This window comes from Dipodomys spectabilis, unplaced genomic scaffold (genome assembly GCF_019054845.1).
Source record: "Dipodomys spectabilis isolate Male_0828 unplaced genomic scaffold, ASM1905484v1 ptg000002l, whole genome shotgun sequence".
NCBI lineage: Eukaryota > Metazoa > Chordata > Mammalia > Rodentia > Heteromyidae > Dipodomys > Dipodomys spectabilis.
Window position 1 is genome coordinate 1,135,182 of NW_024870679.1, and position 72,089 is coordinate 1,207,270.

Genomic DNA, 72,089 nt, shown 5'->3' on the forward strand with positions numbered 1-72,089 from the left:
AACCTATTTGGTTTATGAGACCACTGTTGCTTAGGGAACAACTGTCTGGAATGCTGGTGACCCCAGAATTCCCAGTCAGTTGTTTAGTTTCATTTATTATAGGTCATTGTTGAAAACAAATTTGAGTGAGTTGAGGAAATGATTACAGCCATTCCTAACATGTAGTAAAGCTAATGTATTAAATACAGAATCTTAGGTGAGAATATTGATATTAAGATCTCTTTAAAACCTACTTCTACACACATTTCCCAGGTTTCTAATAATACAGTCAAAAGTATACCATTTTTTTCTGGTGTGTATGGCCAATGTCCTCTTACATGAGACTAATCTGCTACAATCATGACCTGGAAACAACAGGTATAAGCTGAGTCTTGGGGAACACCTTACCTTTCAAGGTAAGGTAAGCAAGAAGAGGCCAGTCTTCTTGGACAGGGAAGAAATAATCATTAGCAAGGAAAGCTCATGGGACTTGCAGGAATTCATGTCTTAGATTCTTTCAAGAGAACTAACATGTCTTTGGTCTCAGGTTCCTATTCTTTTCTACTCAAGGTCTACTTTTCATAAAGGAGGATTGATGAAACAAACTTGTACTATTCTGGCACATGCACCATAATGTTTGGAGACATTTTTTTTTATTGTGAAAATACTGTACAGAGGAGTTACAATTACATGGGCAATATAATGAGTTTCTTATCAAGCATTGTAGCCTCCTCCTTTGTTTCCCCTTCCCATCCTCCTCCCCTACCCTCCCACCTAATCCTCCCTGCCCCCCCCCAAAAGTTGTAAAGTTCATTTTTGACATAACGACTTGTACATCTCATTGTTGCAATGGGTCCACCTGTATCCCTATTTAAACGATTTGTTTTTCCCTTTCCCCTCCACAAATTATACCGACATCAAATACAGTGAAAGTAGGGGTTATACTGTGGGGGAGGGTATACAAAGCAACAAAGAAATAATCTTATAAATGTGTTAGAAACAATCACATGAAAGAAAGTAAAACATTTGAATACATATCTTAGGGTTAATTTCCCTAACATCACGTTATCTGACCTTTTCTGCTTGACTCAGACATATACTAGATATTGCAAATAAGGGAAATCATGGACCTCTGTTTCTTTGGGCCTGGCTTACTTCACTTAATATAATTTTTTTCCAAGTCTTTCCAATGTCATTCTTTCTGATTGAGGCATAGAATTCCATTGTGTATATATAACACATTTTCTTGATGTTTGGAGACTTATTGTCAGCTTAATCTGCAGTGTGCACAAGAAGGGGTCATTTTAATGCTTCCACAGATACCCCCTGATTCTCTGATCATGCCTGGCCCTGGAAGTTGAAGTCTTTGAACTTGTCACCTCTCTGTGACCGCCTCAGTCTTTATAGTTGCCATTACTATCAAGAGTCAAGTGAAACAGCCATTTGGCCTTCTAGAGTTGAGGCTTTAAAATAGGCTCTCAGTCAAACACAGGTGGTAATTAGGGAAATCACACTGGCATGATACTACTAATGATAGATGTACTCATATGTAAATAGGTCAGTAACCCAATCTCAGAATCCCATTTTCAATTGCTCTTTTTGCTAGCTCCAAATACTAAGTCTGTACCAGTCAATGTCTAGCTGGGGATATGGAATAGGTGTCTTGAAAAGAGGGAATAAAAGAAATGAGGTATATTTTGGAAAGGCCTATGAAGCAAAATGAAGGGAAAGAACTGGAGGAATAGAAAGGGAGGAGGAAGATAATCCCTAAAAGTTAGCATCCTTTATTGGAAACCATTAGCAATACCTACTTCTGCACTATCATAGAAATCTGTCAGTTCTGGACCTGTCAAAGAAGTGCCATCCTAGTTGTGTTAGAATCACTAAACAGATGATGTCTTAGGCTGGGCTTCATGAATCTGGAATCCCCCTATGTTTGATGTTGCTATAGAAATCTGCCACTTCCCTACTATTGGAGACAAATTCAAGAATTTATTGTTTACTGCACTTTCAATAGTAATTTTTCTTTTTTCTTTTTTGAGTTAATATTTCTGTGATAAGTAATTTGGGGCATTTTCTTTTTCCTTTTTTAAAATTTTTCTCTTTTTTGGGGGGGGGGGGGAGGTCGGTCGTGGGGCCTGAACTCTGGGCCTGGGTGCTGTCCCTCAGCTCTTCAGCTCAAGGCTAGCGCTCTACCACTTGAGCCACAGCGCCACTTCTGGCTTTTTTGTTGTTGTTGTTGTTATGTGGTGCTGAGGAATCAAACCTAGTGCCTCATGCATGTATGGCAAGCGCTCTACCACTGAGCCAGCCCATTTTTCTTTTTTCTGTTTCATTTGTTTGCTTGTTTGTTTGGTTCAGGTCTGGCCCTGGGGCTTGAACTCAAGGCCTGGGCACTGTCCTTGATATTTTTTGCTTCAGGCTAGCACTCTACTATTTGAGCCACAGTTCCACTTCTGGCCTTTTGTTTGTTTGTTTTCTTTTTGATATTGTTGCTCTGGGCAGAAGAGTAAATCTAATCCCTGTTACTCTCTTGGCTAAGAAAGGAAATCTATCAGCTTTATTATGGTTAGCATTTGAAAGGTATAACTATTTTTTTTTTTTTTTGGTCGGTTGTAGGGCTTGAACTCTACGCCTGAGCCTGAGCTTTGTCTGTGAGCTCTTCAGGCACTCTACCACTTGAGCCACAGTGCCACTTCCGGTTTTCTGGTGGTTAGTTGGAGATAAGAATCCCATGGACTTTGCTGCCCAGGCTGGCTTTGAATGCAATCCTCAGATCTCAGCCTCTTGAGTAGCTAGGACTACAGGCATGAGATACCAGCGTCTGGCTGAAAGAAATATCTTTTTAATTTCTTTTACAACTTTACTTTCAATCTTTAAGTATTGTTAGATTCAGTTTTTTCATCTAGTCTAATTGTCTTTCTAAACTATAAAATATGATTTCTTTACAATTAGTGATTTTACTGATATTTTTAGTTTAAATTTATCATTAGGTTCATGCTTCCTGTTTTACCTTTTAGTTTTTTGTCTTACCTGGGATTTTTTTTGTTACTTTCTTTTGTATTGGGTTTAAAAATCTTGCAGTTTTATTCCCATTGATTAAGAAGTTGTATGTTTTATTCTTATTATTGTGCATTTTCCTATTATGTTAATCCTATAACTGCATGTTTTATTCATTTTTAATGATTATGCTTAAAATTATGCTATGTAACCTTAATTTATCAAACGCTAATATTAATGTTTTACATTTCTGAAAAATATATTCTTAAATTGTGAGATCATACTTATTGAAGCTTAATTGTGAAAATTCTTCAAGACTAGTATATTAAGATGTATTACTATAAAGAGGATTTACATCTCTCTATTCAGTCTGAAATTATGATCATCTTAAAATCTTTTAAATTTATTCATGAGTGGAAAAGGCATTTCTGATTTATGAATTTAAGACATGAGTTGGTATGTCTCCTTTTCTTCAGTTTTTTTGGGGGAGGTAGTATTGCAACTTGAACTCAGGGCCTTATCATTTTGCTCAAAGCTGGAGCCACAGCTCCACTTCTGGCTTAATCAGAGATAAGTCTCTGATTTTTCTTCCCAAGGTGGCTTCAATTCAGGATCCTCAGATCTCAGCCTCTTGAATAGCTAGGCATGAGCCACTGGCACTTAGATCCTTTCTTCAATTCTAAGGGTAAGACAGGGAAGTTTCATTGTTAGACTTTTTGTGGTTCTTTTCCCTGGTCAACCCTTTTACTTAGCTTTTTAGGGTCTAAGAACATACTGGTCTCAAAATTTCTTTCTTCCCATATAACAGCACCAGGCCTGTCTTCCTTTCCTGCAGGCAAGCCACTTGAGGGATAAACCCCAAGTTGGCAGTGAGGAGCAGGTGTCCCTAGGGAAGCTGGCTTTTTAACACTGGCTCTCCAGGTTGGTGCTTTGTGTTATTTTTGATTTATGAGGGATTTCTTTTTTTTTTTTAATTTTATTTTATTTGAGAACATACTGTACAGAGGGGTTACAATTACATGGGCAGGATAATGCATACATTTCTTACCAAGCATTGCAGCCTCCTCCTTTGTTTACCCTTCACCTCCCTTCCCAGCCTCCCCCCTCCCCCCCCCCCCCCATCGACATTGTAAAGCTGGTTTTGACATGACATTTTGTACTTCTCATTGTTGCAACAGGTCCACCTGAATCCTTAAACGACTTGTTTGTCCCCATCTCCTCCACATGTTATACTGACATCAAATATAGTGAAAGCGGGGGTTACACTGTGGGGGAGGGACATACAAAGCAACAAAGAAATAATCTTATAAATGCGTTAGAAACACATGCATGAAAGAAACAAAAACATTAAAATACATATTTGAGGTTTCGTTTTCCTAACATCACATTATCTGACTTTTTCCGCTTGACTCATACCTATACTAGATATTGCAAATAAGGGAAACCATGGGACCTATGTTTCTTTGGGCCTGGCTTACTTCACTTAATATAATTTTTTCCAAGCCTTTCCATTTCCTAACAAATGGGGAAATGTCATTCTTTCTGATGGAGGCATAGAATTCCATTGTGTATATATACCACATCTTCTTGATCCATTCATCTACAGAGGGGCATCTGGGTTGGTTCCATGTCTTAGCTATGGTAAATAATGCTGCAATAAACATAGTTGTGCTGGTAGCTTTAGTGTGGCCTTGTTTGTGATCATTTGGGTAAATGCCCAAAAGTGGGATTGCTGGGTCATTGGGGAGCTCTATGTGGAGTCTTTTGAGGAACCTCCATACTGCTTTCCAAAGTGGTTGAACAAGTTTACATTCCCACCAACAATGAAGTAAGGTTCCTTTCTGTCCACATCCCCTCCAGCATCTGTTGTTGTTAGAGTTCTTGATTTTTGCTGTTCTAACTGGAGTGAGGTGATATCTCAATGTTGTTTTGATTTGCATTTCTTTTATGGCTAGGGATGTTGAACATTTCTTCATGTGTCTATTGGCCATCCTTCTTTCTTCTTCAGAGAAGCTTCTCTTTAAGTCTTTCGCCCACTTACTTATTGGGTAGTTGTTTCTTTGAGGATTTGTTGTTGGGTGGTTTAATTTTTTGAGTTCCAAGTATATTTTAGATATGAGACCCTTGTCCGTTGTATGGCTAGTAAAGATCTTCTCCCAGTCCGTGGGCTTTCTATTGATCTTGCTAGCTATGTCATTTGCCCTGCAGAAGCTCTGCAACCTTATACAATCCCATTTGTCCAGCCTTTCTTTGATTTGTTGTGTTTCCGGGTCTCTATTCAGAAAATTTCGGCCTGAGCCAAGGAGACCCAGGGTTTCTCCTATTCCATCCTGTAATGTTTTCAGAGTGTCTGCTTTGAGTTCAAGGTCTTTGATCCATTTGGAGTTGATTCTGGTGCAGGGTGATATATAAGGATCTAGCTTTAGTTTTCTACATGTAGTTAACCAGTTTTGCCAGCACCATTTACTGAAGAGGCTGTCTGTCTTCCATTCTATTGTTTTAGCTCCCTTATCGAAGATTAGATGGCTATAGGTCTGTAGGTTCATTTCTGGGTTTTCAATTCTATTCCATTGGTCCTGAGGTCTGTTCTTATGCCAATACCAAGCTGTTTTGATTACTATGGCTTTATAGTAGAGTTTGAAATTTGGTATTGATATTCCTCCAGCAGTGTTCTTTCTGTTGAGGAGCGTTTTTGCTATTCGGGGTCTTTTATTGTTCCATATGAATTTTTGGATTGCCTCTTCTATTTCCTTGAAGAATGAGGGTGGAATTTTGATAGGTATTGCGTTGAATTTGTAGATAGCCTTGGGAAGTATTGCCATTTTCACGATGTTAATCTTTCCAATCCAGGAGCATGGGAGGTTTTGCCATTTTTTAAGTTCTGTGTTGATTTCCTTTTTCAAGATTTTAAAGTTTTCCTCATAGAGGTCCTTCACTTCTTTAGTTAAGTTAATTCCTAGGTATTTTATTTTTTGTGGGGCTATTACAAATGGAGTTGCTTTCCTAATTTCAGCCACACTTTTCTCATTGTTGGCATACAGAAAAGCCATTGATTTTTGGGGGTTAATTTTATAACCTGCTACTTTGCCAAAGTTTTGAATCAGCTTGAGTAATTTGGGAGTGGAGTCTATGGGATTCTTTAAATACAAGATCATGTCATCTGCAAAGAGGGAGAGTTTTATTTCTTCTTTCCCTATTTGGATCCCCTTTATGGTTGCATCTTGTCTTATTGCTGTAGCTAGGCATTCTAATACTAGATTGAAGAGAAGTGGAGAGAGTGGGCATCCTTGTCTTGTTCCTGAGTTAAGAGGAAATGGCTTTAGTTTTTCACCGTTAAGTATAATGCTGGCTGTAGGTTTGTCATATACAGCCTTTATTGTATTGAGGAATGTTCCATGGATTCCTAATTTTTTGAAAACCTTCATCATAAAGGGGTGTTGGATCTTGTCGAATGCTTTTTCTGCGTCTATTGAGATAACCATGTGGTTCTTATTCTTGCTCTTGTTGATGTGATGAATAATATTAATGGATTTGCGTATATTGAACCAGCTTTGCATCCCTGAAATGAATCCTGTTTGATCGTGGTGTATGATTTTTTGGATGAATTGTTGAAGTCGGTTGGCCAAAATTTTGTTGAGAAGTTTTGCATCAATGTTCATCAAAGAAATGGGTCTATAGTTCTCTTTCTTTGATTAGTCCCTGCCTGGTTTTGGGATGAGGGTTATGATGGCTTCATAGAATGTGTTTGGTAGTGAGCTTTCTCTTTCAATTTCATTGAAGAGTTGGAGGAGAATTGGTGTGAGCTCTGCTTTGAAGGCCTTGTAAAATTCCGCTGTAAAACCATCCGGTCCTGGACTTTTCTTAGCTGGGAGGTCTCTTATTGCTGTTTCTATTTCAATGCTTGATATGGGCCTGTTAAGATAGTTTACCTCATCTTGGTTTAGTTTTGGCATGTCAATATTTGCTAGGAAGAGGTCCATTTCTGTCAAGTTCTCAAACTTATTAGCATAAAGTTCTGAATCTTGCTTGTTTCCGTGGTGATGTTTCCATTCTCATCTCTGAGTTTATTAATTTGGGTGTGTTCTCTTCTTTTTCTGATAAGATTTGCTAAGGGTCTGTCAATTTTGTTAAGTTTTTCGAAGAACCAACTCTTTGTTTTGTTGATTCTTTCTATAGTTTTATTGGATTCTAATTCATTTAATTCTGATTTAATTTTGATTATTTCTTTCCGTCTACTGGATTGGGGTTTATCTTGCTGCTCTTTTTCAAGGAGGTTTAGATGTGTCATTAAATTGTTAGTTTCAGATCTCTCCAATTTGTTGATGTAGGAGCTCAGAGCTATAAACTTGCCTCTGAGTACTGCCTTTGCTGTGTCCCAGAGGAGCTGGTATTTTGTGTGTTCATTTTTGTTGAATAGCATGAACATTTGAATTTCTTTTCTCATCTCTTCCATGACCCACTCATGATTCAGCAGTGTGTTGTTCAACTTCCATGTGATACCGGACTTTCTTTGGTGGCTTTTGGTGTTGAGTTCTAACTTTATTCCCTTGTGGTCAGAGAGAATGCAAGGTATAACTTCAATGTTTCTGAATTTAGACAAGTTTGCTTTGTGGCCTAAAATGTGGTCTATTTTAGAAAACGTTCCATGTGCTGCTGAGAAAAACGTGTATTCTGATGCTGCTGGGTGAAATGTTCGGTAGATGTCTGTAAAATCTAGTTGATCTATGCAGCTGTTTAGATCTGCGGTTTCTCTGTTGAGTTTTTGCCGAGTTGATCTATCTAGTGGGGAGAGTGGTGTGTTAAAATCCCCAACGATTAATGTCTTTGGATCTATATGGGATTTGAGGGAAAGTAGTGTTTCTTTGACAAATTTGGGTGCTCCATTGTTTGGCGAATAGATATTTAGAATTGTAATATCCTCCTGAAGGAGAGATCCTTTAATTAGTATGTAGCGACCTTCTTTATCTCTTTTCACGAATTTTAATTTGAAGTCTATTTTATCTGATATTAGGATTGCAACTCCCGCCTGTTTATGCGGTCCGTTTGCTTGGTAGATTTTGTTCCAGCCTTTAACATTGAAAATGTGTTTGTTTTTACGGGCAAGATGTGATTCCTGCAGGCAGCAGATAGAAGGGTCTTGTTTTTTAATCCAACTAGACAGTCTATGTCGCTTAATTGGAGAGTTCAGTCCGTTAACATTAAGAGATAGGACTGAGAGGTATTTGGGAGTTCCTGCCATGTTATCTACCTTCTTGGGGGCTGCGAAAACTGGGTTCTTCCTATGGGTCTTGGATTCTCAGTTTGGGTGCAGTTTCTTGGCCTTTATTGCGGTCTTGTTGGTTTTCTATGTGTAGGACATCTTTAAGAATCTTTTGTAGGGCTGGTTTGGTGGAGATGTATTGTTTCAATTTTTCTTTGCTATGGAAGGTTTTTATTTGGCCTTCAGTTATGAAGGAGAGTTTAGCTGGGTACAGTATTCTTGGTTGATAGTTGTTTGTTTTTAGGGCATGGCATACATCATTCCAGGCTCTTCTTGCTTTGATTGTCTCTGCTGAGAAATCTGAGGTGATTCTAATTGGTTTCCCTTTATAAGTGATTACCCTTTTCTCTCTGACAGCTTTAAGGATCTTTTCCTTGTTCTGAGTTGATCCTGTGTGGATTATAATGTGACGGTGGGATGTCCTATTCTGGTCTGGTCTATTTGGGGTTCTAAAGGCTTCTTGTATCTGGACAGGCCTATTTTTTTGCATGTTTGGGAAGTTCTCTGCTAGGATCCTGTTAAACAGATTTCCTAGACCATTAACTTCTGTTTCTAGGTGCTCCTCTACACCCATTATCCTTAGATTAGGCCTTCTGATGGTGTCTTCCAGGTGTTGGATAGATCTATCATATTTCTTGGACTTGTCTTGGATGGTTGTATGTTCTTTCTCTATAATATCTAGGCTGTCTTCAATCCCTGAGATTCGATCTTCTGCATGGTCTAACCTTCTGTCAAGACTCTCTATTTTGTTTTTTATCTCTTTTCCTTCTAGTTGGTCAGCTTTGATGGCTTCAAGTTCTTTGTTGAAGCTCTGTTTTAGGTCTTGTATGAATTTCTTTACTTCCTTAATTTGGTGTTCAGTGTTTGTCCTCAAATCGCTCAGTTGATTGGTTATGGTTTCTTTGGGCTCCCATTCCTTCTGTTGGGTTCCATTCAGCATTCCCTTTGTGGTCTCCCTGACTTCCTTCAGCTCTTTGTTAATGGATTCCATGAATGCCTTTAGTGATCTTTGTGTGTTCTCTACCTGGTCTCTCAATTCCTGTATTACTCTTTGATTAGCTTCCTCCCGTTCATGGGATTCCTGCAGATCTCTTTGAGTGTTCTCAGCCTGCTCACGCCATTCCTCCCTTTCTCTTTGAGTATTCTCAAGTTGTTCACGCAAATCCTGTATCAGTTTTTGAGTAGCTTCCTCACGCTTATGATATTCCTGTATAAACTTCTGGGATGCCTCCTCTCTCTCCCTATCACGCTCATACAGAGTCCTTTGTACGTTGTCAAACTTTTCATTTATCATGTTTGCCAGCAGTGTTTGTAGAGCTGTTTGGGAACTCTCCTCTGGATTATTCATTATCTGTTCTAACCCCTGATTGTCAGGATTGGGAATTGAGATACCCGAATTTGCCATTTTTCTTGTGTTTTTCCGGCTTACTCTGCCCATTTGAGATGAAGATAGCACCAGTTTTGTGCTAGAGCACTATCTTAAGGCAACCATCAACCAAAGTTTGCATTTGTACAGTCAATAGTCTACAGATACAATCTAGTTCAACAGATACATCTATTCGACATCAAACAATTATATGTTAAAGGACTTCGAACCGCAGAGAAGAATTTGGAAAACCAGAAATTATTAGGGTTAGGGAGAGATGTGGGTAAAAAATAGGAATAGATTGGTGTGGGGAGGCATAGGGAGAGTTAACTATGTCCTAATCACAATGCAGGAAATAGGTTGGGTAGGATGTAAGTAGAGAGAGAGAGAAAAAGAAGAAAGGGAAAGGGGAATGAAAAGAGACCAGAAAAAAAAAATAGAAACGTAAAAATTAATGTTATTTTAGAGATTAAAAGACCATCTATTTATAGAGGAATATGAATATGTTGAGAGAAAGGGAGGGACATAGAGGAGATGAGAAAAACTTTAAAAAAATGCTTAAAATATTATATAGGTATAAAGAGGTAGTACTGCTATTAATGAATTTAAGTCTCAGAGGTTTTGAATTGAGTAATAAGTTTGTGGATTAAGTGTGTACACAATGGGGGATAGGGTCTACTGGTTAACTACGGGTTTATCTGAGGATGTGCAGGACAAGAGTTAAGTCACATAAAGATGCACAAAGAGGAAAAGATGGAAAGGATAGGAAAGTGAGAAGAAAAGATCAGAAGTTCAGTAGAGCTAGAAAAAAAAACAAAAAGATAATTAAGAATGAAAGAAAAAGAGAAAGAAGACAAGAAAAGAAAAGAAAACACACATTCACGTATTCCTAAAATAAAAATTATAAGAGGAGAAAAAAAAAAGTTAATGGAAAACAATTATTTTTTCAGAAGAGGCAAAAATTAAAGATTCATAAAAGTTTTAGAAAAGCAAAAAAATTTTTTATATATATATAAGGTAACAAAAAATAAAAAAAAAAACAAGAAAAAGAAAAAAAGAAAAGAAGAAGAAAAAAAAGTTCTTTGATTTTTTTTTTTTTTTTTGGGAGGGGTGGGAAGAGTCCTGTATCTCCCTTTTGTCTGTAACCAGAGTCTGGTTGGAGTCTCTGGTCAGCTGGAGGTCCTGTGGCTTGATTGGTTTCTTAAGTCAGTTTGTTGGAACAGGCAGAAAAATGCTCTGCTTTACCCAAGATTTTGAGATCCCCCTCCCAGGTTAGTTTACTGGGAGGGTGATCTGCTTTGAGAATCACAAAAGAGGGGGATGCAGTGATGAGGCTAGGTTCTGGGTAGAGTTGAGGCCTTTCAACGAACAGTAGCTTTTCCCTGGGTTTATTTTGTGAAAAAAAAAAACACAGCACCCAGCCTGGAGCCATTCTCAGGGTTTCTGTTTTTCAATTGATTGTGGTGGCTGCTAGAGGGAGGGGCAGCCTCTGGCTCTGGTTACCCAGTGAGGAGAGCCACTCCAATGGCTGGCGCCTGAGCTGGGTGACTTTTCCCTGGATGGAACTGAGTCTGTGAGGTCACTTCGCCGTTAAGTTCTTGTGACCTGCTAAATGACTAGTTTTATTCCAAGGCCTGAGCTGGAGCTAGCCGCTCCTCCGAGCTTTGTCGGTATCCAAGATGGAGATCACCAGTGCTGGGGGGGGAGGGGTGGCCTTCCCTCCTCTGCTCCCAGAGAAGGAGTGAGGAAGTGGGGCTTCTACTCACGCCGAGTCTTGGATCCCGGGTCGTCTCTGGTCTGCAAAGTGCAGGATGAAGTTGTCCGCTCCTTGTCGGTTCTTGCTGGTGTTGAGTAGAATCCGCTCGTCCGCTGCGTCTGGCTCCTTCGTCCTGGACTGCGTCTCAGGTATGCCTCCGCGGCGGTGGTCGCCGCTGTGACCCTGCCGCCGCAGCGGCAGCTGCTCAGATGTGTCTGCTTGGCTTCCCTCTCTTGACTAACTCTCTGTCCTGTGATGGCACACTTGGTGTGATTCTCTGGCTTGGGACTGTTCACTGGAACTCTGAAACTGTTTTCTATGCAAGAGCTTGTTCAGATTCCAGCTTCTCCTCCGCCATCTTCCCGGAACTCCTATGAGGGATTTCTTTACTGTCATGTCACCTCCAAAACATATTATGTACTCCAAAACATATTTAAATATATGCTATTATCTTTTGGAAAGTTCTTTGCAGCTGCATAATTTAAAAAATCTTGTCTCACATATTGTTAGAAATGGAAATCAAAGGTTTCATTTTGTCTACTTAGCAGTTAACATCTTCCGAAGTACTTTTCTATTAACATCAGTTTGAGAGACACTGTGCATCACAAGGAAGGTTATAGTTTAGCATATGGGGAGCTATTAGGGTCTCGAAGACAGTGTGTGCTGAGAATGTGGTGATTTCTCTGGAGGTTTTAAGGGCAGACACGATGACTTTTGGAACACAAATGATGAAAAATGGACAGAAGAATGGAGAGATCTGATGCCCTGACATCTGTTAACATGCATGATTCTTTGTTACTTGTGGTTATCCTACTAATAACAACAGCGGCAGTAGAAGTATACTAAAATATGTGCTTCTATATACATGGAAACATACATGACCTCTAATCTATTCCTGCTAATAATCTTATTGAGGTAGGTATTGATATGCCTAATTTATAGATGGTAAAAGGGAAGTTACAAAGCAATTAATTTCCTCAGGTCACAAATTTTGAGTGCCTGCATTAGATTTTAAATCAGAATCAGTTGGCTTCATAGCCAGGCCACTTTACTCTGTTTTATGCTGCCAATGGCTCTTCAGAAGAACAGCAGAGAGGCTGGCTGTAATCGCCATCTCCCAGGGGGCAGTGCATCGAGTCCTTCCTACCCTTGCTGAAACACCTCCCCATTTTTCTTCTTAATCCCCACCATTCAGATTTCCAATTGCTATTTGAAAGGAAGAATTATATACAACCCCAGATCAATTTGGACTGAAAAAGAAGGAGCCCTTCCAAGTACATGCCACTGGGGGAATCCTATAATGGCATCACTTTGATTTTTATGGTGAATGCTTAGGGATAAACGTGGTAGTAAATATGCTATCTTGTTTAGCAATTTAAATATTCTCTGCAAGCCCATTAGGTCTTGTCACTTTTGCACACACTATTCCTGTGTGGGAATGATACGTCTGCACCACCCTCCTCAAAGCCCACTCTTCCAAAAACAGATGTTGCTCAAGTGGGCACTTCAGGAGCTGCTCCTCATTTTGAGGGTGAAAAGTGGGAGGAAGCTCGTTGAAGGACTTACTGACTTCAAAGGACTATTTTTGAAGTTTGACTATTGAAAGCTGTCTAGTCTCATCATTCCTTTTTCTCCTCTTGCTCCATAGCTGGAAAACATCCTTTAAGAAAGCTAGATGTCTCCTGCTTTAGGACCAATGGAAGTGCAAATCATGCCATATTCCAGCCTACTCCATGGTCACTATTACAACTCCAATCCCATTGTCTCTTGCTATTCTCAATGATTTGTAGCCCAACTTGGAAGCCCATCCTGCCGTTTTCCAGAAAGCCTCCTATATGAGCAATAAGTCTCTGAATACATATACAGTGTAAATCTTGACATCTGGAACCGAATTCTTTTAAGGAGGGGCAATCCATTCTGCCTGTGTGGATAAGGGGAAGACCAAGGAGTCTTTGGCTTTTTCTCTCAACCACTGATAGCTCTCCAGAGTTCCTGGAAGCAGTGTGTGCTGAGGGCAAGTTTGTCAAATGCTTAGTTTTATCATTATAAGGCTGTGAGTCCACACCCTATGTACTCTTCTGACACGTCACATGGGCAACTTTTTCTGCTTAGATTTGGAGGCAACTTTGTGTTAAAGAATGGAGGAAAGTTGAGTCCCTGAGCCTCTTCTTCCTTAAGTTCAAATACAATCTGTTCCCAGCCAAAAGAGGGAATTTACCTAGCAAGGATAGCTTAGTAAGATACATACTTGATTTCCGTAACTTCTCTTCAGTATTTTCAGTGTTTCTTTGAACATTCAGGCATAGCAACTTCTGAGACTGTTTTATGCATCTGTAATCTTGGCAATGAGGGGATCAGAAGAGGAGAGAAATGGGTAAACATCTTCAAGCAGAAGCTCAGCAGCAACCTTATTAACACTCTAGTCTCTGGAGAAGAGAGATTCTTGGAGAGGAGGGGAGAGAGAGAGAGAGCAAGAGAGAGAGGAAGAGGGAGAGAAGGAAGAGGGAGAGGAAGAGGGAAAGAGACACTATGACATCATAATAGATATTTCTATCTGTCCAATCCTAGGCAGTCTTCCTGTTACAGATAGGAAGATGGAAAAAGGGGCAGGATATGCTACCCAGTAAGCATAGGACTGCAACTATTTAATATTCTTCCATATCAGGGCAATTAGCTTATTAAGTTTTACTTATTTGTTTACTTACTTCACCTGATGGTATCTGGCTAGTACCTCTAGTTCAGTGTGACTTGAAGTGGAAAGTACAAACATTTTTGCCTTGTTCCTGATCTTAGAAGAAAAAGATCCAGTTTGTCACCTCTTATTATTATGTTGGGTGTAGATTTCCAAGAGATATCCTCTGCTAGGCTGAAAAAGTTTTATGGTTGCTAGGAAATGTTATTCCGGATGGATGTTTTGAGTTTTGGAAAATGGCTTTTCTTGGTCTCTTGAGATTATATGATTTTTATATTTTTAAGATTATTATTATCGTGGTGAATTCACTGATTTTTGAATGCCAACTGATCTTGTATTCTGGCAATAAACTCCACTTGGTCATGTTATATTAGCTTTTTGTATTTGAGGTATTTAATTTGCTTAAAAATTTCAGGATTTTTGGTCTATATTCATGAAGGAAATTGTAGCTTAATGTTTATAAGATAGCCATCTGGTTTAAAGATCAGGGCAATGCTGGAACAATAGAATGAATTTTTTGTTTTATTTTGTGGTAAGAGTTTATGTAGACTAAGCATTATGCATTTCTTAATTTTGATAAATTTCTCCAGAATTCTATTTACACTAGAATTTTCTTTATGGAAAAGGACAAATTCAAATTTCTTTCATAGATACAGGGCTACTTGCTATTTCTTCATGTTTTGGTTTTGTGTCTCTAGAGAAAAATTTTCTATTTTATCAAAGTTGTATGTATTGGTATAAAGTTTTGGTGATAGTCACTTGCTCTCCTTTTAACGTTGACAAGGTTTATAATTTGCTTCTCTCATTTCGTGACGACAGTGAAAATTTGCTTTTTCCTCTTTCACAATTTCTTTCTTCTTCACCCTACCCCATTTTCCCCTGTTCAATCTGAATAGGAAGTTACACTTCTATTGATGTTTTCAAAGAAACAAGTTTGGTTTTTATTCATTCTTTTTCTATTTCAATTTCCTATTCTTTCACTTAAAATTTACTTCCTTTGGCTTTTGGATTTGCGTTTATTTTTCTAATTTCTTAAGGGAATGCCTAAATAATTGGTTTTACACCTTTCTATTTTTTTTTGATAGTATCCTTTGAATACTACAAATTATCCTGCATGTCCTGACTTAGCGTTAAAAATGAATTTGTGTGTGTCTGTGTGTGTGTGTGTGTGTGTGTGTGTGTGTGTGTGTGTGTATGTACTTGATCTCAGAGCCTGGGCACTGTCCCTGAACTTTTTTGCTCAATGCTAGCATTCTACCACTTGAGCCACAGCTTCACTTCCAGTTTTTGGTGGTTAATTGAAGATAAAATTGTCATAGGCTTTTCTGCCGGGTGTGGCTCTGAATCATGGTCCTCAGATTTCAGCTGACTAAGTAATAAGGATTAGCTGGCAAAAGTAAATTTTGATATGTTTTTCAGTCAAAACATCTTCTGATTTCTCTTGTGATTTTTTTGACTCATAGGTTATTTGAAAGAGACCCAGATTCCAAATATTTTGTTTTTCTTTTTTTCTATTATCGATGCCTATTTAAATTCCATTGTGTCCAGAGAAAATTCCCTAAATGATGTTTACACTGTTAAACTGAGACTTGTTTTATGGTCTACAATACAATCTCCTTTGGTAAATATTTAGTGCAATCTCTTGAAAAGAATGTTTTCTATTGTTTGATAGAATATTCTATAAATGTTTATTCAGGTTAGTTAATAGTATTGGTCATGCCTTCAAATGCCTTTATTTTCTTATTATTGGTTTTTATCAATTATTAGAGAATAATTGAAATTTCTGACCAGAATTGTAATTTTATCAATTTCTTTCTAGCATTTTGTTTCATATATTTCAAAGTCCATTATTAGATATATAAATATTTATTATTATGGTATTTGATATTGATATTGGTGAATTGGTTTCTTTATTCCCGATGATTTTCCTATTTCCGATTTTCCTACTTCATCTTTTAATATTAAAATGTAGATCTCTCTCTCTCTCTCTCTCTCTCTCTGTGTCTCTCCATGCCCCCCTACCCCTTCTCTCCTTTCATTCCTATCTTGGCCCTTCCTCCTTTCCTGTTTTTGAGACAATGCCTCACTATTTAGTCTAGGGTATCTCCAAACTCAGCATAGCCTGGGCTGGTCTTGAGTTTGCCTCAGACTCAAGAGTGTTATGATTACAGGTACGTGACACCATGCCATGTTTCTTGGCTTTTTTTAATGGTGAAGCATATATAATATGCCTGAGCTCAAAACCCCACTGATATATATGTGTATATATATATATATATATATATAAACTATGTAATTATATATTTATGTGTATAATTATATAAAACATGCAATATATTACAATTATATAATAAGGATATATTCTATAATATATTACATAATATAATTTATTATATTATTGTGTAATATATAATGTATAATATAATTTTAATATAATAATATGTACTAGAAATATATTATTATATGATATATCATATAATTATAATTAATATATAAAATATATAATAAATATAATATATTTATTTTTATTTTGACTTATCTATTTATTTTATTTCATCTTTATAGTGGTTACTACAGAAATTATACCTTTTTAAACATATTTTTTTAAAAAGGTATTATTAAGGAATTCATTGGAAATCTTTCAAACTTTAAGAGAAGAATGGAGAAATGGTAGATATAGATGATTATTTAAGAATTGTCTTCAAAATTCCTAGCCTCTCAGTAGTTCTTTTCTTCTCAGAAAAGAAAATAGAGTATAGAAAATGTCATAAGCATAGAAAAATGTCATAAACACCTTGTTATTTTTTATGCTGTTTCAGGGACCTCTTAAATACAGGCCACTCATTTATTATCCATGAATTATTTCCTTTTTAAATGGTCTTTAAGTAGTTGTACAAAAGGGTTTCAATTCAACATGTCAGCTTATGAGTGCAATTCATCTTTATAATGTCTTCCCTTTCATGTGTGTGTATGCATATATATGCATATATATGCATTTTTTTCTTTACTTGTCTGTCATGAGGCTTGAACTCAGGGTCTGGGCACTATCTCTGAGCTTTTATGCTCTAGGCTAGTGCTCTAGCCACAGTGCCACTTCTAGTTTTCTGATGGTTAATTGGAGATAAGAGTGTCACAGACTTTCCTGCCAGGGATGGCTTTGAACTGCTATCATCAGATTTCAGCCTCCTGAGTGGCTAAGATTATAGGTGTGAGCCACTGGCACCCAGCTTATATATATGTATCTATGGTACTGGGGCCTGAACTCTGGGCCTGGGCACTGTCCCTCAGCTCGTCAGCTCAAGGTTAGCGCTCTACCACTTGAGCCACAGCGTCACTTCTGGCTTTTTTCTTTTTGCTTATGTGGTGCTGAGGAATTGAACCCAGGGCCTCAGACATGCAAGGCAAGTGCTCTACCACTGAGCCACCTTCCCAGCCCCATCCAGCTTATATTTTTTAACTTAACACGTCCTACCTACAGATGATATTAAACTTTGAACATATTTTTTTCTACTGAACATATTGTATATAATAGTATCTGGTTCCATTGCTATTTTGTCCTCCCAACCTTTGTGCTTTTGTTGTTACACATTTGAGTTTGATATATATTGCAATCTCCTAAAATGGGTTGTTATTATTATTTTTACTTTAAACAATCAATTATCCTTTAAATAGATTTAAAAACAAGAAAAATATCTTTTGTATCCACTCTCATATTTACCATTTTGGGTTTCTCCGGGGCATTGTGCAGATCCTAATTTGCATTTGCATTGTTTTCTTCCATCTGAAGGTTTTAAACACAGGTTTCAACAGTGTTGCTTTCTTGGTAATGAATTATCTCAATTTTTTTATACCAGAAAAAGCCTTTTTTGTTAGAATGATTTTAACTCTATAGAATTCTAGGGTGACAGGTTTTTTCTTTCAGATCTTTAAAAGATATGACTGCTGTCTTCTGAGTTGATTTATTTCTTTGGGATATCTGTGGTAATTCTTGTTTCTTTTGTTTCTTTGGATGTAATATTCTTGGACTTACTTTTTAAGATTTTTATCTCCACTAGGAGTTCAACAACTTCCTGATTATAAGATTCTTCAGGGTGGTTTTCCTCATATTTTTTCTGTTTTAGGACTTACTGAGCTTCTTGGATCTGTGGGTTTCTAGGTTTTATTTCCTTTAACTTTTAGGATAACTTAAAGGACATTTCACAGGTCAGGAAATATATCTTTTGATGGATTTTTTTTTTTTTTTGCCGGTTGTGGGGCCTGAACTCTGGGCCTGGGTGCTGTCCCTCAGCTCTTCAGCTCAAGGCTAGCACTCTACCACTTGAGCCACAGTGCCACTTCCAGCTTTTTCTGCTTATGTGGTGCTGAGGAATTGAACCCAGGGCCTCATGAATGCTAGGCAAGCACTCTACCGCTGAGCCACCTTCCCAGCCATAGATGGAAATTTTTATATGTACTCACATGAGCAATGCCTAAGAGAAGCAGGATTGCTGGGGAAGACTACTTGACCAGGGAGAAGAGAAGATAATAGCTAGTCTGATGGAGTGTTGTCGAGCCTACATGGTCCTTCAGATTTATTTCACATACAGACAAGGGAGACATGCCCCTAGTTGGCTAATCAAGGGTAATCAGCTCTCAGAAAGATAGCATGGTACAGGCAAGGAAGCTCTCTTTGGCCAAGAGCTTATACAGTTAACACGCTTAGTACAAGGAGTCCATGAGTATATCACTTCATAAATGCCTCTTTTTAAAGTGTGGTGAACTTCAATCCAATACTAGTGCAAGTGGGATGTACCTCATTACCACAGCAGACATGGCTTCCATTACTATTTTTTGGCACATCCATCACTGATGGTCTTGTTACTCACTTTGTTGTGTGTATGAGTCCTCAAACTTCTAGAAGGCAGGTTCTATTTTTACTAGTCTTATCTCTCCTAGAGGTAATATATAGTATTGTGTTCACTTATTCATACAGTAATAATTCACCAAAGAATCTTTTGGATCATCTCATCTGATTGTTTCATTTCATGGATGGATAAACTAAGATTCAGAGAGATTGTATAGTCAGTCCATGAGCATCTTACCTGAGACTAGAACCCAGGTCTCTCAATCTGTAATTCACTGCTTCTTTTTACTGTGTCTGGGTATATAACTGTGAGTTATCAGTAAATGAATACATAGATATAACTGAGTATTTATTACTATGACTCTAAAGAGTAAATAACTCTAACAAGGCTTAAATGCAAACATGAATGGTATGTTTAGTAGATGTTTTAGGGGAACGTTGAATTTTAAGAAGATGCATTTACATAAATTTACATGAAAATTATGAATAGTGAATTTTATATTTGTAAACAAATATAGATTTTTAAGTGCTTAAATATCTAAAATAGGACTATAAAGATATATTCCATGTCTGCCTGTTAACATTGATTAACTCTGGGTGGTGGAATTGAGAACATTTTTCTTTTATTTACAGTTAAAAGGTTTTCAACAATAAACATAGATTAATTGTGTAATTGAAATGAAGTTAAATCAAGTAGCTAGTTCAATAAGCCATCTCAAAATTGTATTTATTTCTTGAGTATTCCTGTGGCACGTTGCTCACTACCTCTGTAGTATGCTTATCCATTTTTAGAGATGATTGCGTCTTTAATATCTTATGGGTGATTAGGAGTCTATTTTTAAGTTGCTTTTAAATATTTTTTTCTGGTGTGTCCATTCTATATAAAAAGCCATGAGACAAGTGAAGACAGCCAGTCTACTTTTTTTAGCCATATATCTGCCATCATTCTTTTCCCTTTCCCAATCTTAAGATATCTGGGGATGTCCTTAGTCACTAAGAACCATCCTAAATCATATCTGCACACATTCTTGCAAGCATCAGTCAGACAAAAACTGTTAGGACTCAATACAATAAAAGCTATATATGACAAACCTACAGCCAGCATTATACTTAATGGTGTAAAACGAAAGCAATTTCCTCTTAACTCAGGATGTCCACTCTCGCCACTGCTCTTCAATTTAGTATTATAATGCCTAGCTACAGCAATAAGAAATGATCCAAACATAAAAAGGATCCAAATATGGAAAGCTGAAGTAAAACTCTCCCACTTTGCAGATAACCTGATCTTGTATTTAAAGAATCCCACAGACTCCACTCCCAAATTACTCAAGCTGATTCAAAACTTTGTCAAAATAGCAGGGTATAAAATTAACCTTCAAAAATCAACGGCTTTTCTGTATGCCAACAATGAGAAAAGTGTGGCTAAAATCAGGAAAGAAGCTCCATTTGTAATAGCCCCACAAAAAATAAAATACCTAGGAATTAACCAAAGAAGTGAAGGACCTCTATGATGAAAACTTTAAAAACCTGAAAAAGGAAATCAAAACAGAACTTGGAAAGTGGAAAAACCACCCATACTTCTGGATCGGAAGGATAAGAAGGATCAACATGGTGAAAATGATAATAATTCCCAAGGCTATCTACAAATTCAATGCCATACCTATCAATATTCCAACCTCATTATTCAAAGAAATAGAAGAGGCAATCCAAAAATTCATATGGAACAATAAAAGATCCCGAATAGCAAAAATGATCCTTAACAGAAAGAATGGTGCTGGAGGAATATCAATACCAAAATTTAAAATCTACTACAAAGCCATAGTAACCAAAAGAACTTGGTACTGGCACAAGAACAGACCTGAGGACCAATGGAATAGAATTGAAAACCCAGAAATGAACCTACAGACCTATAGCCATCTAATCTTCGCTAAGGGAGCTAAAAAAATAGAATGGAAGAAAGACAGTCTCATCAGTAAATGGTCCTGGCAAAATTGGTTAATCACTTGTAGAAAACTAAAGCTAGGTCCTTATATATCACCCTGCACCAGAATCAACTCCAAATGGATCAAAGACCTCAGAGTCAAAGCAGACACATTTGAAAACATTACAGGATGGAATAGGAGAAACCCTAGGTCTCCTTGGCACAGGCCAAAATTTTCTTAATAGAGACCCAGAAACAGAACAAATCAAAGAAAGGTTGGACAAATGGGATTGCATGAAATTGCAGAGCTTCTGTATGGCAAATGATATAGCTAGCAAGATCAATAGAAAGCCCACTGATTGGGAGAAGATCTTCACTAGCCCTACAATGGACAAGGGTCTCCTATCTAAAATATACCTGGAACTCTAAAAATTAAATCCCCCAACATCAAATCTTCAAAGAAGCAACTGCCCAATAAGTGGGCTAAAGACTTAAAGAGAAACTTCTCTGAAGAGGAAAGAAGGATGGCCAATAGACACATGAAGAAATGTTCAACCTCCCTAGCCATAAAAGAAATGCAAATCAAAACAACATTCAGATACCACCTCACCCCAGTTAAAATGGCTATAATCAAGAACTCTAATAGCAACAGATGCTGGAGGGGATGTGGCCAGAAAGGAACCTTACTGCATGGTTGGTGGAAGTGTAAACTTGTTCAACCACTTTGGAAAGTAGTATGGAGGTTCCTCAAAAGACTCCACATAGAGCTCCCCTCTGACCCAGCAATCCCACTTTTGGGCATTTACCCAAATGATCACAAACAAGACCATACTAAAGCTACCACCACAACTATGTTTATCAAAGCATTATTTACCATAGCTAAGATATGGAACCAACCCAGATGCCCCTCAGTAGATGACTGGATCAAGAAAATGTGGTATATATACACAATGGAATTCGCTGCCTCCATCAGAAAGAATGACATTGCACCATTTGTTAGGAAATAGAAAGACTTGGAAAAATTATATGAAGTGAAATAAGCCAGGTCCAAAGAAACATAGGTCCCATGGTTTCCCTTATTTGCAATATCTAGTATATGTCTGAGACAACAGAAATGGTCAGATAAGTTGATGTTAGGTGAAATGAGTCCCAAGATAAGGGTTCAAATGTTTTTGCTGTCATGGAGTTGTTTCTAACATATGTATAAGATGATTTTTTTGTTGCTTTGTATGTCCCTCCCCCACGGTATAACCCCTGCTTTCACTGTATTTGATGTTGGTGTACTTTGTGAAGGAGAAGGGAAAAAACAAATCATTTAAATAGGAATACAGGTGGACCCATTGTAACAATGAGATGTACAAAAAAGGAACTTTATAACTTTGTGGGGGAGGTGCTGGGGGGGCAGGGAGATGGGAAGAGATAGGAAGGGGAAACAAAGGAGGAGGCAAAATTCTTGATAAAAAAATGTACTCATTACCTTGCCCATGTAATTGTAACCTGTCTGAATGGTATTTTCACAATAAACAAACCAAAAAACTGTTAGGTGGACTTATACTGGTAATTACTGGAATGTTTACCAATGAAACTTTAGTCAAATCCTCAACATGTGCCATGCGGTGAGCTGAGGATACAAAATGAGTGTTCAGATGCTTCCCCTCGAACTCAGTCTGGAAAAGACAGATTCATGATGGATGATGATCATGGAGTACAATGAAGACATGAGAAGCACAGAGCTGTGACTAATTCTCCCTGAGGGGGCACAGAAAGGGTTACCTAGGAAGTGGCGTTAGACCTGTATCTTGAAAGGAGAGAACAAGTTTGCCTTGGTCCAAAAGTCATGCTGAGGCCACAAACATTTCCCAAGGGAGTTCTGCTTCTCCCAATACAATGATAAGTTCCTCAGCAGCTCCTTTCTAGACAGTGTATTGGCTTCTCGGGTAGGTGAGATATGGAAAGGGAATATAGCATAGACATGAGGCAACAGAGAGATGCTGTAAGCAAACAGGCGAATCTTTAGATATATCTCTCCCTTTGTTAGCAATTTGAGCAAAGAGCTTTCTCAAAAGAAGTTGAAAGATTAGAATCAACTTTTCCCATAGCACCAGGTGTCACTGATCCAGACTCTCTGAGTTAAATGTGTCAATCATCATCTCCCCATGCCACCTCCTTCTTAGCCTGGAAAAAATGTCTAACTATGTGTTTCTGTATCTATACTATCTAATTATACTAACACAGACATGTCACTTAACCTGAGCCAGTAAATAGTTGTTATTGTTATTTTCAGAGAATAAAGAATGGGAATACAGAGGCTTTGATCTAGAAGAACAAGATTTGCTGCAAAATTATCAACTCCATGGTGAGGGCTGTCACTCATTCCGGGGCATTCACAGTGGGCAATTAAAAGTGGGATTATGAGCACAGACATCAGTTTGGGCAGAGAGAAACATGAGGCAGATATGTAGACGTGAAACACATTCAGAATGCAGCAGAACACAGAGGGAGAAAGACAGAAAGGGGAATGTAAGAAACTTCCCATTTCCTATAAGGCTCGCTGTAATTTTTAAATGATTTTGTTCTATGAGGTTCCTCTGGGTCCTTGAAATCAATTCCATTTCATTCAAGCCAGCATAAGTGAACATCAGTTCCTCTAAGGCATCCCATTTACTCAGTTTACTTCTGTAATTTCTTTGTGATGTCTCATATAATTAGGCCTCTAGCTTTTCTAGAGCTTTGTCTTGATATGGAAGCAAGAATCCACTTTAAGCAAAAACAAAACAAAACCCCAGTTTCTGTTAGCATTGTATTTGACTAATAATGATTCATGGTGTCAATTTGGAAACATGATCTTGGCCATTCCTGTCTACTTTCTGCTTTCTCCAAATCTGTTTTGGTATAATATACAGAAAACCATGGGCAGCTGGTACCAGGAACTCACCAAGCTTTGAGAATGCAGCACTATTTCTGTGTTTCCATGGGTGTAGCCTGAGGGAACTGTTGCATCCTGAGATGTGAATTCTGAGAGAGGACTTATTCCGCAAGTCACCTACCACGTAGGACAGAGGCAAAAAAAAACATTCTCAGTGTCCCTTGAGCTGTATTTAACTTTATTCCCCTCATACCAGGTGGTTTTAATTAACTTGCGCATATTTATTGAGCATCTACTGTGCATCAATCATCCCACTTTTCTTTTCCTTCTTTGTCCTCCTTTGACTCTGATCTCTCAATTTATATCCCAAGAACCTTTTCTTCTCCAATACTCCCTTGGGTTACTGACTCATATCTCTATTTCATTGCTGAACTTTCTCAACGAGCCATCCACAGTTTCTGTTTCTACTTCCTTAATCTTTCGTAACTCCTTATCTCCATGCCATCTATCTTTTACTTTCCCCAACATATAATTTTTTTCTCTCTGAATTTCCCTACATCTTTCAAATAAACAGCTCCTTTTCTGTTCCTTATAATTAAGCACTTCCTAAGAAATTCTCATTTCTCCAGTTTACCTATCTGACCCCTATGTGAGACCAGTATACTGTGACTTAGTGATTTTCTTTCTTTCCTTTTTTCTTTCTTTCTTTCTTTCTTCTGTCTTTCTTTCTGTCCTCCTTCTTCCTTCCTTCCTTCCTTCCTTCCTTCCTTCCTTCCTTCCTTCCTTCCTTCCTTCCTTTCTTTCTTTCTTTCTTTCTTTCTTTCTTTCTTTCTTTCTTTCTTTCTTTCTTTCTTTCTTTCTTTCTTTTCTTTCTTTCTTTCTTCTCTCCCTCCCTTCTTTTTTTTTTTGTCAGTCATGAGGCTTGAATTCTGGGCCTGAGCACTATCCCTCAGCTTTTCAGCTCAAAGCTAGCACTCTACCGCTTCAGCCACAGAGCCACTTCTGGTTTTCTAGTGGTTTATTAGAGATAAGAGTCTCATTGGACTTTCCTGCCCAGGCTGGCTTTGAACCACTCAGCCTCCTGAGTAGCTAGAATTATAGGCATGAGCCATTGGTGCTGAGCCTAGGGATTTCTTTCCTAAAGCAGCCAAAGGTATTGTGGGATTCTCAAAAGCTAATTGATCCTGAAAGACTCAGATTTAACCTTGACATCATCCTACAGGAGTTGTTGCTAAAGTGTATTGGAGCATCCATTTCAGGCTCTAAGTCTAAGGAGGATTTCTTTGAAGATAGTCTTCAAGTTTAAGTAAACAATAGCATAATTACTTCTTCTGAGATAGAAAGCAGCCAAGGACAATCAATGACTTAACTTGAAATCTTGCCAGTGAAGTCAGCATGGGGTCATTATCCCCTGGGATTTTTTTTTTTTGTTGTAGTCCTAAGGTTTGAACTCAAGGCCCCATTTTTGCTAAGCAAACATTCTATCATTTGAGCCCTCCCCTGGGATCTTGCAGAAGAGGTGAAGGTGATGATACAGAACTTAATCTCCATTGTGGAGCTGGGCTGAGGAGCTCAGGGATAGCGCCCAAGCCCAGAGTTCAATCCCACTACCGAAAAAAGAATCTCCATTGTGGGATCAGAGTGAATTCATCCTGAATATTACTTTCTTCTAGAGTGTAGAAATGAACAGGTAGGTAATGAATGAACAAGTAGGTAATGGCCATAGTCTAGTTTTAGTATAGACACTAATATAGTAAATCCTATATTTGTGTTTTAATTACACTTGCCCAATCAAATAATTGTCCTCAAGGCAATTTGATATACAATTATTGTATCATTAGTTCATTCATAAAACTTCATTCTTGCTGAGTGCTGGTGGCTCACGTTTATAATCCTAGCTACTTAAGAAGCTGAGATCTGAGGATTCCAGTTTGAAGCTATCACAGGCAGGAAAGTCTTTGAGACTCTTGTCACCAATTAACCACCCCCACCAAAGATATCCAGAAGTGGAGCTATGGCTCAAATGGTAGAGTGCTAGCCTTGAGAACTGAGTTCAAGCATCAGACCATCACATACACAAAACCCTAAACAACAACACAAAAACCCTGTTCATTCTTTCAGCAAATAGTTACTGATCCAAGCAGTGAAGTTAAAGAATGAGGCATTGATCAAGATGCACTGTACTCCTTAACTGACATACTAAATGGAAACTCCTTCGGATAACTCTGGAAGAAGGAGGAGAAGGAAGAGGAAGGAGAAAGAGAAGGATGGTAGGAGGAGAAGGAGAAGGAGAAGAAGAAGAAAAGGAGGGGGAGGAGGAGGTGGTAAAAAGTGCATCTGAAGACAATGTCTGTTGGAGCAAATCTTGTGAACTTATAGAAGATGAGAGTGAAATGGAAATGACAGAGTTAGAAATGGTTAAGTACCACAAGGGTCAGAATAGTGTACAAGGAGAAAGCAAAAGAGAGCAGCTATGAGCTGATAGATAAATAAAGGGACTCCCCAGTCCATCCAGCTGGCATCATTGCAGGCCCAGATAAGAGGAGTTTGTCTTGGAAAGACCCTTAGAAACCTTCTAGTTCTACCCCATCAGTCAAAAGACAAGGAAGCAGACTCACGAAGGGAAGGAAGTAGAAATCTCTTTGTTGATATTTCTCCCATCTGCATACTCATCCCTGGAAGACTTGGCACAGACTCTGGAGCCCAAGCTAGGCTAGCCATGACCCATGTTGTGCTTTCTGGCTTCCATTTCCCATGTCTCTCCCTAGCCTTCCTGAGGGATGAAGGCCCACTATCACTGCTTGGAGCTGGTTGCTACTTTCCTCTGTTGTCTAATTTGTCATCTTTTTTTAACATTGCTTCTTTTGGTCTAGACAGTTCATCATTGGCCTGATTTAGTTTCTCCAGTCAGCCTCCCTCACCCTGCAGCTGTTTCTCCTCTGCCTTCTGTCCCCCATTCTTCTGACAGGTCCTCTTCCCCAGATGTAGTCCTCAGCTAGTCACAGGGGCTCTTAACCTGTCCTAAGATACAGGCTTTCTGGCTGTCTGGTGATGCCTGGTTACCACTTCTCACAACAATGCACTAAGTAAAACATAGAAAACAACAAAGGGAAGAATTCTGAAAAATAAGCACATAAAAAGCTAAATTTGTGCTACAGTAATATATGCTTTTTGTAATGTGTATTAAATAGCAAGATCTATTGGTAAGTCTAATGACCTCTATAATAATGTCAAAGCACAAATTATTTTGTGAGACAGTTATAATGTGAAATAAAATATATGTAATTTCTATTACTGACAAAAGCCACAGGTAGTAAATATACTGCTATAGTTTATAGCTCACATTCAAAGAAATGCCACACTTCAGTTAGAAGTTAATAAAAGTGAGCATATAGCCAGGCATGTGCGATTCATACCTGTAATCCTGGCTACTCAGGAAGTTGAAGTCTGAAGTATTGTAGTTGGAAGCCAGAAAATTTTGTGAGATTCCATCTCAAAAATAATCAGCAGAATGTTGGGCTGGAGGTGTAGCTCAAGTAAAACAGCAGCCAAGCAGAGCAAATGAGAGACCCTATGTTTTAATCGCAGTACTGCTAGGAAAAATGTGAAGATACAACATTTTTCCCATTCAAGTTTATGGATCCTCTTATTATGTGCAGGTCCTTGGTCATTGTAGTGTCTTGATCAAGGAATCCTGTGCTAGATGGTCCTATGATGTATCTATGTACTTAGCACTTAAATTAATAGATTCAAATAAGATTATCCATTTGGATACCTACCAGGCATCTATACAATATGCCCAATGATGATTTTCTTATTGTCTAAAAATCTCATTTTTCTTGCCTCCAACTTTCTTGTTGCTGAAGCACCAAGATGGAATTCATTCTCTCTCTATATTGTTCTTTCATATTCACCTCCTTTTTACAAGTTGCAATATAATAATTTTAGTCAACAAGTATTTACTCAGCACCTGTTACATGCCAAGAATTTCTGTGGGCACTGGGGACTCAAAAACACATGACCAGACCTTGACCTCGTGGAACTCATGTTCCAGTTGAGGAACATTGACGATAGTAAGAGAACACATGGGACAAATTGAGGTAGCAACATAATTACTACTCTCCTCATTCACTACTGATCTTTAAGCCACTTCAGACTCCTGACTGCAGGTGATAGTCTTATAATTAAAATATCTACAGCCAGTTCTAGTCCAGACTTTCATCCACCAAACAGCCATACAAAGGAGGGAAAATGCCCCTTCACCACTCAGATCTTCAGTGCTGCCCAATGATCAGATAAACCCAAGCTCTCTTACCTAAGGGAACTGCTACTAGCATGTCCCTGTGTATCCTCCATCTTCCCCCAACCCCCATTAATCCCTCTGCAAGGCACTTGGGTCCTCCTGGTCCTGCTGTTTCTTGAGGCATCCGTCTTGAGATTTTTTTTTTTTTAGTCTTGAAATTTTGTCTTTCCCTAGCCTATTTGACTGCCACTCACCCTGTGGGTCTTAGCCTAGCTAACTGTCACCAGAAATGTGATCTCCTTAGAGAGCTCTTAAAAAGAAAACACTAGTTCTGGGGCTTGAACTCAGGGCCTGCATGATATCTCTCTGAGCATTTGTGCTCAAGGCTAGTGCTCCACTACTTGAGCTACAACACCACTGAAGACTTTTTGGTAGTTGACTAGTGATAAAAGTCTCATGGACTTTTCTGCTTAGGCTGGCTTCAAACTGTGATCCTTATATCTCAGTCTCCAGAATAGCTAGGTTACAGGCGTGAGCCATTGGCATTTGGCAAAGAGAGCTCTTTTACTGATCCTTCCATCTAAATAATTTCTTTCCTACTCTTCCCCTAGAGCAACTTGTTCAATTCTTTATTTAATAAGCTACTTGTGACCATTGTTACTTAATAGAAGCATCAGTATCTACTTAATATCTGTTTTTCCCACTTCATTGCGATTTTCAAGAAAGTAAGAACTTTTTCTGTTGCATACCATCAGCCAACAGTCCCCAGCATGGCATATCATTAGTGAAAACCAATGTGTAGCTGTTGAATGAGTTATGAGTTGCTGCATCTTTTGTCTCTGACCCTTGCCCCCAGGTTCATCATATATTCCAGTCTCACACTTCCTACTTTATGCACAGGCATATTAAAAGCTCCATCTATACTTAAGTTGTTCCCAACCTAATCAGATACAATTATTCTCAAATTCATTTATCTATCCTTCCATTCTTTCTTTTAACCATTATTTATTGTATACCTTCAAATTACAAGGCACCATGCCAAACACTATGCAAAATTAAAAATGAATTTAAGACATGGTTCTTGTCCTTAAGATATTTATAATGGAGAGGGAGATTTAAGAAGTTTTAGCTATAGCAAGAAAATATGTGCAATGTGTTACATTCAGCATTGTCATTGGTGACAGAAGTGCAGGAGAGGTATGAATAATATTTCCAACTAGAGATTTCGGGGAAGGTTTTATAGAGAGATGGCATCTGAGGTGGGCAAGATTTAAATAGTAGTGGTACAAGAGGCAGTTTAGATGAAGAAATAATGTTTAGAAGCAGAAACATACAGTTAGAGAGTGTAGAGGGCCTATGAGTGGCCGATAGCCTAGAGAAAATAGGCAAAAATGGAAGCCAGGGATGGGGTGTGTGACATTTTTATGTTGATTTGGTACTTACCAGGAAGACAGCAGAGTTTGTTTGAAAGGGGACTAAAACAAGAGTTTGGAGGGAGCACTGGAAATATCTGGCTACTTATATAGTTTTAAGCTAGGTAGATTTTTCTTATTCGATCAAAATATACTAAAACAAAATATGGGAGAGGTAGAGAGGTAGAAGTCTATGTGATCTGGAGCAGATGGAGAAGGCTTTTGTTAGAAGTTGATCTCCCTTTGTCTTTAAACTGGAACCCTGAATCGGGCACATGAAAGGAATTGATTCAGAGTGATGATAGATATTCTCATTCTTACACTGAGAAGTTACTGATTCTATAGCTGGAATGTATTAGTTCAGCATGATACAACCAAAATACCACAGAGTTGGTGGCTTAGACAACAGATATGTATTTCTCATAGTCTAGAATCTGAAAGTCCATGTTCAAAGTGTGCCATCTGACTTTGTCCCTTGTGGAGGTTTCCTTCCTGGTTTTCAGACAGCTGCCTTCTCAGGATGCCTTCTGAGTAGCACCTTCTGGAAACTCCCACTCCACAGCAAAATATAGGTAGACTCTTCTTTATCTGTTTGGGCCTCCACATAAATTACTTCTGAAGAAAAGGTTATATGATTAGAAATATATGTTTGTAAATCCAGGATATAGTTTGCAAGCCTCATTATATGAGAAAAAGAAGACTTTAAGATATAGAAAAGTAAAGTCACACAGCAACACAGAGACAATTCTTAGTAGGCACTGATCAGAATATAACCCTGCCTACAGATAGATAGTGTTTTGTCCATCCTTTCTCTGATTTTTCTGGGTTCAAGAAGAGGAAACCCTACATGTCCCTACTATGGGAATGAGTAATGAGGAACTTTTCTGCACAGCATGGTCACTTGAAGGTCTGGTCCAGGGGCAGAAATAATGCCCTGGGCTTCAATCAGGATGTTGATCTGTTATCTGTTTTCCTTTTCCACCTGGTTTGCAGATCCAGACTTATATAATGAGTTGGCAGACGTTATGGACTATTAAATAATTTAGGGATTTTTCTAAATAAATGTGCTTAGAAAATTATGCCATAAATGCCTAAGTGTTGTTCTAATGTGTTGTCTGTCAGCCACCCAGAGGAATCAGAGGTAAATGGTTTCTTTTCTAAGGAGGGAGAGAGAGATCTATGCCACCTAGAGAGAGATTGATGTGCTAAGGGTTTTTAGATCAGTGTTAGTCCTTTAAGAAACCAAAGACTCATAATGAAGACATGAAACAAACAAGTTTGGCCAAAAGAAAAATCTGCCTGGTCTTCCAAGTTTAGAATAACCAGATTTGGAATTATTTATATTTATAATAAATGTAACTTATAGTTTTAGAAAAGTTACTTTTCAGAAAAATTCAATTTCCTTTGTAATTGAAAGGGGTCCCTGGTTTCTGGAATAAGGGCTCCATCACTGTATCCTATCCAGCAGAAATAAATTTTCATCACTGCTTTAAGATGCAGGCCATGCAGATGCCAAGCTTTTTCCTTTGGACCATTTCCCTTCTACTCATCACTCATTAGCCTTCCAGTTGTAGCCTAAATGTTTTGTTTTTTCTTCAGAGAAGCATTTCTCAACTATCGTCTTCCCTGGTGTTATTCTCAACAGGACACTTTTTCTCTCCTTCACAGCTCTTAACCCAGGCATAATTATATATTTATATGTTGAATACTTGTTTCTTCCCAACTTGAAGCTCTACTCAGAGTGTTCTGAGTGCCTGAGCATGTCTGGCATATCATAGGTACCCAGTGAATATTTACTAAATGAATAAGAATAGTTTATTTCCATGAATATGGAAGTTTTGTTGCTCTGTTTTGATCAACCATCTGTGCCTTCACATTACAGTCAATAGTCTTGGTAGCTATGGATTTGCAATCTAGCCTGTGATAAAATGAAAAATCAAATCCTGGCAGCAAATCCTGTGGTGAATTAATTCATTTAGTCTTTTGATAAATGTTTATTTATAAATGCTATATTACCTGCACTGTAAAACTACAAAGACACTCCATGAATAAAAATGAAACATCTCATGGGAGCATATAGAAAAGATAAGTAAAGGGAATGTTTGAGAGAATAAACAGGAAGATCAGCTGAGTGCAATTGGGAATGGGGACGCTGTGCTGAGAAGAGGCAAAGAAGACCTGGATGAGAAACATTGTCCATAAAACAGGCATAGAGTAAGAGCTTTAAGATGAGAATGAACTTATCAATGTTGGAGCAACAGAAAGGAACAGCCAGGGAGTGAGCAAGAGGGAGTGTGGCTTCAGTTGACTATAATTATGAAGAGCTCCAAACCATGATAAGTTTGGAATCTGTAACAAGATCAATGAGATGCCAATGCAAAAATAATAAATGGAAAAGTAACATACCATGGTTAGTATTTTGGGAAGATTTCTGAGTGAGGATTGGATTGGAAAGAGCCACTATGACAAAATAATCCACTGTAATAGTCAGAGAGAGGAATCAGGGGCTTGACCTTGTGTGAGGCAGTGGGAACAAAGAGAAATGGATACTTGAGATTTACTTGACGGTGGAAATGACAGGTCTCAGTGATAGATTGAATGTAGAGGGCGAAGGAGAGGGAGGAATTGAGGATGACTTTAATGTGATAAATGGCTTTTTCCTTGAAGTCATGCATCTTTTCAATTTGCTACTGACTTGACCCATCACGCTTTCCATCATTATGAGCTACCAATGCTTTCACTATTCCTTCCTTGGCATCATTTAGGCTTCATATTTAGCATCTTAATTCAATAATGTACAACCTGTGTGGCTCATATTTTGATCTTCACAGCTCATTGAGCCTCTTTAAATGGTCTGCAACACACATGAATTAAACATGGTGGGCAAAGTGAGAGAGATTCTAAGTGGCAGATACCCTGGCTCTTTTAGCCAAAAGTTCTGAATAGAATCCAGCTAGAGCTTATGATGGCAACACACTGCTGAGGGCGACTGTCAATACTGAAAATAGTATTTTTCAGGAAAGATGGAGAAAAGAAAATGTCTTAAGGATAAAAGATGTGGGGAACTGAAGAGAGAGATAAAATTTTGCAGTACCAGTGACTACCCAGTCAAGCACACTGGCTAACTTGAGATACTGGAATAGATTATGTTTAGTGTTTATTAAGCCACACTCTGTGTGTGTGTGTGTGGGGTTGGTGGAAGTGGGTGTGGGTGTGTGGTTATGTACCTAGAGAGAAAGGTAAACATTAAGGGAGGAATTTTGGAGGGGAGAAATGAGATGAGTAATGAGACTAATGTAACTATCATTTATTGAAATCTTACTATTTGTCATACCTTATGCTAAACCTTTCATGAAATATGTACTATTTAATCCTCACAACTACCCTGTAAGGATTATCTCCATTTTGCTGAAATTAAAATGGAGACTCAAATTGCAACAATGAGATTAAACATGGTGGGCAAAGTGATTGTAAAGTGGGGGGGGGGGGGTGGAGTGTAGTTGTGGAGATGGGAGGGAAGGGATGTTAGGGGAAAAACAAAAGAGGAGGCAACAATGCTTGATAGGAAATGTACTCATGTCTATTGTCCATCCTTCTGTCCTCTTCAGAGAAGTTTCTCTGTAAGTCTATAGCCCACTTATTTATTGGGCAGTTGTTTCTTTGAGGATTTGTTGTTGGGGGATTTAATTTTTTGAGTTCTAGGTATATTTCAGATATGAGACCCTTGTCCGTTGTATGGCTAGTAAAGATCTTCTCCCAGTCTGTTGGCTTTCTATTGATCTTGCTAGCTATGTCATTTGCCATGCAGAAGCTCTGCAATTTCACGCAATCCCATTTGTCCAACTTTTCATTGATTTGTTGTGTTTCTGGGTCTCTATTAAAAAATTTTGGCCTGTGCCAAGGAGACCTAGGGTTTCTCCTATTCTGTCTTGTAATGTTTTCAGGGTGTCTGCTTTGACTCTGAGGTCTTTGATCCATTTGGAGTTGATTCTGGTTCAGGGTGATATATAAGGATCTAGCTTTAGTTTTTTACAAGTGATTAACCAATTTTGCCAGCACCATTTACTGAAGAGACTGTCTCTCTTCCATTCTATTTTTTTAGCTCCCTTACCAAAGATTAGATGGCTCTAGGTCTGTAGGTTCATTTCTGGGTTTTCAATTCTATTCCATTGGTCCTGAGGTCTGTTCTTGTGCCAGTACCAAGCTGTTTTGATTACTATGGCTTTGTAGTAGAATTTGAAATTTGGTATTGATATTCTTCCAGCACTATTCTTTCTGTTAAGGATCATTTTTGCTATTCAGGGTCTTTTATTGTTCCATATATAAGGTGATTTATTTGTTGCTTTGTTTGTCCCTCCCCCATGGTATAACCCCTCTTTTCACTGTATTTGATATTGGCATAATTTGGGGAGGGGAAAGGAAAAAAACAAATTGTTTAAATAGGGATACAGGTGGACCCATTGCAACAATGAGATATACAAGATGCTATGTTGAAAAACGAACTTTACAACTTTGGCAGGGGTGGGGGGTGGAGTGAAGGGGTGGGGTGGGTGGGAGATGGGGGGAGGGGAGTGTAGTCATGGAGATGGGAGGGCAGGGATAGTAGGGGAAAAACAAAGGAGGAGGCAACAATGCTTGATAAGAAATGTACTCATTACCTTGCTCATGTAATTATAACCCCTCTGTACGGTATTTTCATTACCTTGCCTGTGTAATTGTAACCCTTCTGTATGGTATTTTCACAATAAAAAGATAAAAAATAAAAATAAAATTGAGACTCAAGCAGTTTTAGATAACTTGTTTATAGACAAATAACTAGTATCTGGCAGAGCAAGGGTTTAAACCCTCAGTGTGATTGCAGAAACTTTATTACACTGCCTTCTTAAGGCTGGGAAGGTCTAGATGGGAGGAAGAAGAAGCAGATAGAAAGAGAGAGAGCTTAAGAGGACAAGTAGACTTAATATTGCAAAAAGTAGTTGACTAAAATGAAGGGGAATCTAACCTGAAGGAAAAAGAAGTATATTAGTACATGACATGAGAGTGGATCAGGTCTTATGAAATTTCGAGATATGAATATGGTGCGTTAGCAGCCTCCCACATGATTTCCCTGCTGGCTGTAGACTCATAACTTCCGTCTTTATTGCTGTTTCTGCTCTAAGCCATGAAACTCTCTAACTTGAGATCAGCCAACACCCTTTCTCTGACTTGAACTGGTCTACCCTTGGACTGGAGGAAAGCAGCATTCCTGAGTGAAGAGAATTCATCTACTCCTGAGTAGATAATTCATGCCTGGTGAGGACCCCAAAGGACATGTATTACAGTACAATTAGCTGAGATTTAGAACTTGGCATAAAACCCACTCATGTTAGATATTCAATTTCCCTATTCTTGCTACAGATGTTCAAGGAGATTTCTTTAGTATCTTTGTCACTTGGCATCCCAGGGGACACTCCAGGAAAAGACTATTTTACTACTCAAAGGAAAAGGACTAGAATAAGGGAGAGCTTGTGTCTTCTGTGTGTATGCCTTGAGTTCTCAGCCAGTCTATGGATAAGTAGGCACTGGAAGCCAACTACATGGCAGTTTACTGACTAGCATATCTATCTATCTATCTATCCCATATATATGTATATGGGATACATATGGTTGATGTACTACATCCTGTACTAGATAGCTGAGTTACACAGGATGTACCTGGAAGATACAGACCCTATTCTCATAAAGATTTCAAAATACTGAGGTAAATAGGCATTGAATAATAACAATGCCTAGGTGTACTCACAGCAGAGGAGTAATATGAATATTACAGTATTCTGATGATAGATGAGCTCCATTTATGACTTTGTGTTCATTTCTGGCCATAGACAAGTAACTTATAGCCAAAGTGGGCCTTGGAGTTCCTCATCTACATAAAGGAGGTCACTGAATAATAAATATTGGTCAATAAATATTTGTTGAACCCGTCTGGGATTGTTTTTTACCTTGAGTGATAAGGGAATGCCTCTCTGAAGATAGTATTTATATTGAGATCAGATGGGTGTGAAGGCATCAGTCATGTGGAGGCTGAGATGAAGAGAGGTGCTACAGCCAGAAAGGGTGCTTGCAAAGGCCACGAGAGATGAATATGTGCTTCGTGTTTTGCAGGCAAATTATTATAAGCCACTGATAATTGTTTATTCCAGTAAACACATTAAAGCTTGGTTATCATTCAATATTCATAAATACAGTATTACTCTGGTACAATAATTTCTGCTTCAAAGAAGCTTTCTTTATAGTTGGAGGAGAATATAAAACAATGGATAGAAAAGTTTCAAGCAATGTAACTTACAGAGACTATACCATGGGAGGCCTGAGTGGGGGGGAAGATTAGTGCAAGAAGGGACAGGTGTGTCTTCTTTGGTGTGGAGGGTACACCAAAGATTGACAGCAGACTGGGAAATAGACATGTCCAGAGAATGCCACAGCATTATGCTGTTGCGGACAGTATCACTTTTCTCAGTTGCTACACTTGCCCTCAGAGTGGAAAAATCACATTATACAGGACATTTTAGCTCCCTGTAGAGCCATTGGCTTTTGGAAGAATCCTTCTATGGGGTGAGAGGCGATGAATCCAAAAAGAGCAAGGAAGAAGAATGAGAACTGGAGGGGGGGGACCAAAGAAATAGCCCCAAGTAATGAATGAGTTGACTCAGATGAGTAGATCTTTGGTGGTGTTCAGAGCTCAGATTCATGCTGCCGTTTCTGGAGCATTTGGCATGGTTCATAGACTTCATTCTGCCTTCATTTCAATTCCAAGATTGTTTTTTTAAACTGTAACTTGTGTTGGAGCTCATAGAAGCATTGTAGACGTCCCATGACTATAAACCAATAAATGTAAATGAAAACAAATCAGTTCAAAATATGTTTTCTCTGTTGTAGGCCGAGCCCCAGTGGTGACAGCTACAGAGGAGGTGAAGATCCCCCATACTGTTGCCAGATGGGCTGTCCCTGGGCTCCTCCTGCAGTGGCAACCTTTTAATTGCACTGAAATACTCACCCAAGGTGAAATACTCACCCAAGGTAGCTTTTGCACCACTGGTGGGAGACCAGACAAGCTGCAGCCTTGGCTTCAGTACCAGGGCTTCTTGATTTCTCTCCAGTGGGTGGAGATTTCTCTCCACCAATGGGTGGCCCACTCACCCAGCAGGTAGCAACAGACCTTTCCAATCTCCACAGCCCTCCCCACAGATGCAACAGTTTCCAAAGGTGAGTGGCCTTGTCTCTTGGTGAGTGTACTTGTCCAGGCCAGGGGAGGGGCCAGAGCAGACCCCAGCTCATAGAAGAGCCAAGCTTGGAATGAACCATCTTGACATAAATTCAAGGAAAAAATGGACCAGCTTTCCCATGAAACTATATTCACAGGACTATTTATTGGTGCTGTCTCATGAATTTAAGTGACTTCAAAAGCAATTCACAAGTACTGAGTACCTACTGTTTGTCAAGGTCTTCCCATCCCAATTCTCTTCTTTAGAGCTATGTTGCTGCTGTAGATGGGGGCCAGTAAACTATGGCCTTCGGGTAAATCTAGCCTCCAGATTTTGTCAGTAAACTTTGCTTGTTACACAGTCATGCCCACTCATGTACATACCGTCTGTGCCTGATTTCATATGACACAGAAAGAGGTAAATAGTTGTGACAGAAATGGCTTGGCTCAGAAAGCTGGAAAACACTATTTTTGCTTTATACAGGCAAAGTTTATTAGCCTCTGCTGTCAAGCCTTGTGTCTTGACAGAGACATTTACAGTGAGGCAGCAGCTGAATAGAAAGTGGGTGGAAAGAAAGAAATAAGAGCCAGGCGCTGGTGGCTCATGCCTGTAATCCTAGCTCCTCAGGAGGCTGAGATCTGAGGATTGAGGTTCAAAGCCAGCCCGGGCAGAAAAGTCCGTGAGACTCTTATCTCCAAAAACCACTAGAAAACCGGAAGTGGCACTGTGACTCAAGTGGTAGAGCGCTCGCCTTGAGCTGAAGAGCGCAGGAACAGCACCTAAACCCAGAATTCAAGCCCCATGACTGGAAGAAAAGAGAAAGAAGTAAGATGCATCTACTAAAACATGGAGGGGCATTCATTAAGAACACAAGCCTGAGGCAGACACCAGTGGTTTGTGCCTGTGATCCTGGATACTCAGGAGGCTGAGATCTGAGAATCATAATTTGAAGCCAGCCTGGGTAGAAAAATCCAAGAGGCTCTTATTGTCAATTAACTAACAAAATGCTGAAAGTGCAGGTGAGGCTTAAGTGGCAGAGTATCAGCCTGGAGTGAAGTGAGAGTTCAGAGTGTAAGGTCAACAACCAACCAACCAACCAACCAACCAACCAAACACATGTTGTTTCCATGTCTTGGAGTTCATTTCAATTAGCATCAATTTGTATGGTCATATGTACATTGCTATTGAGCTATTATGATTCTCTGCCAGGACTATCCTAGGCATATACTAATTATTACAGATGTGGGAAACCATAGAGCCTATGTTTCTTTGGGTGTGGCTTACGTCACTTCATATGATTTCTTTTGGTTGCTGACCTTGTTGTCACCAATGTGCTGTATCTAGTTCTTTCTTCTTATTTTATTTCATTTTTTCTTTTCCATTGGTTTATCCCTGGCCTTTGTTTCCAGTATCCTGTATCTTGTATATACACTTATCTGATTTAGGGAAGGGAAGGGAATAACAAATGCTGAAACGAGGACACAGGATGACCCATTGCAACAATGATACTCACAAGACACTAGGTCAGAAGTGAACATTTCAACTTCAGGGGAGGGGGGAAGTGGGGAAGGGAAGGGTTAGTGGAAGAAAAACAAAGGAGTGGGTAACAATGTTCAACAAGAAATGTACTCATTACCTTACTCATGTAACTCTAACCCCTCTGTTCAGCAATAAAATTTAAAAAAGAGTGGGAGGCCCTGAATTAATGCCCTGGTATCAGCCCAAACAAACCAAAAGCCTGGAATCAAATGGTGTGGGTTCAATTCCTAGCTCTGTCACTTGTCTTAGTTGTGGATTTGGGCCAGTTGTTTCATTTCATTTTTCTGTATCCTAGCTTTCACATTTGTGGATGGCTCAGACAATGGAATTTAGGATGGTCATAAGGATTAGGGTGATTAACATAAGTACTGTCTAATGCATTATAAGTGTTCAGGAGGGAGTACCTGTTAATTTTACTACTAATGCTGTGTACCAGGAGAAAGCTAAACATTTTTAGCTGTTAATCCGTACACTGTTCCTGTGAGTTAAATGCTTCTTATAATCTTTCTTACAGAGAGACATCTGTGGCCCAGAACACCATTCAGATCACAGGGCTGTAGATCCATAAAGTGGTCTGTGCTGCCTCTCTTCTGGGCTGGGTGGGTTCACAGAGCCTGTGTCAGCACCCAGCTCAGGAATCTGTAAAGGTCTTTTCTGGGTGGGCACAGAGCAGAGGGGTTTCTGGGGAGGAAGAAGCAGAATGTCCCCCTCCAGCCTGTAGGGAGGATAGTAGCTCTCAGATGACCTCATCGTGTGAGAAAGGACAGCCTGAGGAACTTTGCCTCAGGGAGTAGATAGTGTCTGATCTGGAACAGGGGATGGAATCACATGGTTTTGTTTTTTTTTCTATTTCCTGTCACCTTCACCTTTTATTTTTATACACAGCCTCTTCAAGTCATCCACAGACTGGATAGGAAGCATCTAGACTGGGGAAGGAGGGCAGAGTTAAGATGCAGATGCCATTTAGTAGTCAGGATGGATGGAAAGTGAGGCCAGGCAGGGTGTGGAAGCTTCCAGGTGGTATCTTGAGACTACATCATACATCTTTTAAGGCTAACTCCAGAAGCTTTATTCACTTACCTGGGTCTATTGATGTCACTTGGACTGGATCAATATATCTGCCTGGAGAATTCAAAGGAGAAAAATCTATGTGGGGCCCGCTCAGTAAAGAGAGCACGTTGGTGCCAGAGTGACAGCTCTGTGAGGGGACTGTTAAGATGAGCTTTTGTATCTGCTGTCTCTCCACCCTCACAATGGGACAGATGATGTGAGAGGAGAGGGAACAAGCGGGAAGTTGTCATACATTCACACACCTAAGAATCTAGTCTCTGTTGAACTCCTAGGATATGTTAGGCTGCATGTTGGACACCAGAATTATCAGACTAGTGGGCAGTCCATAGAACAAGCTCCAAGCTCCTGTGTGTATGTGTGTGTGTGTGTGTGTGTGTGTGTGTGTGTGTGTGTGTGTGAGAGAGAGAGAGAGAGAGAGAGAGAGAGAGAGGTTGAGTGGGAAAATTTTGCATGTACCTTAAAACACACATGGGTACTGAATACTACACTGGACTATTTTCAGCATTTTATTTGGGAAATTGAGAGATATATAGAGAGGCTTAAATAATTTTACAGTTAATACCATATACCTAGCAATCAGGTTCTAGTCTTGGCACTTATTCATCCTATTATATAACCATGGTTTTTCCTATCATGATAGTTACCCACTAAACCATCTCAGTTCCCATCCCAGATCATGAGCCAACTAAACCAGAAACTCTGGAGATGTACCCAAAAATCTGTATTTTAACCTACTTATTTTGTCACTTGTTCAAATTTAAGGACCACCAAACTTTTTGGAGCATTTCAATAAAAGCTGAACATATTGGTATATTTTACCCATTTATTCAATAAATGCTTATTGAGTACTTACCAAGTGCAAGGCATTTTTCTTGATGACAGGGACACAAAATACCTGTCACTAAAGGGAATGAGAAAAAGAGGAGGGGAGGGAACATTGAAGGAAGGGAGAAGAAGGAAGAAACAGAAAGAAGAGGAGAAAGAAAAAAAGGAAGGGGAGGAGAAAGATAAGGGCAATGGACATGAAAGCAGAACTGGAAAGTTTTCATGTAGTTATTGGCGCATACCACTGAGTAGAGGCATACGGATTAGAAGCCTACTAAATATTTGAAAGCCTTGTACTATTATCAAGGGATTTCACAATATCTGACACAGTGGGATTCATGAATTTGTCACAGATCAGGGTCTGCTGTGTGCTTCTCATTCTTCCTCTTCATAGGGAATAATTACTGTAGTGCCTTTGTCCTTGTTGAATTATGGTGCAGAGCACGGAGGCTGCTCTCCAAGGTGCTGAAACTGGCTCTCACCAAATTTCTGCTGAGGCCTAACCCAGCACGGAGCAACCCTAACTATGGGGTACATATTCAGGCTCCATAGGAAATTTTGGAATTTACCTCTAGACTCATGATTACACACACACACACACACACACACACACACACAACCTCCCCAGATCCTATCAATAGAGAAAGGCAAAAGAAATGTGTGTGTGTGTGTGTGTGTGTGTGTGTGTGTGTGTGTGTGTGTGTATGTAGAGAGAGAGGGGGGAGAGGGGAGAAAGAGGGGGGAGGGAGAGAGAGAGAGGGAGGAGAGAGAGAGCAAGCACCTAGATGAAGTTTTATTTTTTGTTGCTTCACATTGCATCAGGTAAGTAAATATTTCTAAATAAGTGGAACCATCTGATAATCATTGAGTGCCATTTCCTATAAATTGACAGAGTTTGGCTGAACTGGTTTTGACCTGTAAATATTTTGTAGACAGGTAAAGTGCCTTATGACACTTCAGTGATTTTTAAAGGGTAGTCCTTTGATCAACAACGTTAGCTTATAATGCTCATAAGCTTCCTTATTATAGCAGGAAGCATTTATAAATGTAGACTCTTATCTCCCACACCATACCAGCTGAAGGGGGTTCCAGAATCTGTGATTTTGAATAAAGAGTCCAGGTGATTTAGGTACTTACAGAAGTGTGAGAACTTCTGCATCTAGAACAATGGGCCTCAATGTTGGATGCACATTAAAGTCACCTGAAGTTTAATACAATTTTGAGGACAGGTGACTGCCCCACCCCAAATTAGATTAGATGTCCAGGCTTTGGTGTGTTTTGAAAGTTTCATTTGTGATTCTAGTGTGCAACCAGAGCTGAATAACTTGCCTTTACATTTCATTTGTTACATATAGTAATATTCATAGAATCAGGAAAGGGGGATACTATTTGCAACACCTTAGCATCTAGCTATCAGACTAAGACTTCTGGGGTCAGATGCCTTCCTGGAATTTATTCAAAACTGATTATAAAGCTAGGTGCCAGTGGCTCATGCCACTGTCCTAGTTACTCACCAGGAGGCTGAGATCTGAGGATTGTGGTTTGAAGCAAGCCTGAAAAGGGAAGTCTGTGCGATTCTTATCTCCAATTAACCACTAAAAAGCTTGCAAATGAAGACTTGGTTCAAGTAATAGAGCACCAGCTTTAAGCAAAAAAGCTGAAGGATAGTGCCTAGGCCCTGAGTTCAAGCCCTACTTTTGGCACAAATAAACAACAAACTAATCAGAGCTTTTATAACTGCATAAATTCATCACATAGATAGGAAGTAAGAGACTCCTGAGGATGTTGTATAGTGGCATGAATCAGTAGAGTTTTTCTGTGAGAGTTTATATTGACCTTGTTGCATTTGCCTTATGATGACTTCACCAAATTTCTATTCACCTCTGATCTTCCCCCAAATATCCCTTTTGATTCTGAACGGACAGTGAGATGCAGCCATGTGGAGCCACAATTATGAAAGATGTAGACTTTCTAAGACATTTTGTAAAGTGAGGATGGAAAGCTCTCAAAAAGCACTTCTCATTTCTGTAGGTTAAGATATACAAATCCACATTTCTTTAAGGTGTTTTATAATTACTAGTAATTATAATTATTACTAATGATGCAGGTTGATATAATCTAGCAGTCTTGTTTGATTCTAGAAGAATCTGAATGCTGTATGTCAAGTGAAGCATATTAGCATTTTCAACAAGTAAAACTTTCTGGGAGCTATTGAAACTTCACTATTTAACACCAGCCCATAGCTTCACCTCCCATCCCATCTCTAGGTTTCAAAAGATGACCTAGATCAGAGATCCTCTAAGATCCTATCATATTATGTCTGTTTTAAAGGCACTACAAAATGATATTTTAGAAGGAATTGAACATTAGGGGCCATTTAGGGGCAGGGGTAGCAACACAGCCAGAATGCCTTTCATTCATCTCATTTGTTTTTCCCTTAAATCTCAGAGACATATTTAATAAGTGGTTGGAAATTGGATATATTTTTAAGAAGCTGAGGTTTCAGGCATAGCTGGGATAGTGTTAGAAAAAAGTCAAAAATAAACTTGTTTCCTTTTACTTTGATCAGATGTGAAAAGATATCTCTTCATCCCAGAACAAAGTGAGTTGAGAGACATTGAAAACTGTTCCTTTCCAAACTTGCTTTTGGAGCCTTCATGCTATTCCCTTGCATTATTTACCATGATGAGTACCCAGAATAGCATTAGCCTGGCAAATATAGGGCATGAAACAGGAGTTGGGTGTGGGAAGGTAATTACTAGTCCATCATGGAAGCCAGGCCTGAGTTAAATAAAGAGAATTGTGCTACTTGTTTGGGCACCATTAAAACTGGAAGTGTTTTCAGATTTAATCTTGTAAGCTTTAGATCACAATAGGGGAGGTTGTAGCAAAATAAACATTTTTCTGCAGTCTTGGATAAACAAAATGCAATGGATGGAGAAGGTATAGCTTATATCTAAAGCTAGACTTGCACATCATTTTGCTGCTATGAAGCATTTTGTCCTTATGATTGTTTCCTCTACTCTTTGCTTTGTGATCTTGTTCTGAATCTTCTGTTCAAGGGTCAGGATTAGGGTGAGGCAAGAAAGGTTCTAAGGATGAAGAAAAGAAAGTAAGGAGACACTTTCAGGGTTGTGTAAGTGTTGACTGTATACTTGCATGGTCCTGAGAGTGAGTGCCTCCTTAATTTTAAAACTTTAGTCCTAGCCCTGCTCCAACCACTCCAAACACCCAGTATTTACACGCTGGTGTAAACTTGCTTCTCTTATCTTTCTTCCCTATGTTATCACCAGGAAAGCCATCTAATAGTTTATTCACTGGCACTAATTCCTGCTAGTATGTTACAGCCCACTCACTTACTTTCTGCAATGCATGTTGTTCAAAGATTAGAGGGAATATTGGAAGATTAGAAGGTAATATTTATTTCCCAAGAAAGGTCCATTTCAACCTTGTTGGTCTCTCCTTTCTCTTCACTACCAGACCGTGCCTTGTTGGTATCATCTGATACAAAATTTGGAAGATCCACAGCAGCACTGTAGGCTGCAATGGGGGGCATTTCCAAATTTCCCTCACAGTCCCAGCTTACAAAAACAAATGGGAAGTCATTATGCTGATGAAATGAGAGCCAAAAGGTGAAATTTCCGGGGTCAATGGAGAATGTATTTTGGGAATGGGCTCCTTCTTGAGTGAAGATGTACTCAGGATTAACAATTGCACAGAATGGCTGTGGAGAAGCGTCGGGGAAGCATTGTGGAAGAGGAGGGGAGTGTGCCTGTGCTGGGGGAGTCATGGGATGTTTTGTGCAGATAATGGGTTTTGAGTTGCAGACAGGAAGACATGGACATTCTAAGCAGTTGGAAGAGCATAGACACATATAGAGACTAGAAAGTATGGAATATGCAGTGTGAAATAACAAAAGGTATTATTTGGCTACAAGGAAAACTTCAGAGAGGTAATACAACATATAGGAGGGAAGTAATGTTGGAGTAAAACTGCAAAGAGCAGTTTTTTTTTGCACAGTATTTTAAGAACTAAGAACTTTAATGGTAACCCCTCTCTGTACATCAGCTTTATAATAACAATCACAACACCAAGATTAAATCCCAACTGTTGTCAACTTTAAAAGAATAGCCCAATCTTGCATATGCAAACAAACATAAACCATGCTGCGGATGGACAAAAAGGGAGATTGGTTTTTTATGAAATCCATACTACATTGAATAAATGGATGCATTGCCAAAAAAAGCCCCGACATAACAAAGAACCAAGGACTTTGTGGAACAGACAGAAATATGAGTGGGTTGAGAGTATGCTTAATTTGAGGAACGTGGGAAGGTTCCTTTTATGTGTAATATGTCTTCTCTGGCCAATTGAAATTGAATTTGAGATTCCATTAGAGAGTCACATAATTTGGAGTGATGGGTCCACAGTGGGGAGCAGATGACCAGTCCTGTCTATGAAAACATTTATTCACACTTTTAGACATGCTATTTTCCTTCTAATAACTCATGAAAATTAGGCAATTGGGCTATATGTATAAAACATCCTGAGACCTTGAGAGGATTCTCCAGAATGGTACTCAGGGAATGGACAAGAACCAAAACATGATTATAACCCAGTAGCAGCCATGGGATAATGATGTTAACTACTTGTGAAATCATTGTGATAAAGTTAACTAGTAGAGAAATTGTGAATAGGACTCACCTTTGTTATTTCAGTTTGTCATCACAACAGATGCAAGAGAGAGATGCATCAGAGATGGATTTATGAATAAGGAGCCTGAGCACCACGGGCTTCCTACCAAAGGTCAGACAGTGGTCTTTAGATTTGAACTCAGGTCTCTAGAATCTAATTGATCTTTTCACCACTCTGTAAAGCTCATCTATTTCACATTTTTTACTGAAGGAAGGTCAGCCCCTGGGAAGTTAAACTTTTGGTTCTTTCATTAAATACTATCTCGTATCTGAGATTGTCACCTCCAATGCCATAAACACAATTTTGTGAGTGACAAAATCAAGGAGTCCAGACAGTTCTCAATCTTGAACCTGCATATCTGAACTTCTGTTTGTTTTCTACCAGAGGGTGGATTTTCAGAACAGATAAAATAGAAAGAAGGGGTACAGGGAATTATAGAAGATGAACAAATAGTATTACTTTTATGAAAGCATTGACCATTTAATATTACAAGTATTGTTTAGACATGTTGCTGGCACAGTACAGAGAGGACCATTCCTAGAGTCCTGTTTATATGGTTATTAATACTGCATGCATGCTATGCTTATTGCCTCAAAGCCCTAAGCAACTTGTTTCCTATCGAGTCTTGGCTTTGCTCTACTCCCCACGGAGACTCCTGTTTTGTGAGATTGGAGTCTGCAGCTGGGAACAGATGCTTGGGGCCTTCATAGCAGCCCCAAGGGATCTGTCTAGAAGCTTGGAGTTTTTGTGTCAGGGAAGGAAGTCCTTTGTCAAGCTCGGGAGGCAGAGAGGAAGGGATCTGCCAAAACAGAGAAAAACAATGACTCACTTCTACAGTAACACAGCTGACAGTGTGTACCAGTTTATATTCTGGGTTCTCTACAACTACCTGAGGAGGCAGACAGGGCAGATAGCACCTTGAGAAAAACACTGGACAAAGTAAAATGCCTCTCCAAGGCCATTTGGTTGGAGAGCATCAAGGCTGGTACTCAAATGCAGAGCATCTGATGCACCACTCTGCATCTCAAAAGGAGCCACTAGTATTGACCGTCTATGTATCTCCAGAGAACAGAAATGGTCCACACTTTGAGAGCATTTCTGTCCAGTTTCAACCACATATGACCATTTCATTTTCAAACATTGGTACAGTGGACCCTTAGTTCTATGCTGCCACCATAACCAAGCAGCTCTCCTTCTTGACCTCTATCTCTTAGCTAGATCTAATGACCCCTCTTTCACATAGTCACCATAACTGTACCATAACCATAAATCATCACACTTGCAATGCATTTCTTTACTTACTACTTGCTTATTAGGTAACAGTTACTAAGCTATTAGCTGCTCTGGATGGAAGTCATACTCACTATTTGTCCTTGCACTCAAAACAATGTCTAGGACGTGGTTGGTGGGCAATAAAATTACAGCAGAATAAAATTATAGTTGAATGATTGAGGGTATTGCAACTGTCCTTGCCTGAGTCCTTTGTCCCTGCTTAGAGTTAGTTGCCCTCTCTTCCGCTTGACATTTTTTTATTCTCACTACTCTCCACTCAGAAAGGATCTGTGGTTCCCCCTCACCCAGAGAAGACTGAATACAAGATTCTTCCCGGAGGTATTCTCATTTTAATGAATGGATGCTGCCAATATAGAATTCCGAGCCCTTAGAACCCTGGGTTTTGATGGGGGTGGAGGTTGTAGGGATGTGCTTTTTTGCTGTAGCTACTTTTCTCCTTGTTGTACAATTGCAAAACAGAATGGTGAGGTGAAGGAGGGAATCTCGGAGGTTGTGAGTCTTTTACTTAGAGTATTGTTGATGTGCATCTGTCAGAACATGAGTGTGCACGAGTGTGTGTGTGTGCTTGTGCTGATACTTCTGCATCCTGGAGCTCCTAGAATGAGAAGAGAGAAAAGGTAGATCATACATGTTTTGTTTCTTCTCCATAGTCAAGGCCATCAGAGGAAGGGCCTCAAAAGGAAGAAATACCTCCTAATATACTATAGTTGGAGGCAATTGCTTTCTTTTCACCACCCTTTTCCCTTCCATTACAACTGGGAAAATCCTAGGCAGGGCTGTAATATAATTTGGGAAATGGCCACACAAAATCACCATCAGACCCACCATGAGTCCAGTAAACTTCTCCAGTGTATCAGGAAACACAGGCTAGGGTAGAGAAAAGGGACTTGACAAACAACCAAGAACAAAGAGTTCCACATGTCATTTACACTCTACATAACAATCCTAGTTCAAACCCTGGCGTCTCTGCTCCTGACATTGCCCTCAGCTTTGCTTAGGCTTTAAATTCTTAAGGGTAGGATCTTACTTCTAATCACATCTTTATTCCTCTATGTACTCCTCTGGCCTTCAGACACAATTCTCCCTTTTCTTCCTCTTCCTCTCCTTTCCTTCTCTCTCCTTTCCCCACCTCATTTCTGTCCCTTCCTCCCTCCCTCCCTCCCTCCCTCCCTCCCTCCCTCCCTCCCTTCCTTCCTTCCTTCCTTCCTTCCTTCCTTCCTTCCTTCCTTCCTTCCTTCCTTCCTTCCTTCCTTCCTTCCTTCCTTCCTTCCTTCCTTCTTATCTTCCTTCCTTCCTTTTTTCCCTCCCTCCCCTTTCTTTCTTTTCTTTGTCGGTCATGGGGCTTGAACTCAGGGCCTGGGCACTGTCCCTGAGCTTTTGTGCTCAAGGCTAGAGCTCTACTACTTTGAGACACAGCTCCATTTCCAGTTTTCTGGTGGTTAATTGGAGATAAGAGTCTCACAGACTTTCCTTCCCTGGCTGGCTTTGAACCATGATCCTAGGATCTCAGAGTAGCTAGGGTTACAGGCATGAGCCACCAGCACCTGGATTCTTTCTTTCTCTTTAAACATAGGGATACACATATTGGCAAGTGCTTTGCCACTGATCTATAGTCCCACATTGCTTAAATGAAATTTAAAAAAAGAAATTAATGAAGTACAGGAAATCACCCTTACATCCAAGGAGTTTCCAGTTTATTAAGATTGAAAATACTTACACTACTTCCATTTTATGATTCTGTTTTCATGAAATATCTACAATAATGCAATACAGAATATAACAAGTTCCACTTATGCATATATTATCTCAGAAGAGAAGCCCAGGTGAAGATCCCAGCAATTATTGAATGTATATAGCATTTCCTGCATGTTTGAATTATTGCCTGATACCATCATTTCACATTTGTAGTGCAGTAGTTTAGTAGATACTTCTATTCTGAGCTGGCTCAGAGGCTGCATCCATTTTTTGTATGAAACCATTTAATCCTCCAACAAACCTGTCACCATATTTTCCTACATTAGAAATGAGGAAATAGGCTGAGGAAAGTAAACAAATTGTGCACAACAAAGGGAAGACAGTTACTGGTCATGATGCAGCTTGGTTCTCATTTGTTTAACATCAACAGCTGGGTTCTTCATTGCTTTGTCTGGGATGGGTGGGCTCTCTAGGGTGCATCCCACATTTGACAAGTCCTGGACCAGAACTTGATAGCTATGTGGTTTGAGAACTCCATCCTCTCTACAGATCCTTGATTTACACAACAGAAATGGTAACCCTACCTTGAAAGATTGCCCTATAGTAGATGTCAATGTGCACTAGTTCCTTCCTTAAAAAGTAATATAACTTTAAAAAAAATGGAGCAGCAAATAACACCTGCCCTATTGTGTCACCATTCCCTGCCCCTGGCTAGATTCTACAGATTTTCCAGTCACTTTCAAATATTAGAAGTTTTACTTACAGGTATTAAAAAGGCCAGGTGGATCTAAATCAATACTTTCATTTCACATCCAATTTAACTTTTTCTCTTTCTTCTCAACTCAGGGCCCTATGTGTGCTCAGTAACCTGCTATGGGTTGTGTGTGGTTGTTAATTTATTTAAGCTCCCCTTCTTATCACATCCTGCCTACTGACCACTGCCTGGGGCTCCTGTATGGCTAGGATAGGAGGAGAAAGGAGCAGGGAGGGTACATCTAGCTCCGTTGCTGTAGCAATTTGTAGCAGGTGCTCTTTGGGTTGGCATATACTGACTCTCCTCAATGAGGTACTTCTCTGGGTTCTTTAAAAGGTTTTTCTTCATAGAGGACTCAGCCCAGATTCCAAGAGAATAAAAACTCTACCATTGAACATGCTAATTCTTGCCCCTGCAAACACACACAGGCACACATACATACAAACATACATGCACATACTTCTAATCAGAGTAACAATGCTCATGGTTTTGAAAGCAAATGGTATTATGAAATCATAACAGGATAGAAGATTTGCCTCTCCTATTCATCCTGACTCTATGGTTACCTCAAAGCTCCCACTTTCAACTTATCCTGCTACTTATTTTGGTCGTTCCTTCCTTTCTTCTAAATAACCCACACTGAACTATTGCTGGATTTAATTTCTTTTAGGTATGATCTATGTCTTCTTGATGCAGAAAAAAGAGACTTTAGATCTTTCACTATCTTCCATTTACCCTTTCCTACCACAAATATTTCCTTTCTACTATCTTCCTAATGCAGTTACTAGAAAATTCTTGGTTGGTGTATCTGGTTTAGTGTAATAGTGTAATAATGTAATAATCATAATCATGGAATGATTATATTTCTGTTCTTGAATAACTATTTCTTTTCCCTGGGATCTATCTTTGCTCATTTTAGTTGTTTGCTTAAATTGTAATATATAGGTAATTCATCTCCAGACTCTTCAATAAAACTATCAAACTCCTCTTAGAAAGTTGAGCACATGAGGTAATCTGTTCTAATAAATTATTTTTAGGAAAAGTATCCACAAGACCCCTCAGCCAGTTTCTAATCCTGGGACTATCTGCTCTCTGCAGCCCAATACAACTGCTTTCTCTTTGGGTTCCCTCTGCTCTCACACTGAGGAATTATGTGTTTCTGCTGTTAACTTCTGGCTTGTTTGTTTAATTTAATACCTATTAATATATCTATTAAATTGATATATTAATATAGATTAATAATTAAATAATAGATGTTCAATTAATTTGCCTTCCTGTGAAAAGTTCATAATGGATCTATATTTGAGATATCTCAGAAAATGTTAGATAAGAGAAAATTGGGCTAGATATTGAATTCCAGGTTAGTAGTTAGTTTTTCCTCAGAATTTTAAAGGAAATGGTTGTCTCCCAGCTCTAATATTTCTTATATAAATTATATCTGGTTTTTAGATGTCTTTTCCCTCCTGGAGTTCTTTTCTTTATTCTTGTTATTTAAAATGTCACAATCATATATCATGATATGATTCTTTTAAAATTCAAAGCTGGGTGCCAGTGGCTCATGCATGTAATCCTAGCTACTTAGGAGGCTAAGATCTGAGGATCATAGTTCAAAGCCAGCCCAGGCAAGAAAGTCCATGAGACTCTCATCTCCAATTAACCAGCAAAAAGCTAGAAGGGGAGCTGGGGTTCAAGCAGTGGAGCATGAACTTTGAGCTAAAATGCTAAGGGACAACACCCAGGCCCTGAGTCCAAGCACCAGCACTAGCACACACACAAAAAATTATTATAGTGAGCAGACTCTGTGCCCTCTCATTTTTCTTTGGAATTTTGATTAGTTGGATATTAAGCCCTATATTGATCTTGATCCCTATTTTAAAAACCTTTTATTTCTTTGTACTCTCATTTTACAACCTGAATTTATTCAGTTTTTCTTCAAGTCTATTAAAACTCGTGCTTCTATTATATTTTTAATTTATTAAAAAGTATTCTGTAGGTTGGGTGCCGGTGGCTCATACCTGTAATCCTAGCTACTCAGGAGGCTGAGATCTAAAGATTGTGATTCAAAGCCAGCCAGGTCAGGAAAGTCCATGAGACTCTTATCTCTAATAGCTCAGGGACAGAGCCCAGTCCCTGAGTCCACAACCGACACAAAAGAAGTATTTTGTGCCTTTTTATTGTTCACAATACTCTGACCTTATTCAATAGATAAAATACATTCACTTTTAGAAAATCATAATTTTTCCTGTTATCTACAGTCTCCATTTCCTTCTAACCTTTTATTTCTATTTGTCTATATAGACCTTGTCTCCTAGCATTTAGACTTCCAGCTCACCTCCATGCTTTCAGTTGGGTGACTCAGTCTTTCTCTCAGTTGTGTTGGATGCTCCCAAGTACCAAGTCTTAACTGTATCTAATGAATTAGCTTTGTTCAAGGTTTAAGCAGAATAGGGTGGTATAATTGATGGTGCCTCAGACTAGGAGTGGTTCTGGGGTGCTGAATTTGTTCTATAGACTTAAAAATATCCCTCAGAGGTCTCTGAAAACCATGCATTGTTGAATCTTTGTGTGGTTTTGTGGCAGTATCTCAGCTAGATTGCCTTAATATTGCTCTTCTTTACTGATATGAAGTAGCATAATCCAAGGATGCAGGAATAAGAAAAAAATGAGAGTTATTCAGGGATTCAGAGACCCAACACACACTTGTGTTCCTGTGTTGACTTATGATTTGCTTCAACAGCCACTAGTTCCTTGGTCTTTTAGGAACAACTTTCAATTATAAATGAGTAAATTTGTATGTACTCTGTGTGAGAATTGGGAATCAGGAGTATTTAGCTATTAGTCCCCTAATCCCACTGGTCAAAGGTTCATCCTACTGGGTAAACTTTTCTTCAGCTCTGGGTTGCTCATGATGGGTACCAAGCAAGTCACATAGCATCAACAGGGCCGAGAAGACATGCGATGAGGTACAGCGAGCTTGTGACTACACGAATTCTCTTGGCCCAGCTGACTATGGTACTCTGAGGAATGAAGAACAAGCAGCCAAAGGCAAAAGTGGATCTGAAATGAGGCATGAGAAACATTTTGATATGGGGGGAATTAACTTGCCTCTCATTAGCTTCTTGACTGTGGGAATTTAGGTACCTCTATTCTGTCAAATCAGCTCTTTTCTATTTGCTTTCCAGGTCCTAAAAGTCTACAGATATTTTTCTTTTACTATAGTCTTTTACTTTCAAGATTTTTATGATATGGTTTCAGTCCAGGTAGATTTATATTTTAAAAATAATTTTGTTTAGACACTTGAAAGTTTGAGAATATATATATATGAATATAAACTTGTGTATGTATCTTGTCATGAGTCAATGTTGATATCAATTCATGTGGAAATATTCAATAATTCTTTTTGTGTGTGTATGTAGGCGTGGTACTGGGGCTTGAACTCAGGGAGCACTATCACTTAGCTTTCACACTCAAAGTTAGCCTTCTATCACTTAAGCCACAACTCCATTTTAGGCTCATTTGGTGGTTAATAGAGTCTCAGGGATCTTCCTGCCTGAATGGCTTTGAACCTTGATATCTTTGATATCTTCACCATCAGATATCAGCCTCCTAAGTAGCTAAGATTACAGGCATGAGCCACTGGCACCAGATCTTTGATGGCTGATTCCAGATGCTGATTCTTGATGTTTAATGTATGTCTGTTCCCAAAACACACAAACTTTCTAAATTTCAAATATTATCAAACTGATGTATTACAAACCAACTTGTTAGTGGCGCTAGACCTTTGCAAGCTTGTGTTCATATACTCCTAATTGTAACATGACTGTCATCTCGAAGTGAAGGTACTTAGACATGCCCAAACACTGTAGTTGAAGCGGTGCCACTCAAATAATTAAAAGGGCTGAACACCATTCACTTAAGAGGACATCTGTAAACAAGTACTTTGCACCTTAGTTTTTATTTTTATTTTTTATTTTATTTTATTTTATTTTTCGGGTCTAGTCGTAGGGCTTGAAGTCTGGGCCTGGGCGCTGTCCCTCAGCTCTTCAGCTCAAGGCTAGCACTCTACCCCTTGAGCCACAGCGCCACTTCCAGCTTTTTTCTTTTTGCTTATGTGGTGCTGAGGAATCGAACCCAGGGCCTCATGCATGCAAGGCAAGCACTCTACCACTGAGCCATCTTCCCAGCCCTGCACCTTAGTTTTTAAAATGATCAATTTAAACAATGTGAATTTGTGTTTAAAAGTAACTTTGGATGGATGGATAGACAGTCATCTTCACACTGAAAATTAAAATGTGTTATTGAGAGGCTAGCCAGTTGGGCTATGTCAGATGGTTCTGACATAATGCTATCAATCATAAATAATAATAATAATTATAAATATTAAATAAATATTATTATAATTATTATCCTAAAATAGTATATGAAGTGGAAGGTCCTATCCTGTTTTGTCGATTGCTAACACATGTTTTTGTTTTTTTTTTTTTTTCAAAATTCTAACCATGGTTGCTTTACTCATTTTATTTGGTTCTTTCCTAAAGCTTCAGACTCCTGAAAAACAACTGCAGCAACTTAGTTTTACTTTAAATTTTTTTTGTTTGTTTGTTTTGGTCGGTTGTGGGGCTTGAACTCTGGGCTTGGGCGCTGTCCCTGCACTCTTTAGCTCAAGGCCGGTACTCTACCTCTTGAGCCACAGTGCCATGTGCGGTTTTCTAGTGGCTTTTTATTGGAGATCAGAGTCTCATGGACTTTTCTACCTGGGTTGGCTCTGAATCGTGATCCTCAGATCCCAGCCTCCTGAGTAGCTAGGATTACAGGTGTGAGCAACTGTCACCTGGCTTTAAATATTTTTTGTAAGGTTTTGATTTGTATTGTCCCTGTAATACTTTATAACTATTGTCTGCTGATATACAACTGTAGAAGTGTGACTTCTAATAAAAGTGTGAGCAGTGTGGTGAGATGCTAGGACCTACTGAACAGAATTAAACTTAAGAATGGATGTTAGGTAAGCCCAGTCTAAGGAGCAACTTTGAAAGCTCTTAGTGGCTTAAATTTGGACAAAAAGGTCCAAACTAACTCCTAGCCATCAGGCACTAACTTCTGTCTGTCACTTCTATCTGGATATTGGATCAAAGCAGACCATTTGAAGCAGGGTTCATTCTGTGATGAAGTGCAATTAGAACCAAACCACAGTGATTCCTTCAAGCAGAATTGTTAAGAAGGGAAGTTGTCAGAAGTACAGTCACAGTGGATGAGGTAGCGCACGTCTGTCTAATCCCAGTGCTAGAGAGTCTGAAGCAGTGGGATCATGAGTTCAGGGCCAGCTTGGACTACATAATAAGACCCTCTTTCCAAAAAAGGACAAAAATAGAGCCACTTGTACCAGTGCTTCCAAAAGTAAGCAAAGCTAAGAGATTACATGGAAAGGTTCTTACACATGATTACTGACACTCTGAGAGAAGATGGACTCATATCTTCTGACTTGATTCTAATTCCTTCAAAATTGAGCATTGTAGGTGGGGTGGGGTAGGGGTGGGGGTGGATTAGAATAAGTACTTAAAAACTGCTATTACTAACTGGGTGCAGGTGGCTCATACCTGTAATCCTGAACTTCAAAGCCAAGCCAGACAGGAAAGTCCACTTAAAAGTGACACTTAGCTCCAATTAGCAATCAAAAAGCCAGAAGTGGAGCTGTGCCTTAAGTGGCAAAGGGCTAGTCTTGAGTGAAAAAGTTAAGGACCTGGACACTGGTGGCTCACACCTGTAATCCTATAATCCTAGCTACTCAGGAGGCTGAGATCTGTTTGAAGCCAGCCAAAAGGCAGGAGAGTCTGAGAGACTCTGATCTCCAATTAATCATGAAAAAGCCAGAAGCGGTGCTGCGGCTCAAGTGGTAGAGTGCTACACTTTTGCTCAAGGCCCCTGGTTCAAGCCTCAGGACAGGCCAAAAAAAAAGTATATATACAAGATGCAGGGCACCAGAATCAAATACAGTGAAAACAGGGGTTATAGCATGGGGGAGGAACATACCAAAGAAACCAAAAATTCACATAGTACATTATAAATACATTAAAAACAATAGCAAGAAAGAAAAACCCATTTGTGTACTTGTCATAGGGTTCATTTCGCCTAACATCATCTTGTATATACACTTTTCTAATTTTGGGAAGGGAAGGAAAACAACAAAATTCTTAAATAGGGATACAGGTTGACCCTTTGTAACAATGAGATGTACAAGACACTATGTTGAAAATAAACTTTACAACTTCGGCAGGAGGAGGGTAGTTGGGGAGGTGGGGAAGGAAGGGATGGTAGGGGAAAAACAAAGGAGGAGGAAACAATACTCGATAGGAAATGTACTCATTACCTTACTCATGTAACTGTAACCCTTCTATACGGTATTTTTACAATAAAAAAGTATTAAAAAAAGAAAGAGAGAGAGACACAGAGTGAGACAGAGACTGTGTGTGTGTGTGTGTGTGTGTGTGTGTGTGTGTGTGTGTGTGAGAGAGAGAGAGAGAGAGAGAGAGAACCAGAACCAAAGCTAAGGAACAGTGCTCAGGCCCCATGTTTAAGTACTGGCATAAAACAGCAACAACAACAACAGTAAAACCAAGCAAGCAAACAAAAAATGGCTTTTGTTATAAGTCACTAACTTCTCATGTGGGCCCTTTAAGTTAAAAGCAGGATAAAAAAATGAATCTTTGCCTTTATATTTTTATCTTGACTGGTTTGCTCTGAGCCATTCTCTTCTGCACTTTCAGGAATTACAAGATAGAGCAGTGGCCTAAACATCTTGTTATCTTGTGAAAAGATAACTTCAACCTCCACCTAGGCACAGGTGGTTCACTTTACTTCAGCTTTTTTGCTTAAGGCCAATTCTCTACGACTTCAGCCAAACTTCCACTTGTGGCTTTAACTGGAGATAAGAGTCTCACAGATGTTCCTGCCTTCTCTGCCTTTGAACCATGATTCTCAAATCTCAGCCTCTTGAGTAACTAGGATTGCAAGTGTGAGTCACTGGTGCCCATCTTCCTGATCACCTTTTGGATGGAGATTACTTCATTATACAGCTCTGCTGCCCTCCACACCTACTTTTGTTCCAGTCTTTAATTTTTGACACCCTGGTTAAAAATTCCTTGTCTCCAAGCTAGAGAATATCATACTCCCTAGACAATGCCAACATTTCCCTACCTATACTTTCTTCCTTCTTTGCAACAATTATAGTCCTGCTGGTCCAACAATGGAAAGATTATAGTCTTATCAGCTGCCCCTACCTGCACCTAATCAATAGCAGGGAGAAAGACTCTTGACCCTGGGTACCCCCATCATTAACAGGGAATAACCAGGTCAATCTCATCATCCATACTTTTGATAGAATTCAGGATTCTGCACTCTTGAAGGAGGAATGTTAGCATCGATATGCCGATAGGTATGGTCTGCAATTAAGAAATGCCTCATGCTGCAAGAGTCCATTCTAAAACCTCATATGGTCCATATCTAGTTGGAACCAGTGATTAAGATGATGGCCCTATACTGTCTTTATGGGGCTCACTCCTCATATCCAGGTCATGCTTCTTCCTTGAAGATGCTACAGTTGCTATATGACATTCCCTTGGAGGGTGCTAAGCTAGGAAGGACAAAGAAGAGCAAAACCTGCCAGCCACTGGTGGCTCATGTCTGTAATCTTAGCTGCACAAGTGGCTGAGATCTGATGATCTCAGGCAGGCAGGTACAAAAATCCATGAGACTGTTATCTTCTATTAATTAGCAAAAAGCCAGAAGAGGAGGTGTGGCTAAAGTGATAGAGCAAACAGCCTTGAGTGAAGAAAGCTAAGTGAGAATGAGAGGCCCTGTGTATGCCCCAGTACCAGCACCAAAACCAAAACAATGTGAACAAAAACAAAAACACAGCAAAAACAAAAAGCCCAGGCCTATAACTTGCATTCCCTCACCCTGGCAGACTACTGTATAGTGACCAAATCATCTGAGGAGAGCCACAGGGCAGGGCCTCAGTTTCTCTTCACCTAGTAACTCCATTCTCTTGGATAGTAAAGTCTCAAGCCCCTAACAGCTTTCACAAAGTTGGTTCTTATTCAACTGCCTGCATCATGCCTTGACTATTCTTCCTCTTTGCTGGTAAATAATTCCTTACTCTTTCCCTACTCCTTGTGGTTCTTTGGATGCACCTGGGGCAGTGTGCTAACCTTAGACATTGCAACTTAGGAACTGAGGGCTACCTACCCGTAACATCCAATTAGCCCACCGTTACCCCAACAATCAGTGACATCCCCACTTTATAGGTGAGGCTAGTGGAGCTCATGTAACATGAGGGTATTAGGTGCCAGAGTTGGAACTCAAGCTCCTCAAATTCAAGACCATTCTGATGTCATCATACACATGTATTATCTTGACACACATCCACGTGCACAGATCATAAAGCGCACATAGACACAGACACCCCGAAATCATTAGTGGTTTATTTTATGGGGTCTTTCAAAAACCCATGTCTCTCAGGCTGTCAGTCTGCACAAGCTGCTGGAGAATGAAGGAGAAAAAAAACTCAAAGAATCTTTTTGACAGCTCCCATTAAGTGAAATATGAGGTGAAACAGAATGAAGTAAAATTGGGGCTGAGATGACAGGGTTTTTCTATCTGACAGAAAATGTTTGGAAACCATTGGCTTGATCGCTGCCATCCATCACTTGCCGAAGCTGGCACAGCGCCTCTCTGCAGGTACCTTTCTCATTCTCATCAAGGAGACTAGCTTTTTGTAAAGACAACATCATGCCAAGCCTGCTCAGAAAACCAATGGGCTTGTACCCTCCTAAGTGCATTTTCTCTACTTTTTGTACTGAGTTCCATTTCAGTTGGGTCCTCTTTCCAGCACATTTCCTCTTCCCAGTTCTTAATTCCTACACAGTCTTCACATTCTCAGAACAATCCTACAGGCACGGACATGTTCTCCCTTCTCCAGCAGCACCTTCTCAATCTACCCCAATCAGTAATCAACAGTGTCCCACTCCTTGGGTCGTTCTGCGTTTCCAAATCATCATTCTGCTAAGAACTTAGGTTCTCATTTCAGGCCAGTTTCTCATTTCCACAATGGACTTCCCAGGTCAGGGAGCACAAGCACAGGTAGGTATTGCAAATCACTCACTCTAACTCTTGCCTCCTTTGAGCCAGGCCTTGGCTTGTTGAGACATTTGAGGCTTTTCTCATCACTTCACTGTCTCTATTTCAAACTAATTCCCTCCCTGCATATCCTGCAGCCATAGGCAACTGAGAAGCTCAGAGAGGTTTATAAGGTCTAGGGTACAAGGAAATGCAAGGCCACTACAAATCAAGAAGTCCAAGAAGGTTGGCTCATTCCTTGAAAAGGTTTCTTCAGCTCTGTCAAAACTTCATTCCAATCTGAGCCTACAAAGAGGCTTGATCTTCATTTCTCTGCCTGCTCTAACCTGAGCACTGCAGTCAGGATAGGAGCTGTTGTTATATATCACTAGGACTAGATATATCGAAATAAACTTCCCCACTCATAGCTACACTATCTATCTATCTATCTATCTATCTATCTATCTATCTATCTATCTATCTATCTATCTATCTATCTATCATAGAACTGAGAGTTAAACTCATTGCTTCATGCTTGCTAGATAGGCACTCTACTACCCAGTCCTTTTTGCTTTAGTTGTTTTTGGAGTTTTGCTTGGGCCAGCCTTGGTCACAGTCCTATTTATGCTTCCCATATAGCTGGCATGAAGGTGTATATGATCAGGGTCAACTTGTTGTGATTGGAATATCATTGATGTTTTGTCTAGACTGGCTTTCAACGGTGAGCCTCCTGATTTCTATCTACTGAATAGTTCTGCCTCACCTGTAAGGTGTAAGCTATTGTGCCTGGTGAATTCATGCTCTTCTGATATGAACTCTAAGCATTCATCTTGAGTGCTATTTTATTCTATTAATTACTAATTTAAAATATGTACTGATTCCTAATGTTCTCCCTTTCAGATCCTTCTACATGTATCACACAGATTCTTTGTTCTCTCACATAACTACTTTTCTGGTCACACCACCAGAAGCTATTAATCTCAGGTCTTGTGTGGTTGTGTTGTGACCTTGAGATATCGCCCTCAGCCTCTACTTTCTCATCTAGATTAAAGGGCAATGATTCTTACCTTGGAGGATTGCAATGAAGTTTTATTGAAAAAATGTGTGTGAAGTGCTAAGGACCAGGTCTATCTTCACATCCTGTGCTTCTTTGTCAGCCCTGCTGAGGTCAGTCAGTTCTCTGCCTTCAGAACATGGCTTATTCTCTCCTGGCTTCATGCTTTACCATCAAGAAACAGGAACCTACTCTATGAATTCAAGACTTACATTTATAATTCACAGGTACCTACCTAGTTATGTAGTATATAAAATAGGCAGGGGGTAGGAAGCTCAGGCTCTCAGAGTCCCTTTATCCATTTTGCTGGGCTATATGGTATATTGTCATTTTTCTCTGCTTTTGCTCTGCCACCCCCAATTCTCATTGACATTTTCTGTTTTGGGCACTGGATTCAAGTGGCAGAAATGATCTTCCAGGTTTAACCCCATTATCAGTGCTAATGCCAAAAAGCAACAAACACAAATCTCTGGGTCCCAATTCTAAACCAGTGGCAGAGAGAATCTGATTGATATCACATGTCAAGTCTTCCTGCAGTCTCTCTCACTTCTCCTTCCGTCCTTTAAAGATTTATCCACCTGCTGTCCCTTCTGTCCTTATTCTATTGTCTTCTTATTGACCTTCTCTATTCCCATAGCTCCAGGGACCATATCAATGACAACTTTACAAATAATCCCAGACCTCTCTTCTGAGCTCAAAACCAAAGCCTCTAGTCGTCTGCTTGATATATCCATTCATTTCTGCACTTCTAATGTCTTATGTGCAAAATAAAGTTCATGACCTTCCCATATACTTCTACTCCTGCTCACACAGGAGTGATTTTCCTGTGTCACTTTCTCCTTTACTCTCTATATTTAGTCTATCATCAACTTTATAGATTTTATTCCATAACTATCCTTAAATCAAGTCTCTATTTTCTCTTCCACCTCTCTAGCTAAGCTGCCATTATTTCTTGGCTACTGTATTAACCAGTATCCTCAGAGCAACTTTCATCCTTTCCTTAACACTTTGGCCATTTTTTTTTTACATTGAGCCCAATCAAAGTGCTAGTGTCACTTCAAGTCCCTTAAAGGATTCCCTGTGAGTTTAGAATAAGATCCTAAATCCTTATTTTCTTGCCTTTTCTGGCCTGACTGTACCTCCAACTTCATTTTTGAGTCTCTCTCTACTCTCTATTTTTTTGTTGCATTGGTTTTAGTCAAGGTCATCCAGACAAACACAGTTAAAAAAAAAAACAAAAAACTAGCCTGGGCTGGGTGCTGGTGGTTCAAGCCTGTAATCCTAGTTACTCAAGTGGCTGAGATCATGGTTCAAGGTAGCCTGGGCAGGAAAGTCCATGAGAAACTCTAATCTCCAATTAACCACCAGAAAGCCAGAAGTAGAGCTATGGCTCAAAGTAGCACAGTGCTAGTCTTGAGCAAAAGAATTCAGGGACAGCACCCAGGCCCAAAGTTCAAGCCCCATGACTGACAAAAAAAATCTGGTCAAGCACTCATGAAGGGTATTGCTAGTCCAAAGATACTAGTGATTTGTAGTCTCTCTCCATCTTTGACCACCTCATCTTGGCCTCAGTTTCAATTTCTTAAATGTAAAAGCTCTATCTAAAGTTGGCCTTCTTACCCTGCCATTTGCAAATCTTATTCATCCTCATGCTTTCAGCTAAAGTACCAGTTTTTCAAGGGAAAACTTCATGGAACCTTCAATATTGCCAGGTCAACTGTATCAAGCACTCTTAGTACCCTGCCAATGCTTGTCATTCAGTGTTCAATTGTCACAGCTGAATCTTATCATTTTATTATAATTCAATTAATGTGATTTCCTGAATGTAGAATGTAGTTGGGTAAAAAGTGATCACATCTATTTTTTTCACTGTTGTATTCTGTCTATGATGGTTTGTATCACTAAGAGTTCAATAAGATAAAATTTGTTGCATGCATGAGTGGTCCAGTTTGGATTGAATTCTTGCTTGGACAGTGAAGGAAGAGAGATGCCTATCAACTCATGACAGGCAGCAGGTACTGACAAGTACTGGAAAGCTACTGTAAATTAGACCTCATAAATGTTGGCTGGTCTAAACATTTCTAAGTCTAACTATCTATGGATATATTCAAGATTTATAAAATAGCCCATACAAAAACAAAGAAAATGATGGAAATTGTGCTATCAGAAAAGGGTCTGTTATTTCTTATCTCCACTGACACAAGGAGTACCCATTTCCTCATTCAAGACATTTATTGAGTGTCTATTATAACCTGGCACACAGTAGAAATCCACCATAAATAGGACCAATACAGAAATTCTTTTTGTAATCCTACTCCCACATCAGTTTTAGATCTGTCAAGATTTTTCAATTTGTCAACCTGACAGTTAAGAATATCTTCTTCCAATAGGTATGAACCCATTTTCTTCTTGATTTAGAGGATCACCTATCTGTATCCAATAGTATTTCCCAATAAATGAATCCCCTGCTTTCTGGTTAGCAGAAACAAAGGCAAAATTGCCCAAAATTCAAACCTCAGTCAAAAACTCATTCCCCATAAGCCCTTGCTCAGGGATTCTTTAGTAGTATAGGTGGAAGATGCTTTTCAGCAGGGCCACTAAATTCCTTGTTCTTTGGGGATAGATAAGTAGGCAGGAAGGAATCATAAAGTAGGTTAGGAAGGAAGGAAGAAAGAAAAGAAGGAAGAAAGGAAGGAAGGAAGGAAGGAAGGAAGGAAGGAGGGAAGGAAGGAGAGAGGGAAGGAGGGAGCAAGGGAGGGAGGGAGGGAAAGGAAAGGAAGGAAAAGAAAAGAAAGGAAAGGGTTACTTGTAGTTCAGATCTTTTTTCATTCTCTTAATTGTGATTCTTGTAATAAACCTGCCTATGGGGTGAAGATGCTTAGAGCACATGGCTTTCCCTTTGTACAATGATGTCATTTGTCTTCCCTGTCTGTGATGAACATCTGTTGAACCAAACTGATAACCATAGGGGAGCTGTTATTGACATAATACAGGATGTATCATTTATCCAGATGCTTAGGGGTTTAGTCCTGGGGTTATTTCCTGGATGCTAAGGAAGAAAGAGAGCCAAGTGGGCAGACCTGGTGATAGGCTAGCTGAAATTCTTAGTTGCTCAGCCCATTAGCTCTTGCTGCTCCCCTCTGTGCCTGTCACTTTCCATTTGTTTTCCTTTTGTCTTGAGTCAATTCATATTACTCTGCCTCCCTATCCAGGCATGTTGTTACCTGGTACCATTCCAATTCTGAACCTGCCTGCACATTAATATTGACAATGCACCTGGGATTTCACTTATTCTTACCTCAGCTGTTAATCTGAACAGTCCCATCTGTGCACCATATAGGCTTGTTTATGTTAAAAGAAGAGTTTGGGGGCAAAGCACATGGATTCAAGTTTCCTTTGACCAGTGGCCAAAGTAAGCAATTTGTCAAGTAATTAGTATGCAAGTGAGGAAAGGCACAAGGTTGGTACTCTGGGCTATGAGAATGTTACTTTTTTTTTTGGTTGGTGCTGGGGCTTGAACTCTGAGCCTGGGTGCTGTCCCTGAGCTCTTCAGCTCAAGGTGAGTGGTCTACCACTTGAGCCACAGTGCCGCTTCCATTCTTCTGGTGGTTGATTGGAGATAAGAGTCTCACAGACTTTCCTGCCCAGGCTGGCTTTGAACTGAAATCCTCAGATCTCATTCTCCTAAGTAGCTAAGATTTCAGGCATGAGCCACTAGTGCTGGGCAAGAGGGTTACTTTTTGGTTTGCCAGTCCTAGGGCTTGAACTTAGGGGCTGGGCACTGTCCCTGAGCTTTTGTATTCAAGGCTAGCACTCCATTTCTTGATCCACAGCTCCACTTCCAGCTAGAACTACAGGTGTGAGTCACCAGCACCTTGTAAAAGTTTTCCTTTTGAGGCCACCTGACTCCAGTCTTCTAAGGTGTGTGTGTGTGTGTGTGTGTGTGTGTGTGTGTGTGTGTGTGTGAGAGAGAGAGAGAGAGAGAGAGAGAGAGAGAGAGAGAGAGAGAGAGAATGTGTGTATACAAGTGCATGTATGTGTTTTTCTTATTTGGAACATGTTTTCCAAGTGCTTACCTAGTATCAGAGGTTTGTCCAGAGATGATAAATCTGGAACTCCATCCTCAAATTTTTTCTTGGTAAGCGTTTCTCAGTGTGGTGTTCTGCATACCCAAAATTTTCAGGAAATTTTCTGGAGTGGACTTCCATAGAACTAGTGAATATATCTAGGTTGGGGCTCAAATCTCTGATTTTTAACAAGCTTCGCACATAATTCTGTTGCAACTCCAATCAATGTATTGTCACAGTATGATAAAGAGCAATTTCCCAACTTAGTGCTCTTGACATTTAAGGGTAGGTAGTGCTGCTGCGGAGACTGCATTGTAGGATATCTGACTTGCAGCATCCCAGGCCTCCATTCGCTGGATGCCTGTAGTATGCCCTCCCATAGTTATAATAAAACTAGCACTATTTCTAGGCATTGTCAAGTGTCCCCTGCAGGGCAAAAATAACCCCACCTGAAGAACCACTGCTGAGAACAGAGCAGAGGAGATACATTGACATAGAAAGAGATTAAAAATCCAGGCTCTGCCACAAATTAGCTGAGAAATTTCGGACAAGTTGCTGTGTTCCTCCCAAGTCTCAGTCTCCTCAGTCTGTAATTTGAGGGAAATAATAATACTACTGACCTCACAGAAAGCTCAGATTACCCAGAGTCAGCTCTCATCACTTCCTTGGATTGGCAGTGCTTGGAAAGGTGGATGACCAGAAGCAGGGTGAAAGGCCAAGAAATTTTCCCCTCTTGCAAATCAACTAATTAATAAGCAGAGTGTATTAGTTGTAATCTTAGAGGGGGCAGTGGAGATCAGAATGGGGAGATAAAGTTTTTGTGTACTTAGGCACCCACTGGCCCTGTAGGGTGGCATTGAACACCTGCATGGCTTCTGTGGCCTCTCAGCTTCTGTTACTAGCTCAGTACCCTTCTGGTGTCTCCCAAGTTCTTGGCAGGACTGCTGGTCTCTGATGCCAGCCTATGTGCCATCCTCCCTTCCTCCCCTAACCAGCTGGGGCCATGCAGCTGTGGACCCCAGGGTTCCCACAACCCCTGCCAGCTTGAAGTCTAGGGGGTGGAGACACAGGAAGGTTCCACTGGCAGAAGCATATTTTTAGCTCACTTCCAGCTCTGGTCACCCCAGCCTCCCTCATGCCTATTTTTAACATCCAGCAGAGGGCTGGGCAGCCTCTTCATGCCCAGTGGCGATTGGCTCCTAACTGGCTTGTTGCTTTGCCAGCCCAGCTAAGTTGGCCCAACTTCAAGCAGGATAATTACAGTAGTAAATTCTGGATTTCACAGTTGGAGCTTCACTGAGGCTGTGGGGATCACCATTCAGGGAGAGTTCATTTTCTTGCACAAGATTTGAAAACCTCTCTGACCTTAGAACTCCCAGTCTAAAGAAAGAAAAAGAAACTAGATAGACTCTCAGGAAAGGGTAACTAGCCAATGACAGAAACAGAGGAAGATATGAGGACCCAAATGGGCCAGGAGAGCATAGAGAAGAAAGAGGGAACTAAAAGCTATTTAATGTGAACCCAAAACAGATCCACGGACCAGTTTGGCAGTGAGAATCTGGGGAAAGATCTGCAAACTGAGAGAGAACAGAGTAATAGAAAAAGAAAGAGATAAGAAACTACACAGTTGCCACAGTTAAACTTAAGGTTTCCACTATGCTGAGCAGGACACTGAATTCCTCATATACATTGTTAATAAGTTTGTTGCATATATAACTTGTGGATTCTCATTACCATTTTTAGAGGGGCAAACAGAATTATTAAGTATCTTATCATGGGTTGCACAAGTCCCGAGTGGTAGAAGCAAGATGCAGATGCAAGATTCACAGCGGCTAGCAAGGAGAACAGAGAACAGAGGAACAGACACACATTATAACTATAGAGTCTGGTGGGTCATTGGAAGTTAATACTTTGTCTGTTTTCCTGGGAAGACAACTTAGAAATGGGCACCATTGATCGAGGTGTCAGTACTGAAGTATAGCACTTCCCTGAAATGTGTGTCATGCTGATAGGGCCCCTGTGCCACTGCAGAGGCCGCCTGACAAGCTTTATACCAGTAACCAGAATGATCACAGGGCAGCTGGTTTCACTGTTTGGAAATAACATCTCCCACCATGTCATTAAGCTAATTGAACAGGCCAACTTTTCTCAGGAAGGCTATGGAGCAGGGGAACAGGCAGTAACAGCTTTGGATGTTCCCTCTGTCATTTACATCCTGACCTAACCCTGCCCACTGTTCTTCTCTGGGACAACTAGATCCACCAGCCCCTGCCAAAGGCATGAGTAATAAATACTATGCAGGGAAAGGAATTATTCTCACTAATGAGCTCCACTTCAGAAAAATCTCAGCCCCTGATGGAGATCCCAGTTCATCTTTCTACATTTGTTGAGGCTTAACCAACAGAGGCAACAAGAAAGCCATTTCCAACAGCATGGGCCTGCCTGTGCCGACAGCAATCATAATTCATCCCTCCTGCTCCTGACTCTTACCCCTCCCAATCCCTCATAGCCATCCATCTCCATAAATCTCCTGAACAGGTAGAGATTTATACAGGAGCTGTGGCTGTCCCATCTCCACAGATTGCTTCTGGCATCTTCAGGACAATGACCATGGGGTTCTAACATATTGGATTACATACCTTAATCAGAAGGTGTTAATGGTTGGCACAGTGCTCACAATACAATGTTTCCTGAGGAGGCAGAGAATAGAGACCAGATTCTCTTTCAGCCCTAGGATACTGTCAGGGGAGGGAGAATGATCATTTATTGCTATCTGGGGACCATTTGCTGATCTGATTCCTCTTTTGAAGGAGGAAGATGCCTTCTAGAACAACTATACTGAAGGAGGTGACAGGATCTATAGGGCGACAGAATGGGTGAATGCATTGGTAGAGAAAACTGTTAGATATTAAGCCACCATGAGACCATAAGTTACCATTTGATGTTGCCTAGAGGTGGCCTAAGGTGGGAAATAGAGTCTGGAAATAGTGGGGAGAAGGGATAAGGGTTCTTAGAGCTACTGAGCAAGCTGAGATTGACAATGTGTGTTGGGTCAGGCTGTACCAGCCTTCATTTTCTCCTCGAGTGGCCTGGTAGTAATTGAATATCTCAGCAGGTGGAGGGTAGGCATATTGTGGAGGGCCCCAGGCCCGGACAGGTGAGGAGCATTGGCTTCAATGTGTGTCTAGCTATGGTGTGAGGTCTGCACAGAGCTCCTGTCCCTTAGGATGATCTCCTGACCAGCAAACCAGAAAGGTCTAATGCCATTTCCCAGGTCCAAACACATTCAGACTGTGACATCATTAACTTAGCTGCATCAAACAAAAGTTCTCATAGACAATTTTTAAAAATCAATCAATGAAAAGACTTCTGTTGGACTAGTTTGATGAGTGGCTTTGCAGTATAGTCAAGATCAACTGGTAAACAACTTTAGTTGGAGAACAAAATGACACATTTAAAAATTTGTCATGTATTGATTTATGTGAAGATTTGTTTTTACTACCTTGGTTATTAAATGTTTTGAATATCACTTTTGCCCTAAGTCTGGGAATCCAGGTCAAAGTAGCAGACATGGCAGGCAACAGTGGCTCACACCTATAACCCTAGCTACTTAGAAGGCTGAAATCTGAGGATCTTGGTTTCAAGCCAACCTGGAAACTCATATCCAATTAACTATGAATTGAGTGGTAGAGTGCCAGCTTCAAGTGAAAAAGCTAAAGGAGAGCATCCAAGGCCTGAGTTCAAGCCCAGCTCTCTCTCTCTCTCTCTCTCTCTCTCTCTCTCTCTCTCTCTCTCTGTCTCTCTCTCTTTCTCTCTCTCTCCCTCCCTTCTCCCCCCCTCTCTCTCACACAAACCATTAGTAGACACAATCCCAACAGAAAACCTCAGTGGGCAGCAGTATGACCGTGGGGAAGGAGTGGGGAATATCTCCCAGAGGCTTCCTGTGTGAATAGATTTTCCATGGGACTTGGAAGGTCAGCAAGGACATTTAGGGCAGAACACTGTGCTGGGCCCTGGGGAAGCCACCACTCAGCACTAGATGTTCTGCTACTAGCAGAGGACAAGGCTTGCATTCAGGGACCCTAGGGACCTACCAGTGATGGCATCAGACACCTGACCCCCAAAGATACTGTTAAATGTGGGAACGAAAAGAAGCTTTTAAATCTTGAAAGGCTATGAACAATTAGAGTGGTTACCGCCACGGCAAGGAAGAAAATGAGAAGAGGAGATAGTGGGAGAGTCTTAATTAATAGTTTCTTGTGGCTTATTCCTGCTTTGATCATGTGGCTGATATTTCCGCAGTCTATTACAAACTTCATTAAGTTTATTTGCCATCTAGGTGCCTGCCCTTTCTAAAGTCCTATCCTGCCAGAGATAAATGACTCTAGCAGCTCAGCCAGTCCCTTTGGAGTACCCCTCAGAGAGTGGGCTGTTGGAGGACATCTGAAGGGAAGCCACCAGCCAGCACCAGCGGAAGCCAGGAAACCTCAGGCCATCACTGTGGTAAGACAGTAGTCACTACCAGGCCAGGTCATTGATTAAAATGAAACACCAAGTGCTAGAACACATCAGTGGGGCTTTTCCTATTTGTGGGGATGGGAGGTGAGTGGGGGATGAGTGGGTAAGTGGGGCTTGAACTCAGGGCCTGGGTGCTGTCCCTTAGCTTTTCTCACTCAAGGTCGTCACTCTACCACTTGGGCCACAAATTCCACTCTTCAGCTTTTTGCTGGTTAATTGGAGATGAGAGTCTCTTGGTTTTGTCTGCCCAGGCTGGCTGATCTCAGCTTCCTAAGTAGCTAGGATTACAGGTGCGTGAAACCTGGTTCTTTTCCTATATTTGAAAGTGTACCAGAAATGTGGATGAGCGAGTTGGATCAAGCAAACAATTTGTCATGGAAATCATGGAATCTTTGCCTTCCAAAGCATTCCAAAGATAATTTCTCCCAGCTATTCATCTGGAGCTCAGGTCCCTTCTGCACAAGTGATTTCTAAGACCATGCTTGAATGCCTCCGCTGACAGGAAGCTCATTATTCCAGAGACAACTCATTCCATCCTCTCTGACAGGGATCTGACTGGGTCTGAAATTTGTTCTTTCTAACTTCAAACCCATGACCCAAGTCCTCTCAATTGAGTCAATAAGTTAGAAAAGGGAAACTAATTTATCTCCTACCTCATCATATATGTAAAGAGAGACATTTTATTGTCCTTATTTTCCTTAAAATGTCTGGCTAAACATCTTCAACTTCACCAATTATTCACACAACATAATTCATATCTCTTCAAATGTGTTCTTCTCAAAATTGACAGAATATCCCAATATGGCCAAACAAATGTGTTACTACCCTATTAATGAAATTTCTTAGGTTTAAGCATATGCCAATAGCAATACTAAGTTTTGCCATTCACCATAGCCAGTTTAATGGAACAGATAGTAAAATATTATATATTACTGATGTTGATGACAGATAAACCCTTGTAAGCTCCAATTAGTTAACTAGGGAATTGTGGCTCCATTTTTTTTTTATCATGGCTCCATTTTTTAATGCTGTGTGTGTGTGTGTGTGTGTGTGTGTGTGCGCGCGTGTGTGCGTGTGTGTATACAAGCATATGTGTGCCAGTACTGGGACTCAAACCCAAAGTTTGGGTTTGTGCTCTTAGCTTTTTTTGCTCAAGGCTGGTGCTCTACCATATCTCCATTTTGGACTTTTTGTTGATTAGTTGAAGATAAAAGTCTCACAGATTGTTCTTACTTAGAACCACAATCCTCAGATCTCAGCTTCCTGAGCAGTTGAGATTATAGGCATGAGCCACTGGCGCCTAACTGTTTTAAATTATCTTAAGTTATATTAATTAATATATTAATTTATTATGCATAAGAGAATGGTCTGAATATGTTTAAGTCAGCATCAACAGGTAACTTGTTTACTATTTAAGACACTCACCCAAATAATCAGCTATTAAATGGACATTAACATATAATAACTGTGTAAAGAATAACTATATAATTAGCATTTAATGTAATTCATAGTAAATTAGATAGCAAGACATATTAAATGTCAATTAGCCATATTAACTACTGACATCTAAGTGATTCAACATGTTAATGCTAATTAATTTCTTATTTCTTGTGAGCATAATGACTTAACAAAACATATTTACATATTTAGGGATTCTTAAAAGTCCCTAGGCAGCCAGCTATGACTGGCTATTTGTATGGTGGTCTAGGAAAAGAGATTAGGGCAAACTGATTAGTATTTTTGGTGCATCTTAATATCCTTCCATTTCTTTCTTTTTTTTCATTCCTTTCCTTTTTTGTGTGTATGTTCTATTACTGGGGCTTGAACGCAAGGCCTAAGTACTGTCCCTCAAGGCTGGTACTCTACTACTTGAGCCACAACTCCACATTTGGCTTTTTTTTTGTAGTTACTTGAAGATAAAGAGTCCTACATACTTTTCTTCTTGGGATGGCTGAACTTGATCCTTAGATCACAGTTAGTAGTTAGGATTGCAGATGTGAGCTACTGGTCCCTGGCCCTAGCATCCCTTCTTAGCACTGACAAATATTTAGGGGAAAGAATCTTCAAAGAAGTCACTGGGAGGTGATCCCCCACAGTACTGTGAAGGAACAGACAGTGAGCCAGTTTTAAAAACATGTTCCCTGACTACTCTTCATGGGGACACTGAGAAATTACGAGCCACATCTCTAAGGGATAAGGACTTTTGTTGTTGCTATTGTTGTTGTTAGTTTGTTGTTGTAACATGGACTTCTTTCTATTTAGAAAACTACTTTTTTGCTGTACTGAGAATCTGCCTATCCAGTATTTCACACATGCTAGACAAATACTCTACCACAGAGCTACATCCTCAGCTCAAGCTCTGACTGTTTCAGTTAGCTGAACTGGCCCACTGCTTTTATATTAAGTTCAATGTGAATGTTTCTGAAGGTCTGTATTAATTTAGGTGAATTCTTCAAATCTAACCTTGTCAAGAGGCCAAAGATCTGGGTGGCTTTCAGGAAAACGGTGAAACAGGTCCCTCCTGTTATTGAGAATTGTCATCTACTTCTCTTATTTTCAGGAATTTCAGTCTTCTCACCATTGTAGACATATACCCTTGGACTCCAGTTTTCAGATATTTATGTATCAAGTCACAATCTGGTTCTGAAATGCTCTTAGTCCCACGTCTAGAACCCAGGACATGTACCCGGGGGAATGATCAGGTCATCTTCCCATGGTTCAACTTGCTTGCAACCAATGAGAGAGAAACAGCCAATCATGGGCAGCAGGGCAGTGGGAATCGATGATCACAGAGAACCTTCCAGACATGGGAGGGTCCCCAGGTGAAGCTTTATAAGGACCTTGACAAGAGTGCCACCTAAGCTGAATATTGCAGAAGTTAGCAGAGAGAAAGGTAAGGACAACCGTTTGGGTGAGAGTGTGGTTACCAGGGAACCTAGCAAGTTTTGTGCTACTGGCTGGAGCCTTGCAGTTTCCCAGAGAAGCGCACTGCTCCATTTATCTTCTCAATCCTAGATGGACATAAAAGGGCTAAGTGAGAGTTTCCACCGAATTCTACTTATACTGAATCAAATGTTTTAATTAACATAACATTGTAATTTGTGACATTGAAAAAAAAGTGCCTTCCAGAATACAAAATCTTTGCACTGAGTGAATCAGTTTGGAATCCAAAAACATTATACTCTATTGGGTCTCTTCATTCTCAACTCTACATAAGTTATTTGGGTCAGGTTCTTTACTACTTTGTTGAATTCTCATAACATTCCCTGTTATTACTCCCAGTGAACAGATAAAGACACTGGAACTCTGAGACCGAGTAAATTGACTAATGTTTTAACCTAATTTGGGAGTAGTATAGCCTGACTTCAAAGAACCTAGATCTTTCTAGCCCCAAAGAACACACATCTTTCCTTCTTTCTTCCCTCCTTCTTTCCTTCCTTCTTTATTCTTTCCTTCCCTCCTTCTTTCTCTCTTTTCTTCCTTCCTTTCAAAAACAACACAATTGTGCCTGCCTTTATGAGGTCACAGAATAGCTCCAACAGTGAGAAGAGTACTAGGAAGTATGTAGATAGACAGAGCTCAATGCCTGTACATGAGGAGACTCAGTTTCCAGAGTTTTACTTTAGACACTCTACCTGGTATCCTTCTTTATAGGTGAATAGTACTCCACATACACTCACATATACAAACACCATATACACATACATCACATTTTCTTGATCCATTCATCAGTTATAGGTTATGTGGGATGTTTCCAGAGCTTGGGTATTATACCTAAGGTGGAAATGAACATGGGTGTGTAGGTTCCTGTATTTTCCTGTATTATATCCAGACTTACATTCCTTCAGATATATTCCCAATAATGGTATTGCATAGCTCTATTTTAAATTCCTTGAAGAAGTAAATTAAAAATGTTCGTCGTATTTGTACTAGTTTACTTGCCTATCAACAGTGTATAAGGGTTCTTTTATCGCTATACCCTCACAGGCATTTGTGTTGCTTGTGTTCTTAATGATGGCCATTCTGATTGGTGGAATATACATTTCAATGCCATTTTGACTTACATTTCTTTTATGGTCAGGATGTTAAGTATTTCTTCATGTATTTGTTGGACATTTGTACTTCTTTTAAGAAGACACTGCTCAGTTCATTTGCTCATTTATTAATTGGGATATGGATTCTATGAGAGTTGATGTTTTCAGCTCTCTGTACGTTCTACTTATTAATACCTTGTCAGATATATAGCAGGCAAAGATTTTCTCCCCTTCCGTAGGCTGTTTTTTTTTTCAGCTTAGTGTTTGCATCCTCTGTGGTGCAGAAGCTTTTTAGTTTGATGTAATCCCATTTGTCAATCCTCACTCCTATTTGCTGAGTTATTGAAGTTCTATTAAGGAAGTTACTGCCTATGTCAATAAGTTCTTGTGTTTTCCTTATTCTTTCCTGTAGTGGTTTCAGAGTTTCAGTCCTCTCATTCATATCATTGACGCTCTTTGAATTGAGAGATAGGAGTATAGGTTCATTCTTCTGCATGAAGTTGTCCAGTTTTCCTAGCACCATTTGTTAAAGAAGCTATCTTTTCTCAAATGTCCATTTCTGGCTCTTTGCTAAAAATCTGATGGCTATAGGTATATGGATTCATTCTGTGATTCTAGTCTGTTCCTCGGTCCTGTGGTCTATTTCTGTGCCAGTATCATGCTATTTATTTTTTTTTGGCAGTCATGGGGCTTGAACTCTGGGCCTGGGCACTGTCCCTGACTTCTTCAGCTCAAGGCTAGTGCTCTACTACTTGAGCCACAGTACCACTTTCAGCTTTTTCTGAGTAATTTATTGGAGATAAGAGTCTTACAGACTTTCTTGCCCAGGCTGGCTTTGAACCTCAATCTTT